The sequence below is a fragment of the Ranitomeya imitator genome, chromosome 9, assembly GCF_032444005.1.
Source record: "Ranitomeya imitator isolate aRanImi1 chromosome 9, aRanImi1.pri, whole genome shotgun sequence".
Lineage (NCBI taxonomy): Eukaryota > Metazoa > Chordata > Amphibia > Anura > Dendrobatidae > Ranitomeya > Ranitomeya imitator.
The window spans coordinates 142807300-142879388 of NC_091290.1; the positions used below are offsets into that span (position 1 = coordinate 142807300).

Consider the following 72089-nt stretch of genomic DNA (forward strand, 5'->3'; position numbering starts at 1 on the left):
AACTATCACACGTCATTGGGTCAACTTTGGACCCTCAGCTCTTTATTACAGCTATTGAAAACCTGTGGACATCTTGAAGCTTTGAACCCATTGGGTGATGGATGACACTAAGGACTATATTGTGATATATCCTGATATTTTTAATGTATTAACTTATACCGTCTTTGATATAAATCGTGACATTAATGCTGCATTGTGTGTGACCTGATTGAGGAAATGGTGAAACGCGTCGGGACGTCTGAAACTTTTCAACCCAACAAGCCAAAGCCATGGTGCTATTTAGGACACCCCTGCAAACACAACTCATGCCAAAAGGGATACATGTAGTATACCGCCATCCCCACTTCACGGTCAGCCAGTACCAGTCACTTTCGCTACTCTTCTGACCCTTCTAAACTTACTTGTAACTTCTTTAGCCAAACCTGGAGGAAGCGACCTCTAGTGGATCACTAAGGGTATTATTTTTACCCTTTAATGAAGTAGTTGCCTGTAGCCAATCGGATGATAATGGCAGCAGCGGGAGAAGAATGTGCTGCTCTTGCAGGAGGCAGTGACCTATGGGCTCCTATGACGTTGGTAATGACGGTCTGAGGAGTATTTCGGCAGTACTGAGTTTGTAGAAAGCAGCGATCTGTCCACTCATGGGGTGATAGGACAATGGCGTAGGTGACTCTCCCTGGTCCCTCTCATGACTTGTCTGATGCACTTTAGGATCCTCGGATGTGATAATTGTTCCCCTTTTTAAATATAAACGTGACGAGAAAACATAAAAAAAGAGTCAATTATTTTCTTGCTGCTCCTAAGAACATGACGCTCGCGTTATACAGCGTTAAGCACGTCCCTGGAAATCTACTTGGTCTTCATGGTGATGTTTAGCAATCTTCTTGGTCTTCATGGTGCTGTTTGGAGATCTTAGTCTTCATGGTGATGTTTGGAGATCTCCTTGGTCTTCATTGTGGTGTTTGGAGATCTCCTTGGTCTTCATGGTGATGTTTGGAGACCTCATTGGTCTTCATGGTGCTGTTTGATGATCTCCTTGGTCTTCATGGTGCTGTTTGATGATCTCCTTGGTCTTCATGGTGCTGTTTGATGATCTCCTTGGTCTTCATGGTGCTGTTTGATGATCTCCTTGGTCTTCATGGTGATGTTTGGAGATCTCCTTGGTCTTCATTGTGGTGTTTCAAGATCTCCTTGGTCTTCATGGTGGTGTTTGGAGATCTCCTTGGTCTTCATGGTGTTTGGAGATCTTCTTGGCCTTCTCGGTGTTGTTTGGAGATCTCTTTGGTTTTCATGGTGCTGTTTGACCTCCTTGGTCTTCATGGTTCTGTTTGGAGATCTCCTTGTCTTCGTGGTGCTGTTTGGAGATCTCCAAGGTCTTCATGGTGTTTGGAGATCTTCTTGGTCTTCGTGGTCTTGTTTGGAAATCTCCTTGGAGTTCATGGTGGTTGGTTAGTGGCGCCTCTTGTTAATGGTGTTGCAGCCTCTGTGGTCTTTCAGAAAAGGTAAAGTGTATATACTGACATACATGTGACACATTGCACACAGAGGGACGTTCTGTCACTAAGCATGGGACTTATGAAGGGAATTTCTTGCACCAAATTTTTTTAGGGGCTTCATCACAAAAAGGGGTGAATACATATGCACATGCCAATTTTTAGTTATTTGATACCATAAATTTAATGTATGCCTATATTTTCCTACTTCACCAACTTAGACTATTTAGTGCTGATGCGTCACACACAAATCAGATTACAAGAATATTTACACACAGGTTCTAATGTAACAAAATAAATAAAAATCCAAGGGGGGTGAATACTTTTGCAAGTCACTGTACAGACATAAAATACTGTCAGCAAATGCATATTTTCACACCGGGGTCCAGGGATTCTCCACACTTGCACTGAACGGTTCTTTTTCCATCAGGGACAAATTCCGTGCAGGTCGGCGGATGTTTCCGGTTCCGCACCTTCCTGCTATCTACATTTCTCTGTTGTGCAACTTCCTGCAAACTTTTCTGAAAAAAGGGCTTTTTTTCCTTCTTTCGGTTTGGTTTCACAATATTTGCAACGTTGTATTTTTTTGCCCCCACTATGGAAACAATGTAAGGTCGCTGTCTTCTCAATGCTACAAGATAAGAAGCTTTGTAACCACTTATAAGAAATATCTGCTCCTTTCTCTACTTCTGAGCCATTATTCTCCTTGTGAACTCCTCATTCACTCTGGAAATATTACTAAAATCCATCCATTATGGACTGCCAGCTCACTATGGATCAGATTACAGCTGCACATTGAAGTCTATGGCGAGGGGAGCAGCAGAGTGAGGTATAGACTGACTTCCTGCTGCTGCTTTCTAATATGTGTTTCACAGCTACACTGCTTAGTACTGTATGATGTCATTCATGCTGTCGCTTTCTAGTGTTTTATCTAGTCCCACAGCTGGATTCACAACTACACTGCTTAGTATGATGTCTTCCACGCTGATTTTTCTAGTAAGTGTTGATATAATGCGAGGGCTGGATTCATAGTTACACTGCTTCATACTGCTGTATGATGACATCCATTTTCTTGGTTTCTAATAAGTATTTTGTCTCACTCTAGTTCTGGATTCACAGCTATACTGCTCAGTCCTGTTGCATAAATATCATTATACCATAGTATTAAGCAGTGTAACTGTGAATCCAGCTTTGGTAAGAGATAAACACCAAAATAAAATCATTCTTTATTGCAAAATAAGTTAAAACATGGTAAAATGAATCCTGACGCGTTTCTGGTGTATACAACACCCTTATTCATAAGAGAACGTTGCTTCCTGATAAGTATTTTGTCTCCAATGCTGGATTCACAGTTACTCAGTTTAGTACGACTGTAAAATGTCCTCCATGCTGCTGCTTAACATGTGCTATATAGAGGAGATCTAGTCCACCGTTTTGATACCCTCTAATAGAACATGAAGGTAAGAGAAGGGGGGCTTCATTGCATTTTACAATGCTACGGCAAAGGGAGGGTGGTCACCAGAGGCTGATATGTCCAGTAGGTGGATCCACTACTATTATCTCCATATGGGGGGCGCCATTTCTATTTTCCACCCAGTAACAACTAGCACAGAAATCTAAGGGTAGAAGACGTTCGGGTGACGTTATCCACCAGGTATAGAAGTAGAACAGTCCACACTGGAGAAATGTCACCCGACGGCATGGTCTGCGGTGGGAGAGGAATGTGGGTCTCCGCACAATAGATTGCTCTGTGTCCCTGAGATGTGTGGGACTTCTGCTGAGAACACATTATGCACAGTAATGTAGCACGCCGGCTCCTTGTGGTTCAGGCTGGATGACGGTATTCGGTGCACTCTATGGCGCTACTATGAAGGTGCAGAACAGCTGCACCCATGGCTGAGCACTGAGCCGTGCCGCTGCACTGCAATGACAGGCAGACAATAGATGAGAAGGGCGGCGACAGGACAATCAGCACCACTGTCACGTGGATGTGTTCCATTCACCTCAACGGGAACACATTTTAAAGGGATATTCCCAAATTGTAAGGTAATGGCAGATCACCGCAATATGTTACCGAATTGTCACCATTAGGGGGCGCTCTGCCACGGTCCTGAGAATGAAGGAAGCGCTGCACCACCTCCTGCACTGCCACTTCACTGAAAAGGTCGGAAGTGCCGCCATGGACGGAAAATAAGCGCTGGGTTAGTGGGGTCCAATAGGCGAGGCCCACCCAATCCGCAAATACCGGCATGCCCCGCAATCCGGCAGCGCTATACGAGAGAAAACCCCTTTAAGAAGAGGGCAACGCCAACTGATGACTTTAGCCCATAATTAGAAATGTCTGTAAATGCCCCCCTTATCATTAAAGGGATAATGCATCGTAATCATTAAAGGGGCAATGTACCCTTAATCATTATAGAGGAAATGCTCTTCAAATCATTAAAGGGGAAACACATGCCAAATCATTAAAGGGGTAATGAATCTAAAATCATTAAAGGGGCATTGCACCCCAAATCATTAAAGGGGTAATGCACGCCAAATCTTTAAAGGGACAATGGACGTCAAATCATTAAAGGTGCAAGCAAGGCACGCCAAAACATTAAGGGGAAATGCACCCCAAGTCATTAAATGAGCAAAGCATGCCAAATCATTAAAGGAGCAATGCACCCCAAATCATTAAATGGGAAATGCACCCCAAATCATTAAAGGGGCAATGCACCCCAAATCATGTGGCCACTAATGGAATCAGAATGTGGTCACAACCCTTTGCGCCAATGTAGTGACTTTACTGGAAGTCCCATGTAAACGCTACACTTTCCATTCTCACCAGATGTCCCGCTGCTGACTCCCTCGGCCTATACGCACGTTCTTGGCACTGATGCGATTGCACTACATACCTCATAACATCGTTGGATTGTTTGCTCAGTCCGGTCACATTCAGGTTTATTTGCACAGAAAGATTGAGAAATGCGGCCCCAAAATCTGTACACGAAGCAATGACATTAAGAAAGGCTCTGTGCAGCCGATGATGGAGCCCCGCGGCCGAATGCAGACCTTTCCCGTAACTGTCAGGAATGTTTTCACTGGTTATAAAAAAAAAAAAATATATATGCAGCAGGTATAACGGGTTTCCATATACAAATATAGCGCTACGTAATGTTTCCTACACAGGAAATGCCCAGATTCACAATGTCATGTTCCGGGAATAAAAAAGGTGAGTCTCAACATAAAGGTGCTGCACAATATATACACAACCGTGCCGCCATAATAGTGACAATAGCGCCAGAGAATCGGCACCCCCCCCCCCCCCCCCGCTGGCAATCTGATGCTACTGCAGTGCTGCTAGGTGAGCTGATGCAGGTGGTGACCACTCCCACCATTCTTTAAAAGGTCACGTGATGCATCAGCTGACTGTGGTGACACAGGGCCTTTCTGGAGACCAGCTCCCTGGCGTGACTGGAGTCCAGTTGCTGTTGTTATTTGCGGTGTGGAGCTTAGCAGCGGGGTCCATAAGCTAAGTGTGGTGTTTTTATTACCTTGTCCCTTTGGTGTTTGTCACTTCCCCCCATGTGTATTATCTGCAGACATGAGGCTAGTGCTCCTTACTGGCCAGTGCACTAGCCAGAGCAGTAATAAGTGACTACTAGGGAAGAGGTATCCTGACGGCGGGGGGGGGAAGGACCCGCATAGGGCATTAGGGGAGTGCAGGGAAAGGCTCACGTTTGGGCTCAGGTGGTGACCATTCCCCATTCCCTACAGGTACAGCTACAGGCCTTCCTCTCACCTTTTCCATCTCGTTACTGAGTTGTGCTATCCGTTGACCGATGGGTCGAGTCACACGTGACACAATAGTGCTATAGACTGAGTTCACAACAGAGATATAATCCAGCACATAAGTGTGTCATCATGTCCCACAGTCAGCAGTATCATTTAGTTATATCCTTGTACATAGGGGCAGTATTATATCCTCGTACATAGGGGCAGTATTATAGTAGTTATATTCTCGTACATAGGGGCAGTATTATACTAGTTATATTCTTGTACATAGGGGCAGTATTATAGTAGTTATATTCTTGTACATATGGGCAGTATTATAGTAGTTATATTCTTGTATATAGGAGCAGTATTATAGTAGTTATATTCTTGTACAAAGGGAGCAGTATTATACTAGTTATATTCTTGTACATGGGAGCAGTATTATAGTAGTTATATTCTAGTACATATGGGCAGTATTATAGTAGTTATATTCTAGTACATAGGGGCAGTATTATAGTAGTTATATTCTTGTACATAAGGAGCAGTATTGTAGTAGTTATATTCTTGTACATAGGAGCAGTATTATAGTAGTTATATTCTTGTACATAAGGAGCAGTATTATAGTAGTTATATTCTTGTACATAGGAGCAGTATTATAGCAGTTATATTCTTGTACATAGGGGGCAGTATTATAGTAGTTATATTCTTGTACATAGGGGCAGTATTATAGTAGTTATATTCTTGTACATGGGAGCAGTATTATAGTAGTTATATTCTAGTACATATGGGCAGTATTATAGTAGTTATATTCTTGTACATAGGGGGCAGTATTATAGTAGTTATATTCTTGTACATAGGAGCAGTATTATAGCAGTTATATTCTTGTACATAGGGGCAGTATTATAGTAGTTATATTCTAGTACATATGGGCAGTATTATAGTAGTTATATTCTTGTACATAAGGAGCAAACTATTGCTTTTTTTTGTGCCATAACATTGGCTCTATAATTTTTACATGACTGAGAAACAATCTTTGCCCCCTCGATGATTATATCAGTCGTTACCGAATTGCTGTATATCTGCTCTTCTCTGGTCAGGATCTGTAATGGTCAGGTCAGTAATGTTGTTTTGCAGAGATTTGGCTGGAATTAGATGTCACAAGGTCTGCTCTGTGAAACAGATTTTGGCTGCTTTGGCTTAGGCTCTGCGCCAGAGTAGCGTCATTCTGAGATTTTAGTGTACAAAAAAAAAAAATAGAATCAGTAAAACATACTGCAGCAGCCGGCACTGACGAATCCCACAGAGGATTGGAAGGATTAGCACAAGATGTTAACCCTGTTTTCCTGGGCAGGAATTACAAAAATTAGACTTACACTTTTATTTAAAGTGATGCCTCTCCTTCCTTCCTGAAAGTACCGATCTGAGATATAAAGTTATGAAAAGCCAATCCTTTAGTTCACAATAATTCATGCCCCCATCTCCCCTCGAAACAAGACCTAATTGTGTGTAACCCCTTTTCGCCCACTTGCTTGTAACGTCTGTGCCCAATAGATGGATAGATATATATATATATATATATATATATATATATATATATATATCGCTAGTAGAAAACAAGGCATTTTCTTGGCTTCTACAGATCCTATAGCTGTGCCTAAAACTACAGAATTGTATGGTGGTTGCCCTACTTGGTTAAGCTTCCCTTAAAAGTTAGCAGAAGTAGCCTAAGGTCATGAAGGATGTTTGGCAGACAGCACACTATCATTTATGCAACAGTAATGATATGGGGTAGTTACGGACCCCATTACAGTACCATTTAATGTGACAGTTTCCATACATGGTAAATTCTATTTAATTAGTGGTGGAAGAGATATCCCATAGGGGTCATCAGGTCATGTAATTGAGGGGTATAACCCAGAGCGATAAAGAAGTTCTGGAGAAAAAAATAAAATATTTTTTTTGAGGCCAAGATATCTATCAAAAAAGAAAAAAAAAGACAATTTGATAAATTGTTTCAAAACTTCATAAACATTTGTTTTTGCTTTGCTGTCTTCTTGAGGGTTAACCATAAAATGTTAATTTCCGATAAAAAGAAAAGAAATAAAAAAATAAATAAAAAAGACAAGAGAATTCGCCCCATCTGCCACGCTCCGCTGAGACCCGAGCTCATAAATGACAGCAAAACAGATTGTTGCGTTTACAAACAGCGAGCGGACTTTCCCGAGGACGGTGACTGTGCTGTGGTTGGCGATTTTCTTTTTTTATTCGCTGTTTCCAAGACGACTGTTCCTCACAAGCAGCTCTGGCACTGAACAGCTGGACGGATATTTAGGAGCTGTGTGCGCCCAGCGCCAGAACTCCCATCCAGCGCCGCGGATCTCTCCGGGCAGATGCTGAATACACGGGAAGACGACGGGAATGATAAACGTTTACAAATTGCAATTTTTGGTTGATTTTGTTATGTCAGTCCCAAAAGAAGAAACTTTCCGGAGTTTTGTGTTGATGATTCACCGCCTCATCCAGGATTGCAGTTTCATTTTAATACTGCAGTACCAGACATGGCCTATTGATAAAAGTGGCGCTATTGCTGAATGATCGGGCAATTCTGCTTTTTTTTTTTTTTATATATATATATATATATATATGCATGTTGGGTTTTTTTCTAGTACTTTTAAACCTAATTTTCCATTATTAATTTGACTAGCCCCATTTTGGTAAACGAGACCCTCACGATTTGCTCAGTATAGAACTGTTATCAGATAGTAACCTACAAAAAAATATTAGTTTTGTCATTTTATTTTACCAGAAATCTACAAACATTCAAGCAGACACGTGAGGAATAGAATTCTCCTTATTTTATTAACAGAAACTGTTATAAATCCTTAACAAAGAGAATAAGTATCACACACAAAAAAAAATAAGGCCGTTCGTGGTGTCCAGAGAATGAGATCAACCTTCACTCCAGTCAAAAATACTATTAATTAAAAAAAAAAAAAAACACAACTAAAATCCACATCCAAGGAGGATACGAAAAGTGTCATTTTCTTTGGAGGACCTACATTAATCAGATAGGTGTAATACTCTGTTTCACCTGCGGTGGCACTGTAGAGAAACTGAATATCTGCTGACAGGTTCCAGCACAGGCGATCACAGTGATCAGCTTATTGGTGAGATGCACTCCTAAGAAAAAGGGGATGGTCGAAAGTGGACAATGATGGTCGAAAGTGGACAATGCCTTTGAAAGCTCCGATTGTGGCCCGAATGTCCAGAATGATTGTTACAGTGCACAAAGACAGCGAACGCATTGCAAAAATAGCACCCCCAGTGGTGAAACACTATAAACTTACTTTCTCTTCCAGCCCAAGAGCAGTGCTTTACATTTTCAGCTCCTAGGGGGAGGGGTTACAATTTGGAACCACCCCTGCTTATGTTTAAAGTCTGCGGTTTTCTGAAACAATGTGATATATTATAATATAAAGAGGAGGATAATATTACAGGAAAGGTCTGAGAAGGCAGCAGAGGCCTCCCTGCCTCTCTGTAATACATAGCGACAAGGAACTAGTCCCGATCATGGCTCAGGTGGGAGAAGCCCTGCACATATGTATGCGGAGCAGCAACAGCATAGTCTGAGGTTTAAAGGGGGTCGTCCTCCTCGCCTGACTGACCACCCCCTTCAATAGATTCCGCTAGAACAAAGGTGTCAGCTTTAGGCGTGGGTCCCTCCCCCCAATCCCCCCCCCAAAAAAAAAAATAAAAATAGTTGACATTTGCGAAGGTGGCGTGTAATAAAATATTTTTAATTATAATTTTTAATGTCAGTCTCCAGCATTAACCCCTACTAGTCTGGATCCAGTCTCAAAAATGGGCCTGGCACCGGGGGCATGCTGGTTGTTGTAGTGTCTCCAGTGTTTTATCACTAGATGCTTGAGGTATGGTATAAATACAGGTCTACAAGTCACACGTGGGCGGCTCTGGTCACTAAGAGGTTAAAAGGCAGATAGTCAGAAACTATTAAAATTCCTTTAATCGAGAAAAAGACGCTAATACGTCGTTATGTATCAAGTTTAGAAGATTTCTGATTATCCAGACCATTTTATACAAGACTCCGGAGTAAAGGAATTGCACCGGTATGAGACCCCGGCGGTATTATCCCGTCCTTAACACACAGCAATCACTCGAATACCCATATAATACTCTGAGACAGCAATATGAAGCCATTTCTGCCAGTTGCATATTGTTCTATTTTGTGCCATGTACAGCGCCCCCCAGTGGCAGATTGTATCAGTCATCATCCGAAGACATGTCTCCGCCGGTCATGTGAGCGCCGCTCGATAGTCTAGTCCCCGTACTGGATTTCGGCTTTCAGCTCCTGAGACACATAACTGATGAGCGCTGCTGCCACCTGCTGCTGTAACGCGGCATTGCCGGACACCAGCATGATGAGGTGCGTTGCGTCCGTCCAGTCCAGGTTTCGGATGATGGCGAAGATCTGCTCGCACAGTCTCTGCTGCTGCACGGGCGGCAGCTCCAGCAGGATCTGAGGGATGGGCCTGAACTGACCGTTCGTCATCCAGGCTCCTAGGACGCCCCCTAGAGCGCCGCCTGCAAAATACAAGAGTCACCGTCGTTATGAGAATCTCAACATCAGGGCCGCCAACCCCAAATCTGCACCTTACCTACAGCGATCCCTGGGGGGCCTCCTAATAATCCCCCCACAAAGGCTCCTGCGCCAGCGACCACGGCCCCCCTGGCAGAATGCTTGATGGTCGCCTTCATCTTCTGCTCCGTCGCCAGGTGGCACAAAAGGCGCAAGATGTCGTCCATGTTCACCGGCATGTTCAGGCCTGCAACAGAAAGACGATGGTGACAAGATACAGAACAGGAGGAGCCCCCCCTACAGGCAGTCATGTGCAATGCTTACCTATGGGGGCACTCTACACTCAGCCTGATGTACATTAAAGGGACGTGATGGACACACGAGTTATGGAGGTCCGGCACCGGGCAGCTCCATCAGCAGAGTCATTGTCACAGCAATGCTCAGTACACCGCGCAGTGGCCGATCTCAGGTACTGCATAGAATCACAGCTGCAGTACCAACAACGGCCACTGCGCGGTGTCTCTATTCACTGGGTACATCTACTGCTGGAAGTAGGGCCGATCAGATACCGATAAAGAACCTAGGGTTGGCCATCCTTATCCCAGCAGAAGACAATCCCTTTAACCCCTTTCTCTCCTCGGACGGAATAGTACGCCAACGTCAGTACCCACGCTTTGAGGTGGGCTCCGGCGGTGAGCTTTTTTTTAACCACAAAATAACCTAGTCATGTTTGGTGTCTATGAACTCGTAGTGACCTGGAGAATCATAATGGCAGATCAGTTTTATCATTTAGTGAACCAAGCAAAAAAGCCAATCAAAAAACCAGTGTGGGATTGCACTTTTTTTGGCAATTTCATCACCCTTCAATTTTTTTTCCAGTTTTCTAGTACACGACATGGTAAAACCAATGATGTCGTTCAAAAGTACAACTCGTCCCGCAAAAAATAAGCCCTCACATGGCCAAATTGACGGAAAAAGGAAAAAAGTTATGGCTCTGGGAAGGAGAGGAGTGAAAAAAAGCTCCGGGGGTGAAAGGGTTAAGGCCGCATTCGCTTTGAGATTTCTAAAGAGGGTCATATATATGAAGGGCGCGAGTCACGTGACCAGCGCCAGCACAAGGCATGATGGGACGGTGTGACGCTTATCTCCTCCCTCCGTCATCTGCCTCATCTCACAGGAGGGAAATCCCGGCCACGACACCGCGGGGAGGACAAGGTCCAGCGCAGCCCGAAGAGGGGGGGAAGTCAGCAGCTGCCGGATCCCATACCCCCGGGGGGACGCAGGAGACCCCCACAACACCCCACAACACCACGAGGGGACGCAGGAGACCCCCACATACCTCACATGCCCCACAACACCACGAGGGGACGCAGGAGACCCCCACAACACCACGAGGGGACGCAGGAGACCCCCACATACCTCACATGCCCCACAACACCACGAGGGGACGCAGGAGACCCCCACATACCTCACAGGTCCCACAACACCACAAGGGGACGCAGGAGACCCCCACATACCTCACAGGCCCCACAACACCACGAGGGGACGCAGGAGACCCCCACATACCTCACATGCCCTACAACACCACGAGGGGACGCAGGAGACCCCCACATACCTCACAGGTCCCACAACACCCCGGGGGGACGCAGGAGACCCCCACATACCTCACAGGCCCCACAACACCCCGGGGGAGGCAGGAGACCCCCACATACCTCACATGCCCCACAACACCACGAGGGGACGCAGGAGACCCCCACATACCTCACAGGCCCCACAACACCACAAGGGGACGCAGGAGACCCCCACATACCTCACATGCCCCACAACACCACGAGGGGACGCAGGAGACCCCCACATACCTCACAGGCCCCACAACACCACAAGGGGACACAGGAGACCCCCACATACCTCACAGGCCCCACAACACCCCGGGGGGACGCAGGAGACCCCCACATACCTCACAGGCCCCACAACACCCCGGGGGGACGCAGGAGACCCCCACATACCTCACAGGCCCCACAACACCTCGGGGGGACGCAGGAGACCCCCACATACCTCACAGGCCCCACAACACCTCGGGGGGACGCAGGAGACCCCCACATACCTCACAGGCCCCACAACACCTCGGGGGGACGCAGGAGACCCCCACATACCTCACAGGCCCCACAACACCCCGGGGGGACGCAGGAGACCCCCACATACCTCACAGGCCCCACAACACCTCGGGGGGACGCAGGAGACCCCCACATACCTCACAGGCCCCACAACACCCCGGGGGACGCAGGAGACCCCCACATACCTCACAGGCACCACAACACCCCGGGGGGAAGCAGGAGACCCCCACATACCTCACATGCCCCACAACACCACGAGGGGACGCAGGAGACCCCCACATACCTCACAGGCCCCACAACACCACAAGGGGACGCAGGAGACCCCCACATACCTCACATGCCCCACAACACCACGAGGGGACGCAGGAGACCCCCACATACCTCACAGGCCCCACAACACCACAAGGGGACACAGGAGACCCCCACATACCTCACAGGCCCCACAACACCCCGGGGGGACGCAGGAGACCCCCACATACCTCACAGGCCCCACAACACCCCGGGGGGACGCAGGAGACCCCCACATACCTCACAGGCCCCACAACACCTCGGGGGGACGCAGGAGACCCCCACATACCTCACAGGCCCCACAACACCCCGGGGGACGCAGGAGACCCCCACATACCTCACAGGCACCACAACACCCCGAGGGGACGCAGGAGACCCCCACATACCTCACAGGCCCCACAACACCTCGGGGGGACGCAGGAGACCCCCACATACCTCACAGGCCCCACAACACCCCGGGGGACGCAGGAGACCCCCACATACCTCACAGGCACCACAACACCCCGGGGGGAAGCAGGAGACCCCCACATACCTCACAGGCACCACAACACCCCGGGGGACGCAGGAGACCCCCACATACCTCACAGGCACCACAACACCCCGGGGGACGCAGGAGACCCCCACATACCTCACAGGCACCACAACACCCCGGGGGGACGCAGGAGACCCCCACATACCTCACAGGCCCCACAACACCCCGGGGGGACGCAGGAGACCCCCACATACCTCACAGGCCCCACAACACCTTGGGGGGACGCAGGAGACCCCCACATACCTCACAGGCACCACAACACCCCGGGGGGAAGCAGGAGACCCCCACATACCTCACAGGCCCCAGTGCAGATCTCTACGTATGTGATTTCCACATCCCCGGCCACAGTCCGACTAGTCGTGCCCGGCTCGGCTCCATGCCCCTGTGTGCTGAGCCCCGGACACCACTAGTTGGACTGTGGCCGGGATTATGGTAATCACACACGTGGTCACATGACCACCGGCAGAGAATTCTCAGGACCCCATAACTATCACTCCCATCCTGCCCGAGAACAGACCAGATATTAACCCGTGAATCACCGGACTAAATAAAATCCCAGCCCCCCCAGGTCAGATTAAAGCAGCAAAGACAAAAAACCGCAGGAGGAGAACTGAGGAACAACGTCCCAGGTGGGAAGGGGTTAATGGAGGAAATGCAGGAGACGCACAAGTCTCAGCATGCCCAGAGAGACAGTGCTGGGACTTGTGGTCCTCGCCGCTCTGCACTCACCGTCACCGCGGTCCGATGTCTGACACCTGGTGACAGCAGTCCCGGCCAAGTGACAGCAGAAGGGGGCGGGGCTACACCTGACAGACAGGCCATTGGTTAATAAACTCAAAGGGCGGGACGGGAAACGTTACAACGGAAGTGACGTCATGACGGTGGCCTGAGAGGAAAAAATTATTTTTATCTCTGACAAACAATCGTATTTCGCTCCCGATAATGAGACACTGGATGGAGCTCCACAGGCGGACTGTACCGGAGAGGCGCTGCGGCAACGGTATATACGGCAGGAAGGAGACAGTGCCGTGCGCCGATAGGCTGACCACAAACATGTCACTAGGCTGGAAAACTATGGTAGCCGTCGCCTCCCGCATTGAAATTATTCTCACCGATTTCACAGATGTCGCCCGCTAGTGGTTAGAGAGTGGAACTACAGTTCAGACTGATTACATCTGGATAAACTGTGCGCCTTGTATACAGTATAGCAGAATAGTGAGTGCAGCTCTGGAGTATAATACAGGATGTAACACAGGATCAGTAATGTAATGTATGTACACAGTGACTGCACCAGCAGAATAGTGAGTGCAGCTCTGGAGGATAATACAGGATGTAACTCAGGATCAGTAATGTAATGTATGTACACAGTGACTGCACCAGCAGAATAGTGAGTGCAGCTCTGGAGGATAATACACGATGTAACTCAGGATCAGTAATGTAATGTATGTACACAGTGACTGCACCAGCAGAATAGTGAGTGCAGCTCTGGAGGATAATACAGGAGGTAACTCAGGATCAGTAATATAATGTATGTACACAGTGACTGCACCAGCAGAATAGTGAGTGCAGCTCTGGGGTATAATACTGGATGTAACTCAGGATCAGTAATGTATGTACACAGTGACTGCACCAGCAGAATAGTGAGTGCAGCTCTGGGGTATAATACAGGATGTAACTCAGGATCAGTAATGTATGTACACAGTGACTGCACCAGCAGAATAGTGAGTGCAGCTCTGGAGGATAATACAGGAGGTAACTCAGGATCAGTGATGTAATGTATGTACACAGTGACTGCACCAGCAGAATAGTGAGTGCAGCTCTGGAGGATAATACAGGATGTAACGCAGGATCAGTAATGTATGTACACAGTGACTGCACCAGCAGAATAGTGAGTGCAGCTCTGAGGTATAATACAGGATGTAACTCAGGATCAGTAATGTAATGTATGTACACAGTGACTGCACCAGCAGAATAGTGAGTGCAGCTCTGGAATATACCCAGTGAGTTGTTTTTTTTTCCCAGTATCTGTTGTTTCGGAGTGTGTGTCTGATGGTTTCGGTTGTTAGTGATTGTGGTGGTTGTTGGTGATGGTTGTTAGTAGTGATTGTTAGTGTTGATGGTTGTTAGTGATGATGGTTATGATGGTTGTTAGTGATTTTTGTTGTTAGAGATCGTGGTTTTTAGTGGTGGTTGGTGATGATGGTTGATGGTGGTGGTAACATAGTAACATAGTTAGTAAGGCCGAAAAAAGACATTTGTCCATCCAGTTCAGCCTATATTCCATCATAATAAATACCCAGATCTACGTCCTTCTACAGAACCTAATGATTGTATGATACAATATTGTTCTGCTCCAGGAAGACATCCAGGCCTCTCTTGAACCCCTCGACTGAGTTCGCCATCACCACCTCCTCAGGCAAGCAATTCCAGATTCTCACTGCCCTAACAGTAAAGAATCCTCTTCTATGTTGGTGGAAAAACCTTCTCTCCTCCAGACGCAAAGAATGCCCCCTTGTGCCCGTCACCTTCCTTGGTATAAACAGATCCTCAGCGAGATATTTGTATTGTCCCCTTATATACTTATACATGGTTATTAGATCGCCCCTCAGTCGTCTTTTTTCTAGACTAAATAATCCTAATTTCGCTAATCTATCTGGGTATTGTAGTTCTCCCATCCCCTTTATTAATTTTGTTGCCCTCCTTTGTACTCTCTCTAGTTCCATTATATCCTTCCTGAGCACCGGTGCCCAAAACTGGACACAGTACTCCATGTGCGGTCTAACTAGGGATTTGTACAGAGGCAGTATAATGCTCTCATCATGTGTATCCAGACCTCTTTTAATGCACCCCATGATCCTGTTTGCCTTGGCAGCTGCTGCCTGGCACTGGCTGCTCCAGGTAAGTTTATCATTAACTAGGATCCCCAAGTCCTTCTCCCTGTCAGATTTACCCAGTGGTTTCCCGTTCAGTGTGTAATGGTGATATTGATTCCCTCTTCCCATGTGTATAACCTTACATTTATCATTGTTAAACCTCATCTGCCACCTTTCAGCCCAAGTTTCCAACTTATCCAGATCCATCTGTAGCAGAATACTATCTTCTCTTGTATTAACTGCTTTACATAGTTTTGTATCATCTGCAAATATCGATATTTTATGGTTGTTAGTGATGATGATGGTTTTCGGTGATGGTTGTTGGTGATGGTGGTTAGTGATGATGGTGGCGGTTGTTAGTGGTGGTGATTGTTACTAATGATGGTGGGAGGCAGTTGTTAGTGGTGGTGGTGGTTGTTAGTGATGTTGGTAGTTGGTGGTGGTTGGTGATGTCGGTTAGTGATGATGGTAGTTGGTGTTGGTGATGATGTCGGTTGTTAGTGATGATGGTAGTTGGTGGTGGTTGTTGGTGATGGTGGTTGTTAGTGATGATGGCGGTTGTTAGTGGTGGTTGTTAGTGATGGTGGTGGTTGTTGTTAGTGATGGTGGTGGTTGTTAAGGTACCTTCACACTGAGCGATGCTGCAGCGATCCAGACAACGATCCGGATCGCTGCAGCGTTGCTGTTTGGTCGCTGGAGAGCTGTCACACAGACCTCTCTACAGCGACCAACGATGCCGGTAACCAGGGTAAACATCGGGTAACTAAGCGCAGGGCTGCGCTTAATAACCTGATGTTTACCCTGGTTACCAGCGTTAAAGTTAAAAAAAAAGAAACACTTCATACTTACCTTCCGCTGTCTGTCCCTCGGCGCTCTGCTTCTCTGCCCTGTGTAAGCACAGCGGCCGGAAAGCAGAGCGGTGTCACACACGCCTATTCTGCGATGTCTACAGGTGATCCAGCGACGAAAGAAAGTGCTGGCCTTCTAGCTCCGACCAACGACAGCACAGCAGGATCCTGATCGCTGCTGTGTCAAACTGAACGATATCGCTAGCCAGGACGCTGCAACGTCACGGATCGCTAGCGATATTGTTCAGTGTGAAGGTACCTTAAGTGGTAGTGGTTGTTAGTGATGATGGCGGTTGTTGTTAATGATGGTGGCGGTTGTTGGTGGTGGTTAGTGATGATAGCAGTTGTTAGTGGTGGTTGTTGGTGATGGTGGCGGTTGTTGTTAATGATGGTGGTGGTTGTTGGTGGTGGTTAGTGATGATGGCAGTTGTTAGTGGTGGTTGTTGGTGATGGTGGCGGTTGTTGTTAATGATGGTGGTGGTTGTTGGTGATGGTGGTGGTTAGTGATGATGGCGGTTGTTAGTGGTGGTTGTTGGTGATGGCGGTTGTTAGTGGCGGTTGTTAGTGATGGTGGCGGTGGTTGTTAATGATGGTGGTGGTTGTTAGTGGTGGTTGTTAGTGATGGTGGCGGTGGTTGTTAATGATGGTGGTGGTTGTTGGTGATGGTGGTGGTTAGTGATGATGGCGGTTGTTAGTGGTGGTTGTTGGTGATGGCGGTTGTTAGTGGTGGTTGTTGGTGATGGTGGCGGTGGTTGTTAATGATGGTGGTGGTTGTTGGTGATGGTGGTGGTTAGTGATGATGGCGGTTGTTAGTGGTGGTTGTTGGTGATGGCGGTTGTTAGTGGTGGTTGTTGGTGATGGTGGCGGTTGTTGTTAATGATGGTGGTGGTTGTTGGTCATGGTGGTGGTTAGTGATGATGGCGGTTGTTAGTGGTGGTTGTTGGTGATGGCGGTTGTTAGTGGCGGTTGTTAGTGATGGTGGCGGTGGTTGTTAATGATGGTGGTGGTTGTTAGTTGCCTCCATGCTCTGTACCATACTGTGCAGTCTCTAGTTTGGGCTCAGGTTGATGTTCCTTGGGGACATTGTCCTGGTAGAATTCCTGCAGACATCCGTCCCTCGGCTCCACACCCGGTGGTGACTGTTCGGCTGGCTCTGCCCCTGGTCCGGTCACACCGGTACATGTTGATGGCGGTCCTGTCCTTCCCTGTACTCTGGGGTGAGATGACCCCTCGGAACCATCGCTGCCATCAGGGCGGATGTGATGTTTTCATTACCAGGGATCAGATGTCTCCTGTAAGAACTAGAAACGCCAGGACTGAGCTGATGTGACGGGAATGTCCCCCAATATCCGCTGGTCACAGGGCGTCATACTGTGGAGACACCAGAGATCTGGGGGTGGCGCTATTTTTTTTTTTTTAAGGCCGATATATTTCTGTAAGCTTGGATTAACCCTTTAATATCGTTCAGCAGTGACCTCCGCCAGCTTTACTAGAAGATAGAACCACGACTGATCATTTGTATCTAAAGTCAAAAAACAAACACAAACATATTCAACAGATTAATATTTATTTTTCAAGTGAAAAATATAAAAAAAAATAAAATCTGATTTGTTTAAAGTGAGAGATAAAAATGTATTGGGGGCTTCACCCCATCAGTAGGGGGCAGCATCAGCCCCGCAGCTCGCTGATCTTCTCCATGAACGCCACCACCCTGTCATAGTCAACGCTCTTCCTCCAGTCGCCGCCATGTTTGAAGTGGGAGCCGACGATCATGGCGCTGGCCTCCGCGTACGTCTCCACATTGTCCAGCGTCACCCCAGATCCGACGAGCGCGGGGATGCGGACGGAGCGCTGCACCTCTAGGATGCAAAGAAAAGGGTCAGAAAACAACTTTTTACCACGATTTCTGAAGCCTCCTTAGAATCTGCCACTGATACTTCTCACAGCTGGGAGTTTGTTACAATGTATCAGCGCAGGGAAAGTGCAAAACACAAGAGAACATCACCAGACAGTCGGGTTGTATCTGCGCTGATGCAATAGTAGCGAAGTCCCAGCTGTGAGGCAGCAGCTGTCATTGATCCCCCGTACTCCACCTTTCAGCTCCGCCGCATCGGCTTCTTGCCCGGTCGCGACTCCGGTCAGTATGACTCCATCCGCTAAAAAGAACTCCGCCGCCCTCGCCGTCTCCGAGATCGAGACGTCGGCCGTCACCGCGTGGGAGCTGAGAACAGACATTGCCTTAAAGGGGCCATCCGAAAAAAATAGCCGCACAACGCTCTCATAGTTTATTTGTACTTTTTCAGGGTCTCCGCTTGCTGTAAAGAATCGCCCACCGTCTGCTCACACTGACCTGTGCTTCTTCTTAATGTCGGCAAAGATCTGGATGTGTTCGGCGCCGATCTCCTTGCGATAGCGCAGCAGATCCCCGGCGCAGGCGTGCACCAGGCCTTCATCAGCAACGTGAGAGAAGACAAAGCCCTCGGCTCGGATGAAGTCCAGCCCTGCACCACAGCAAAGATCAAGGGTCGGCTGGGAGTCACGTACCCGGGGGTCCTGGTCTGAGAGGGGTGGCCACCCGGATTTCCCAGGAGTAGATAGGATAGGGAGGCGGCGGAGGGTCAATAGCACATGAGCGGGGTCACCATCATCATCGGATCGAGCCCTGATCACTCAGCTGAAGGGTTTGTTCCAATGTATCAGGAGAAAGACTGTGTCTGCAGGACGAAGTCAAGATGGGCTCTCACCCTCCAAATGTAAGCCAAACTGCCTAGGTTTGCCATTGAGGAAATAGAAAGCTGGGTTACAGCCTAGGTTTACCATTGATGATACTGGGAAAGCTGGGTTACAGCCTAGGTTCGCCATTGAGGAAACCGAGAAAGCTGGGTTACAGCCTAGGTTTCCCATTGATGACACTGGGAAAGCTGGGTTACAGCCTTGGTTTGCCATTGAGGAAACTGGGAAAGCTGGGTTACAGTACTAGGTTTGCATTGAGGATACTGGGAAAGCTGGGTTACAGCCTAGGTTTCCCATTGATGATACTGGGAAAGCTGGGTTACAGTACTAGGTTTGCATTGAGGATATTGGGAAAGCTGGGTTACAGTACTAGGTTTGCATTGAGGATACTGGGAAAGCTGGGTTACAGCCTAGGTTTCCCATTGATGATACTGGGAAAGCTGGGTTACAGTACTAGGTTTGTATTGAGGATATTGGGAAAGCTGGGTTACAGTACTAGGTTTGCATTGAGGATACTGGGAAAGCTGGGTTACAGCCTAGGTTTACCATTGATGATACTGGTAAAGCTGGGTTACAGCTTAGGTTTGCATTGAGGGAAATCTGGGATAAAGCAATTTCAAGCTACAAAGTGGAAAAACAATGGGTAAACCTGGATTCACTGTGCGCTGCTGAATAACTGGAAGTCCGGGCGTATTATCAATATAAATTGTAATTTTTATTAATTCTGTGTCATTTTGTGGTGTTTCCTGATGAAGTCTTAGAACTTTGAGACGTGCCGAATGAATAAAAACCACAATTTATATTGATAATACGCCCGAACGTCCAGTTATTCAGCAGCGCAGAGTGAATCCACATTTACCCATTGTTTTTCCCTTCGGTTGGTCACTATTGGACCTGTGGATCTGCTGCAGCGAATACGTCTATAAGCTTAATTTTAGCTCCATCTGATGAGTTCAATTAAATCATATTAAACCACTAGCTGAAGAGCAGTGCATTGCCCGAGCATAGTAACCAACTGTTGTTAGCTACAGCAAATTATAATGATTATCCTCCATCCCATAGTCCCGTGCCCATATACTCATTATGACACCATCGTCGATACATAAACACATACACTCGTTTTTATATATACACTGCTCAAAAAAAAAATAAGGGAACACAAACAACAGAATCTAACTCCAAGTAAATGAAACTTCTGTGAAATCAAACTGTCCACTTAGGAAGCAACACTGATTGACAATCAATTTCACATGCTGCTGTGCAAATGGAGTAGACAACAGATGGAAATTATTGGCAATTATCAAGACCCCCTCAATAAAGGAGTGGTTCTGCAGGTGGGGACCACAGACCACATCTCAGTACCAATGCTTTCTGGGTGATGTTTTGGGCACTTTTGAATGTTGGTTGTGCTTTCAGACTCATGGTAGCATGAGACGGACTCTACAACCCACACAAGTGGCTCAGGTAGTGCAGCTCATCCAGGATGGCACATCAATGCGAGCTGTGGCAAGAAGGTTTGCTGTGTGTCAGCGTAGTGGCCAGAGGCTGGAGGCGCTACCAGGAGACAGGCCAGTACACCAGGGAAGATGGAGGGGGCTGTAGGAGGGCAACAACCCAGCAGCAGGACCACTACCTCCGCCTTTCTGCAAGGAGGAGCACTGCCAGAGCCCTGCAAAATGACCTCCAGCAGGCCACAAATGTGCATATGTCTACACAAACGGTTAGAAACCGACTCCATGAGGATGGTCTGAGGGCCCGACGTCCACAAATAGGGGTTGTGCTCACAGCCCAGCACCGTGCAGGACGCTTGGTATTTGCCACAGAACACCAGGATTGGCAAATTCGCTACTGGCGCCCTGTGATCTTCACAGATGAAAGCAGGTTCACACTGAGCACATGTGACAGACGTGACAGAGTCTGTAGACGCCGTGGAGAGCGATCTACTGCCTGCAACATCCTTCAGCATGACCGGTTTGGCGGTGGGTCAGTAATGGTGTGGGGTGGCATTTCTTTGGAGGGCTGCACAGCCCTCCATGGGCTCGCCAGAGGTAGCCTCACTGCCGTTAGGTACCGAGATGAGATCCTCAGACCCTTTGTGAGACCATATGCTGGTGCGGTTGGCCTTGGGTTCCTCCTAATGCAGGACAATGCCAGACCTCATGTGGCTGGAGTGTGTCAGCAGTTCCTGCAAGATGAAGGCATTGAAACTATGGACTGGCCGCCCGTTCCCCAGACCTGAATCCGATTGAACACATCTGGGAAATCATGTCTCGCACCATCCACCAACGTCACATTGCACCACAGACTGTCCAGGAGTTGGCGGATGCTTTAGTCCAGGTCTGGGAGAACATCCCTCAGGAGACCTTCCGTCGCCTCATCAGGAGCATGCCCAGGCATTATAGGGAGGTCATACAGGCACATGGAGGCCACACACACTACTGAGCATCATTTCCTTGTCTTGAGGCATTTCCACTGAAGTTGGATCAGCCTGTAACTTCATTTTCCACTATGATTATCATTCCAAATCCAGACCTCCATGGGATGTTAATTTGATTTACATCGATAATTTTTATGTTTTATTGTTCTCAACACATTCCACTATGTAGTGAAATATTTTATTCAGTGATATCTAGGATGTGGGACTTTAGTGTTCCCTTTATTTTTTTGAGCAGTGTATACAGATTTGTATCCTGTATAAGACCCTATTTGCGCTATTTTCTCCAGCAGCACTTATAAGCTACAAAGTTCATGATACCCAGCTTTCCATGGTTTCTGAATGCACACAATGGACATACTTCTCTCACTGATGTTTACCTGCCGCCAGTGCAACTGCCAGGGCCTGCTGATTGCCGCAAGCGAGAACCTGAACACCGAGAGGGAGTCGTGGGCATGTCTGCCTGACAGCGGCACAGACAGCGGCCATGGATGCTGTAACCTCCGGTCCGATACGAAGGGTATACGGGACGTCATTCATGTTCTCCACTATCAGGCCATCCTGGTAAGAGAAAAATCACCGATTTCAGTGACGGCTCAAACAATCCACAGTGCAGGTCACTCTCCAATGTCACAGTCGCTGCACCACTGATCAACAAACAGATAAATGCCAAGCAGAGCGAAACACCAGCAAAGGGGTGATGTCTACTGCTTAGAGTTACAAAGGATTGCTATACTCATTTCTGCTGGGATACATGGTAAGATCCTGACTGCAGCCACCACTAGGGGGAGCTCCCTGTATACAGAGATATATGGTAAGATCCTGACTGCAGCCACCACTAGGGGGAGCTCCCTGTATACAGAGATACATGATAAGATCCTGTCTGCAGCCACCACTAGGGGGAGCTCCCTGTATACAGAGATACATGATAAGATCCTGTCTGCAGCAGCCACTAGGGGGAGCTCCCTGTATACAGAGATACATGATAAGATCCTGTCTGCAGCCACCACTAGGGGGAGCTCCCTGTATACAGAGATACATGATAAGATCCTGTCTGCAGCCACCACTAGGGGGAGCTCCCTGTATACAGAGATACATGATAAGATCCTGTCTGCAGCCACCACTAGGGGGAGCTCCCTGTATACAGAGATACATGATAAGATCCTGTCTGCAGCCACCACTAGGGGGAGCTCCCTGTATACAGAGATATATGGTAAGATCCTGACTGCAGCCACCCTGCAGTCACCACTAGGGGGAGCTCCCTGTATACAGAGATACATGATAAGATCCTGTCTGCAGCCACTACTAGGGGGAGCTCCCTGTATACAGAGATACATGGTAAGATCCTGACTGCAGCCACCACTAGGGGGAGCTCCCTGTATACAGAGATATATGGTAAGATCCTGACTGCAGCCACCACTAGGGGGAGCTCCCTGTATACAGAGATACATGATAAGATCCTGTCTGCAGTCACCACTAGGGGGAGCCCCCTGTATACAGAGATACATGACAAGATCCTGTCTGCAGCCACCTCTAGGGGGAGCTCCCTGTGTACAGAGATACATGATAACATCCTGTCTGCAGCCACCACTAGGGGGAGCTTCCTGTATACAGAGATACATGATAAGATCCTGTCTGCAGCCACCACTAGGGGGAGCTTCCTGTATACAGAGATACATGATAAGATCCTGTCTGCAGCCACCACTAGGGGGAGCTCACTGTATACAGAGATACATGATAAGATCTGTCTGCAGCCACCACTAGGGGGAGCTCCCTGTATACAGAGATACATGATAAGATCCTGTCTGCAGCAGCCACTAGGGGAAGCTCCATGTATACAGATACATGATAACATCCTGTCTGTAGTCACCACTAGGGGGAGCTCCCTGTATACAGAGATACATGATAAGATTCTGTCTGCAGCCACCACTAGGGGGAGCTCCCTGTATACAGAGATACATTATAAGATCCTGTCTGCAGCCACCACTAGGGGGAGCTCCCTGTATACAGAGATACATGATAAGATCCTGTCTGCAGCCACCACTAGGGGGAGCTCCCTGTATACAGAGATACATGATAAGATTCTGTCTGCAGCCACCACTAGGGGGAGCTCCCTGTATACAGAGATACATGATAAGATCCTGTCTGCAGCCACCACTAGGGGGAGCTCCCTGTATACAGAGATACAATATAACTTGATGCTATGGGATTATACAGTGAACAAGTTTTATATTAACTAAAAAAAAGAAAAACTTTGAAGACTTCTCACTGAAGTTTAGAGGAGCGAGGTTGATAATTAGCAGGGAAGGTTTCCATACCAGTCTCCTTTGCCATCTGAAGATGGAGAGGAATGTAGACATGTCACCTGAATAACACAAGACCAGGCATTGCTTACAATCCCAGCTTTCCTGTAGACCTCTGCCTCCTGACACGCCTGCTCCAGGACCTGCCCCACAGGTAATGTACAGCCTGGAGATCCTATTCATCAGGGACAATGGAAACATTAGCATCACAATGAAAAATTAGCATCACAGCCCCCCAGCCTGGAAGCCCACCTGGTAAAGCTTTCAGATGCACCATGCCTATGACAATGGACCGCCACCTTCCAAAGAGTTGCAAAAACTTCATTGCCTAAAATAAATAATTCCAGAATTTAGATCACACTGGATCCCCAGCGAAAACCTGTACTGAATGCATTCACTGGGTAAAGACTTGTCAGGTAGCCAGAACTTGGGACTAGTGTGGGGGGGTGGGGGGCGGGGGGTGGTGATCAGTGCTCCGGGGGCTTCAAAAGGGGGTGAATGATCCAATATTAGAAGGTTTGGGGAAGGGCTCCACTTCCTTCAGGTATACCCCCAGATAAGAAGGGGGGGGGGGGGGGTCACAGTACATTTGTAGGCCTGACATTCCAGTCTCTGGAGGGGACATTGGTGTTTTTGCTTTTTCAGTATCATCTCCGGCTATCAAGGTGACTCTTCTTGGCCCAGGTCAGAATTAAAAAAAGCTCAGATCTGGTCCAAACTGATTGTGAAAAAATCCACCCTTAATAGTATGTGTGGAAACTTTCACTACAAGGACCTGCAGCCCCCCCCAATCTTGAATATAGGGGTCTTTGTCCTTAGCTCCCAGAGAGCTCGTCCGTGTGACATCCGTTTTTATACAGCAATCAAAATAGGTTTGCAGTCCTCCTGAACTACAAAACGCTGGTGTGAACAAGCCCTAAACCCGAGGAGCCGTTTTTACAGATTAACCCTTAATAATCCCTGATTTTTCAGCCCCATTAATGTTTGTTATGTGATCACAGCTGAGAGATTAGAACACGAGTGGAATAGAGGGGGCCCTGCGTGACCCCGTACAATGGATCCGCCTGTGTAACCGATAGACCCTCACCCCAATACTCCGCGCCCCCCGCTCCTCGCTGTTGACATCCAGCAGCCCACGTGTTCTGCCCACTTCCAGGTTCCTGTCCCGCCTCCCCCGCTCCACGCCCTGGGCGCCAGTCCCTCCCTGCGGTCCCCGGTCCCGACTGCCAGCGTTTATAACGGGGGAGGCCGGGGATTGCCTGAACAGCCCCCCGAAAAGCCCAGAACGCCTGATGCTCACCGCCAAGGACCGGTGCCCCCCATTTTCTAGATTTACCTGCTAGCTTTACCTGCCCCCCAGCTTCTCTTAGGGGGGTACCCTGTAGCCACCATGCAGCTGTGCAGTCATTCTCCATGAGACCCCTATTTCTCTGGTGCCCCCCCCCCCCCACTTTTCTGCCCCTTTAAACTAATCTATTTATTTTTCCCCTTTGAATTCAGACTTTTTACTCACTTTCCCCCTCGCTGCCCCCCCTTGCTCAGCATCCTGCACCCCAACATCTGTGGTAAGTTCTTGGCACGGTTTTTACACTTTTAGGGGGTCCCCATAGTTTATTTGGGGGTGGGGAGCGCTAACTTGTTCTATGGGGGTCTCCAGTAAAGAGCTGCCCGTTTGCTGTGCATGTGGCACTGTAGGCCTCACCAGGCTTGAAATGGTTAATGCTTTGGACCCTTGCCAAAGTGGATAGCCCTGCTGGCCTTATCTATTGGCATGCAAGAGGGTCAATTTTGCAAATTAGGGGGGTGGGGGGGACAATCCCGCCCTCCTCTCCTCCTATATAAACTTTGCAGCCATTCTCCAGCTTGGCTCACTTTTTGGGGGGCTATGTGTGTAGGAGGCCAGCACTCTGGATTAAGTCTCTGGTGAAGGCGATGTCTTGAGACCCCAGCTGCCCAGCACCGAACTTCTGCACTTTCACCCTGAGACCCCCAGCTGCCCCCTAAATGTAAATATTCCCCCCCCTGCTTCTCTTCATTTCAGCTGCGACCCCTGCAAATTCCACCCCTGGGACCCTGAGATGCCCAATATGAGGTAGGTGCAGAGCCCCCCATCCAGTCCTCCACCCATCCCCCTCCTGGGACCTATTTATTAATATTTTATTATTATTTTCAGTAAATGCCTAGAAGAAAATCCTACAAAGGAGGAGAGGAGCGAACACTCCAGGAAGAGGAAGGCAGATATGGCCACTGTAAGTGCCTACAGGGGGTCTATGGGGGGCTGCTGTGGGGTGTATGGGGGGCTGCTGCTCACTGTCTACTGCTTATTTATGCAGTTTCTGCAAGATCCAGGAGAAAACTCAGACATGGAGCTTATGGAAATGAACAGGAAGAAGCAGTTCGAGCAGCAGGTAATGGCGGATACTTTGTATCACTTTCTACAGATTTGTTTGTAAATAGAACGTTGTTTGTTCTGTGCTCTGGATACATTGTATGGGGATGTGCTGCCCAGAGATTCCCCCTCCAAAAAAACTAACCCTTCATATTGTGAACACCTGATTACATGCAATCCCCCCACACTGGTCTCTGATGTCCATCCTGCACATTATATGGATTTGTTGTAAGGGCTTATACTGTGAATCCATTTACCCTGATAATAGGATCCCTGGCTGTACAGCAAAGTGGGCATCCATGTTACAATGGACTTTTCTCCTCCCCTGGAACACATAGGCGAAGACGCACACACGTGTCTCATTGTACACTTTTTTTTTTTTTTCTTGCACATTCTGTAGTGTTTGTCATTTTGAGCTATTAAATATTTATTTTTATAGCACTTTTCTCACCTTTTAACTAACTGGTGTGCTGCCTCCATTTTGTAAAAAAAAATTTTTATATATTATATACGCACGCAATTTATATAACACACACACACACACACACACACACACACACACACACACACACACACACACACACACACACACACACACACACACACACACACACACACACACACACACACACACATACATATATAATTTTTTTTTATTAAATTTATTTATAGCTGAGTTTTAGCATACACTTGCCCCTATTGACCCCCTTCCCAGCTGCTGAGTGGAGGGGCTTTATAGCAATGCTAATGGATTACCTGGCATATATGTTTTCTACCTGTATAAATACAGTTAGTGTGTGCTTGGCACTTTTATCATTTAGGCTATTCCTATATTATTATTATTATTTTGATTATTTAATATTATTGATGTTACTTTTTAATATTTTTAACCATGTTAATTTGAGTATTCTAGATTATATACTATTAGTACTGCAATAAAAACATATTAGTACTTATAATAGTACTAATATGTGTACTAATGTACTAATACTAATGTATATCACTAAACATTAGTGATACATATTATGTATCACTAATACTCCTCTCCAGCTGCCTCTGTAAGGCTATGTGCACACGTTCAGGTTTTTTCGCGCTAAACGCAATAAAAACTCATTAAAAACGCATACATTATGCATTCTATCACTTAGAATGCATTCTGCATGTTTTGTTCACATGGATGTATTTTTTTACCGTGAGAAGAAAAAAAAAAAAAAAAAAACGCATCGCGGTAAAAAAATGAGCATGTTCATTATTTTTGCGGATTTTCTGCGTTTTTCCCGCAATTCTATGCACTTGGGGAAAAAAACGCACCAAAAACGCATGCGGATTTCTGGCAGAAATGTCTGGGTTTTTGTCAGGAAAATTTCTGCAAGAAATCCTGACGTGTGCACATACCCTAAGTGTAGTCTGATCTGGTGTTTGCTCCTCACAGGGCGAGATGCTCTGAAGCTTGGGAACCCATGGGAGTTGTAGTCCAGTGACCTCCTTGTACATTAGATCCGGTCTTCGTCATGTGTAGGGGCAGGGTGCCACACTGACCAATATGCCAACACAGAGATCAGATGACAAGAGGTTAATAAAGCAGAGATAATACATTTTTTTTTTCCCATTTTTAGGCTGATCGGAGCTTTAACTTGTGGCAATGCAACAACCAGTTTGTCCCTAGACCCCAGAGACAACCCTGGGCGCCATACATTACCCCTGGTCCCGAATACGCCAGCCTGAGATTCCGGTGGTCTTCATTCTCTCCTCTTCCACCTCTCAGGTATACAACTAAGTACCATAGTGGATAGTACCATAGTGGATTGTAGTCCTAACTGCTTGGACATCATGGGGGATATGAAGTTTAGTGATTATATTTTTATGGTGCTCATGATTATTTATTTATTTATATATTTATTTTTTGCAGCTGGGCGAACCCAGATGATGTGTGGCAGAACTTGCTGCTCAAAGACGCAACATACGTAAGGGACAAGAATGTCTTTCAAAGACACCCGAATATGGACGGGAGCATGAGGTCTGTGCTGCTGGACTGGCTGATGGAGGTGAGTATGCTGCGCCCCACTTGTGTTCCCGGCGGTCTCGCCCATAGATCTTAGTGATTGGATACTCCGGTTAGGACATTATTTTATATATTTGGCCACTGTGCTTCTCTGATAATTGGCAGATGCTGCCCCTCTTGGTTGGATTGCTGCACCTCTTGGTCGGATTGCCGCACCTCTTGGTCGATCCCATACCGTCTCACAGCCGATCCCTTTTCATCGTCAGGTTTCCGAGGTTCATAAGCTACACAGAGAGACTTACTACCTGGCACAAGATTTCATGGACCGCTTTCTGGCGACACAAGCGAACGTGAGGAAATCCAAGCTGCAGCTCATCGGCGTCACCTGCCTATTCATCGCCTCCAAGATGGAGGTAGGTGCCTTCTCTTGCCTCCTTTTTTGATCCCCTGGATCTCTTGATTGGCGGGGTCCCCCCCCCCCCTTACCCTGTAATGTGCCCACCCTGTGCCGCTGGTTGGCATCATCTAAGATCCAAAGCTTCACTGATTGTAAATTCCATCTTCTGCGAATCCTTCAGTAATTGTCTGAATTCTGGCATTTTAGGAGATCTACCCTCCGAAGCTCCACGAGTTCTCCTACTACTCCGACTGCTCCTGCACCGAGGAAGAGATGATGAAAATGGAGCTGATAATCATGAAGGTGAGGCTGGTGGTCTGGGGCCTGACCTGTTCGGTTTATTAATGTAGGACTGGCCCTTTTAAGCGATGGGTTAACCCTTTCCTCTCCTCAGGCACTTAATTGGTGTTTGACGCCGATCACTGTGGTCTCCTGGTTGAACATTTACTTACAAATGGCGCACAGCAAAGAACTGCAGCACTTTCTCCTTCCCCAGTATCCACACATCACCTACTTAAAGATAATGGAGGTAAGGTGGGCTCCTGTGTGACTTAGGGGGGTCTTTAGTGTCCGACCGTCTGATAACTGTCCTGTCTTCTTCCAGCTCCTGGATTTATGTACCCTGGACGTCCGGAGCCTGGAATATTCCTACCGCATCCTGGCCGCCTCTGCCCTCTATCACTGCACCAACGAGCAGTATCTGCAGGAGATGACGGGTACGTCTGTGGGTGGGTGTGGAAAATGGGGGGGGCAGCTCCATATTGTGGCCTAATGTCCGCCAGACTCCCCCTGCTGGCCGGAGATGGAGACACGTTACAGCTGCAGAACTCTGGGTGACTGATACATTGTATCTGCCTGCAAATGTCAGATCTGTATCAAAGCTCCATTCACTGCCAGGTGCAGGCGGCTCCGTGTGCCAGATGTTGGGGTTTTGCGTTCTTCACACCCTCACCTTCTTGTCTGCCTTTATTTCCAGGCTGTAAGTGGACGGACCTTCAGAAGTGCATTCAGTTCTTGTTACCTTTTGTGATCGCGATCAGAGACACTGGGAGGTCCACAAAGCTGGAGTTTTTCGCCGGGGTGGACGTCACGGAAATGCACACGATCCAGACATACCGGGACCGCGCCGAGCTGCTGGTGAGTAGTGTGACCCTGGGGCACCAGCCGAGCAGTCGGCACGTGGGGGGGCTGATGTGTGGTCTGCAGACACTTGTGCGTTATGATTGCCGGAGATGCACTATAAAGGGGCACCACTCCTCTACATTCCCCTTGAACCCCCCCAACGTTATTGGGCGGCGGTCCTGTATCTTTAGATTACACAATTCCCCGGCGTCTCCTCCACTCCGGTCCGTTTTTGTTTTTCCCTGTTTTTTTTTTTTAATTTTCTTTTTTCTTTCAGGAAAATGCCCGAACTATAGGCAGAATGATGGAAATGAAGAGAAACGCTGAGGACCACCACTACAGTGTCCTGACGCCCCCCCTAACCGTCACGAAACCGTGGAGCGACTAGTCTGTCTGAGCCATGTGGGCTGCGCCAGGCAGGGCCGCTGATGAACTGGACCTGCTGGTCTTTTATAAGCTTTTACGAACTCCTGAGGGGGAACGAGACCCCCGAGACTTTATTACTTTTTGCTGCTATGAAAAATGCTGCTGGAGGCAAAGTAACGTGTGGGGGAGGGGCGACTACTGTAAGGAAAGTGTTGGGTGTCAGGTTTACTGCTTCGTGTGCAATCACTCCCTCCAATCTGTAACCTTTTATATTAGTTTTAGAGATGCTGCTATATCTTTTAAAATAAAAAAAAAAAATACCATCTGCACGATGGTGAGGTTTTACAATAACATTTTGTTTTTTGGGGTTTTTACTTGCTGCAAAAGCTGCTCTCAAAATTGTGTTGGAACTCCCTCCATGACTCACTATAGGACGCAGGTTGTAAAGCAGAACAGTGAGTGCACCTCTGGGGGATAATACAGGATCAGTAATGTATGTACACAGTGACTGCACCAGCAGAATAGTGAGTGCAGCTCTGGGGTACAATACAGGATGTAACTCAGGATCAGTAATGTATGTACACAGTGACTGCACCAGCAGAATAGTGAGTGCAGCTCTGGGGTATAATACAGGATGTAAATCAGGATCAGTAATGTAAGTACACAGTGACTGCACCAGCAGAATAGTGAGTGCAGCTCTGGGGGATAATACAGGATGTAACTCAGGATCAGTAATGTAATGTATGTACACAGTGACTGCACCAGCAGAATAGTGAGTGCAGCTCTGGGGTATAATACAGGATGTAACTCAGGATCAGTAATGTAATGTATGTACACAGTGACTGCACCAGCAGAATAGTGAGTGCAGCTCTGGGGTATAATACAGGATGTAACTCAGGATCAGTAATGTAATGTATGTACACAGTGACTGCACCAGCAGAATAATGAGTGCAGCTCTGGGGTATAATACAGGATGTAACTCAGGATCAGTAATGTAATGTACACAGTGACTGCACCAGCAGAATAGTGAGTGCAGCTCTGGGGTATAATACAGGATGTAACTCAGGATCAGTAATGTAATGTATGTACACAGTGACTGCACCAGCAGAATAGTGAGTGCAGCTCTGGGGTATAATACAGGATGTAACTCAGGATCAGTAATGTAATGTATGTACACAGTGATTGCACCAGCAGAATAGTGAGTGCAGCTCTGGGGTATAATACAGGATGTAACTCAGGATCAGTAATGTAATGTACACAGTGACTGCACCAGCAGAATAGTGAGTGCAGCTCTGGGGTATAATACAGGATGTAACTCAGGATCAGTAATGTATGTACACAGTGACTGCACCAGCAGAATAGTGAGTGCAGCTCTGGAGTATAATACAGGAGGTAACTCAGGATCAGTAATGTGGGGGGAGCTGGTGAAATGTTTGCACATTTCTATGATTTTCTCTTCCCATTGATGAACACTTCACTCGCCGCCTCTTCCATTGTATTGATGGAGGTTTTTGTCTTCGGTGCAGGTAATTAACCACCAGAAATGCGCATTCTTCATACCAGCTGATTGGATTTGTAGGTGAAAAACCTCATTAACCTTTTGGGCCGGGATGTGACAAAATGCAGATTCATGTGGTGACCTGTGAAATTCGGAAACCGCTTAATTATGGAGAGTGATGTGCGGAGGAAGATGATGGCGGTGGGGTGTGTGATAGGATAGCATGGCGCGGGGGGGGGGGGGGGGACACAGTAGTGATCTGTCTCCCACCCATCAGATGATTTGTCCAAACACAAGGGGCAATTAAAAATGATATTGAAACAATAATCTATTAACTCAATTAATGCTTTGTAACAAAACAGAAGAAGCTTATGCTCAACCGCAACCGTTACACTTTTTTTTTTTTTTTTTGCCTTTAACGTTGATTTGGGGGTTCATAGCGCCAGCGTCAGTACGAAGCTCCACATCCCCTGCGGAAACATGGCGTCAAGTCACCACTAGAGGGAGCTGCAGAGTTCTTGAATACTGCCAATCGAATGGATAAACTAGTTATTTCGGAATTGTTCTGAGAGCAATGATTAGCCTCTAAATACACTACAACTCTCAGCATGCTATGCCAGACACTGCTGGGGGTTGTAGTTTCACAACTGCTGCTCACTGTAGATAAGTGAATAAGGAAAATAGAACAGGAAATGCGGCAGAGTGAAACGGGAGGTGCCGCGGTGTTATAGCACTGCACATCCTGATCTTCCTGGTTCAGGAATGAAATTCTAGACCTGCAGTGAATACTGACACACATGAGGATCAGGAAAAAAAACGTACAACAGTCGGGTTACTAGTCACAGGGAACCAGAATAATGGGACGTCTCTTAATTTGGATAGAGGAGCAGTCACACAATAGATGGCGCCATTGTAGGAGCAGCTGTGGAGTCGTACATTGGGCACTGAGCGCCGACCGTCCAGCGGGGGGCGCTATCACCTTCACAGCAGCGCCCACAATGCTGCCGGCCTTAAGGAGGAGGAAAGCGGAGTCTGACAGCCCCATAACAGAGGCGTCAGTCACTGGGAAAGGTGACAACCAACAGAGCGCCATTACTGCGGTCACCCAGCGTTCCCAGGATCCTGACCGCCACATCTGCCTTTTCTGTAGCCATTCCTTCACCCTGCTGACCGCTCCTGTGTTAACGGTCAGGCTTGCTGTCACCCAGCTTTCCCAGCAGCAGATATTGGATGTACGGGGAGCTCTCATCTTACACTTTGGACTCCGAGTGCAGTGGGACAAGTGACCCTGCCTGCCGCTGTCCTACCGACGTCCTCGTGCCTGCCGATGTCCTACCGACGTCCTCCTGCCTGCCGATGTCCTACCGACGTCCTCCTGCCTGCCGATGTCCTACCGACGTCCTCCTGCCTGCCGACGGGCTGATTTTCAACATTCGGCACCCGTGGCGGTGAACTTTGAGACTCGGCACCAGCACGGCTGATTTTCGAGATTCTGCACCCGCTGCGATGATTTTCGAGATTCTGCACCCGCGGGCCTGATTTCGAGATTCGGCAGTGGCAGGGGTGATTCTCAAGATTCGCCACTCGTGGCGGTGATTTTTGAGATTCGGCACCCGCTGGGGTGATTTTCGAGATTCGGGGCTGATTTTAGAGATTTGGCACCCGTGGGGATGATTTTCGAGATTCGGTACCCACGGGGCTGATTTTCGAGATTTGGGGCTGACTTTCGAGATTTGGCACCCGTGGGGATGATTTTCGAGATTCGGCACCTGCGGTGGGTGATTTTCGAGATGTTTCAGCCGTGGTGGTGATTTTCGAGATTTTTCAGCCGCAGTGGTAATTTTCGAGATTCGGCAGCCGCGGCTGTGATTTTCGAGATTCCGGCATCCGCGGGGCTGATTTTCGAGATTTTTCAGCCGTGGGGGTGATTTTCAAGATTCCGGCATCCGCGGGGCTGGTTTTCGAGATTCGTTAGCTGCGGTGGTGATTCTCGAGATTCGGCAGCCCGGCGGCGGTGATCTTCGAGATTTTTCAGCCGTAGCAGTGATTTTCGAGATGCGACAGCCGCGGTGGTGATTTTTGAGATTTTTCAACCACGGCAAGGATTTTCAAGATTCACTAGCCGTGGGGCTGATTTTCAAGATTTTTCAGCTGCAGTGGTGATTTTCGAGATTCGGCAGTCGCGGTGGTGATTTTCGAGATTTTTCACGCGCGGCGGAGATTTTCGAGATTTGTGAGCCGCGGGGCTGATTTTCGAGATTTTTCAGCCGCGGTGGTGATTTTCAAGATTCATCAGCCTCGGTGGAGGTTTTCGAGATTCGGGAGCCGTGGGGCTGATTTTCAAGATTTTTCAGCCGCAGATGTGATTTTCGAGATTTTTCAGCCGCGGCAGTGATTTTCAAGATTCGATAGCCGTGGTTCTCATTTTCGAGATCTTTCAGCCGCAGCGGTAATTTTCGAGATTTTTCAGGCGCGGCGCTGATTTTCGAGATGTTTCAGGCGCAGCGGAGATTTTTGAGATTTGGGAGCTGCAGGGCTGATTTTTGGGATTTTTTAGCCGTGGCGGTGATGTTTGAGATTTTTCAGCCGCGGCAGTGATTTTCGATATTTTTCAGCCGCGGTGGAAATTTTCAAGATTCAGGAGCCGTGGGGCTGATTTTCGAGATTTCTCAGCTGCGGCGCTTATTTTCGAGATTTTTCTGCCGTGCATGTGATTTTCGAGATTTTTCAGCCGCGGCGGTGATTTTCGAGATTTCTCAGCTGTGGCGGTGATTTTCGAGATTTCTCAGCCGTGGCAGTGATTTTCGAGACTTCTCAGCCGTGGCAGTGATTTTCGAGATTTTTCTGCCGCGGTGGCGATTTTCGAGATTTGGGAGCCGTGGGGCTGATTTTTGAGATTTTTCAGCCGAGGCGATGATTTTTGAGAATTTTCAGCCGTGGCGGTGATGTTCAAGATTCGGCAGCAGCAGGGCTGATTTTTGAGATTTTTCAACCGCTGCGGTGATTTTTGAGATTCGGCACCCGCGGGGCTGATTTTTCAGATTCGGCACCCGCGGGGCTGATTTTCGAGATTTGCCACCCGCGGCTGTGCTTTTCCAGATTCGGGACCCCACTGCTGATGTCCTCCAGATGTCCTCCTGCCTGCCGATGTCCTACCAACGTCCTCCTGCCTACTGATGTCCTACTAATTACAGCTATGCTCCTGCCTACCTATCTGCCTCATGTCATCCTGCTTACTGATGGTTTCCTCCTACCTGCTGGCATCCTATAGATTTCATCCTACCCACTGGTGTGCGCCTTCTGACTGATGATCTCCTACCTGCTGCTGTAGTTCTGGGCTCCATGCTGTGACCAGACCTATGGAGGGTCCATCAGTGATGCCCAATGTCAGACATTTAACCCTTTTCCCTACTTATAGAGATAGTTCATCATCTGCAGATCCCACACACACACGGCCTCGTGCACTGGAGTCTGTGTAAAGGCTTCTTTCACACTAGCGTCGGAATCTCCCCGTCGCAATGCGTCGGGGAGAGATTCCGACGCTAGCGTTTGCTGCATTGCACAATGGGTGCAGCGGATGCATTTTTCCGGCGCAACCGCTGCCCCATTGTAAGGTGCGGGGAGGTGGGGGCGGAGTTCCGGTCGCGCATGCGCGGTCGGAAAAAGCAGTCCGTCAGGAGAAAAAAACGTTACATGTAGTGTTTTTTTCTCCCGACGGTCCGCAAAAGCACGACGCATCCGTCGCTCGACGGATGCGACGTGTGGCAATCCGTCACAAATGCGTCGTCAATGCAAGTCTATGGGGAAAAAACGCATCCTGCAAGCACTTTTGCAGGATGCGTTTTTTCTGCAAAACAACGCATTGTGACGGATTGCAGAAAACGCTAGTGTGAAAGTAGCCTAATCTGCACAGAGCTGAGCCTAAACCTGGAGCTGTCACCTCCAGCCTCCACACTCTGCAGCTCTCCTCTCAGTCCAGCCTCCACACTCTGCAGCTCTCCTCTCAGTCCAGCCTCCACACTCTGCAGCTCTCCTCTCAGTCCAGCCTCCACACTCTGCAGCTCTCCTCTCAGTCCAGCCTCCACACTCTGCAGCTCTCCTCTCAGTCCAGCCTCCACACTCTGCAGCTCTCCTCTCAGTCCAGCCTCCACACTCTGCAGCTCTCCTCTCAGTCCAGCCTCCACACTCTGCAGCTCTCCTCTCAGTCCAGCCTCCACACTCTGCAGCTCTCCTCTCAGTCCAGCCTCCACACTCTGCAGCTCTCCTCTCAGTCCAGCCTCCACACTCTGCAGCTCTCCTCTCAGTCCAGCCTCCACACTCTGCAGCTCTCCTCTCAGTCCAGCCTCCACACTCTGCAGCTCTCCTCTCAGTCCAGCCTCCACACTCTGCAGCTCTCCTCTCAGTCCAGCCTCCACACTCTGCAGCTCTCCTCTCAGTCCAGCCTCCACACTCTGCAGCTCTCCTCTCAGTCCAGCCTCCACACTCTGCAGCTCTCCTCTCAGTCCAGCCTCCACACTCTGCAGCTCTCCTCTCAGTCCAGCCTCCACACTCTGCAGCTCTCCTCTCAGTCCAGCCTCCACACTCTGCAGCTCTCCTCTCAGTCCAGCCTCCACACTCTGCAGCTCTCCTCTCAGCGCTGCCAAAACGTTTCTGCTTTCTAATTGGCTACTAACCTAACCCAGTCACTTGATTGGCTGCTTGACTTCCGCATTCCGTGATGTGCCAGCTCCTCCTCCACGGCGGTGTGCGTCACCATGTGGTTCGCAGCCACGTGCTTCTGTTTACTCACGTGACCTGGCTGAAAGCGTGGATTAATGACACGCCCCTGTAATGGGGATGACGTCACCGGAGGAGGTGTGGCAACAGTCTCTATGTATGAGCCCGGCCTTCCGCTCTGTCTCTCGCTGCAGAGCTGTGGCGCTTGAGAAAATGTTGTGGTTCTTGCATGGCACAACCTTTAAGTGATGCGGGCGGGCAGATTAAAATGTGCACATTGTCTCGCCTGCTGAGACTTGCGGTGCGCTGTCTCTTGTGAAGGGGGACGGTTATCTATTTGCTAGTGAATGGGAGACTAAGATCATTTCATCTATGACTGGTGTCAGGCTATGCAGAGCATCGCAGCTATGATAGAACGGTGTCAGGCTATGCAGAGCATCACAGCTATGCTAGAACAGTGTCAGGCTATGTAGAGCATTACAGCTATGATAGAATGGTGTCAGGACATGCAGAGCATTGCAGCTATGATAGAAAGATGTCAGCCTATGCAGAGCATCACAGCTATGATTGAACGGTGTCAGGCTATGCAGAGCATCGCAGCTATGACAACAGTGTCAGCTTATGCAGAGCATCACAGCTATGATAGAAAGGTGTCAGGCTATGCAGAGCACCACAGCTATGATAGAAAGGTGTCGGGACACACAGAGCATCGCAGCTATGATAGAAAGGTGTCAGGACACACAGAGCATCGCAGCTATGATAGAAAGGTGTCAGATCACACAGAGCATCACAGCTATGATAGAAAGGTATCAGGTCACGCAGAGCATCGCAGCTATGATAGAAAGGTGTCAGGACACACAGAGCATCGCAGCTATGATAGAAAGGTGTCAGGACACACAGAGCATCGCAGCTATGATAGAAAGGTGTCAGGTCACACAGAGCATCGCAGCTATGATAGAAAGGTGTCAAGTCACACAGAGCATCGCAGCTATGATAGAAAGGTGTCATATCACACAGAGCATCACAGCTATGATAGAAAGGTGTCATATCACACAGAGCATCGTAGCTATGATAGAAAGGTGTCAGGACACACAGAGCATCGCAGCTATGATAGAAAGGTGTCATATCACACAGAGCATCACAGCTATGATAGAAAGGTGTCAGGACACACAGAGCATCGCAGCTATGATAGAAAGGTGTCATATCACACAGAGCATCGCAGCTATGATAGATAGGTGTCATATCACACAGAGCATCGTAGCTATGATAGAAAGGTGTCAGGTCACACAGAGCATCGCAGCTATGATAGAAAGGTGTCATATCACACAGAGCATCACAGCTATGATAGAAAGGTGTCATATCACACAGAGCATCGTAGCTATGATAGAAAGGTGTCAGGACACACAGAGCATCGCAGCTATGATAGAAAGGTGTCATATCACACAGAGCATCACAGCTATGATAGAAAGGTGTCATATCACACAGAGCATCGTAGCTATGATAGAAAGGTGTCAGGACACACAGAGCATCGCAGCTATGATAGAAAGGTGTCAGGTCACGCAGAGCATCGCAGCTATGATAGAAAGGTGTCAGGACACACAGAGCATCGCAGCTATGATAGAAAGGTGTCAGGTCACACAGAGCATCGCAGCTATGATAGAAAGGTGTCAGGACACACAGAGCATCACAGCTATGATAGAAAGGTGTCAGGACACACAGAGCATCGCAGCTATGATAGAAAGGTGTCATATCACACAGAGCATCGCAGCTATGATAGAAAGGTGTCAGATCACACAGAGCATCGCAGCTATGATAGAAAGGTGTCAGGACACACAGAGCATCGCAGCTATGATAGAAAGGTGTCAGGACACACAGAGCATCACAGCTATGATAGAACGGTGTCAGGACACACAGAGCATCACAGCTATGATAGAAAGGTGTCAGGACACACAGAGCATTGCAGCTATGATAGAAAGGTGTCAGGACACACAGAGCACCACAGCTATGATAGAAAGGTATCAGGACACACAGAGCATCGCAGCTATGATAGAAAGGTATCAGGACACACAGAGCATCGCAGCTATGATAGAAAGGTGTCAGGTTATGCAGAGCACCGCAGCTATGATAGAACAGTGTCAGCCTATGCAGAGCATCACAGCTATGATTGAACGGTGTCAAGCTATGCAGAGCATCACAGCTATGATTGAACGGTGTCAGGCTATGCAGAGCATCGCAGCTATGACAACAGTGTCAGCTTATGCAGAGCATCACAGCTATGATAGAAAGGTGTCAGGCTATGCAGAGCACCACAGCTATGATAGAAAGGTGTCGGGACACACAGAGCATCGCAGCTATGATAGAAAGGTGTCAGGACACACAGAGCATCGCAGCTATGATAGAAAGGTGTCAGATCACACAGAGCATCACAGCTATGATAGAAAGGTATCAGGTCACGCAGAGCATCGCAGCTATGATAGAAAGGTGTCAGGACACACAGAGCATCGCAGCTATGATAGAAAGGTGTCAGGACACACAGAGCATCGCAGCTATGATAGAAAGGTGTCAGGTCACACAGAGCATCGCAGCTATGATAGAAAGGTGTCAGGACACACAGAGCATCGCAGCTATGATAGAAAGGTGTCAGGACACACAGAGCATCGCAGCTATGATAGAAAGGTATCAGGTCACGCAGAGCATCGCAGCTATGATAGAAAGGTGTCATGTCACACAGAGCATCGCAGCTATGATAGAAAGGTGTCAGGACACACAGAGCATCGTAGCTATGATAGAAAGGTGTCAGATCACACAGAGCATCACAGCTATGATAGAAAGGTGTCATATCACACAGAGCATCGTAGCTATGATAGAAAGGTGTCAGATCACACAGAGCATCGCAGCTATGATAGAAAGGTGTCAGGACACACAGAGCATCGCAGCTATGATAGAAAGGTGTCAGGACACACAGAGCATCGCAGCTATGATAGAAAGGTGTCAGGTCACACAGAGCATCGCAGCTATGATAGAAAGGTGTCAGGACACACAGAGCATCACAGCTATGATAGAAAGGTGTCAGGACACACAGAGCATCGCAGCTATGATAGAAAGGTGTCATATCACACAGAGCATCGCAGCTATGATAGAAAGGTGTCAGATCACACAGAGCATCGCAGCTATGATAGAAAGGTGTCAGGACACACAGAGCATCGCAGCTATGATAGAAAGGTGTCAGGACACACAGAGCATCACAGCTATGATAGAACGGTGTCAGGACACACAGAGCATCACAGCTATGATAGAAAGGTGTCAGGACACACAGAGCATTGCAGCTATGATAGAAAGGTGTCAGGACACACAGAGCACCACAGCTATGATAGAAAGGTATCAGGACACACAGAGCATCGCAGCTATGATAGAAAGGTATCAGGACACACAGAGCATCGCAGCTATGATAGAAAGGTGTCAGGTTATGCAGAGCACCGCAGCTATGATAGAACAGTGTCAGCCTATGCAGAGCATCACAGCTATGATTGAACGGTGTCAAGCTATGCAGAGCATCACAGCTATGATTGAACGGTGTCAGGCTATGCAGAGCATCGCAGCTATGACAACAGTGTCAGCTTATGCAGAGCATCACAGCTATGATAGAAAGGTGTCAGGCTATGCAGAGCATTGCAGCTATGACAGAACGGTGTCAGGCTATGCAGAGCATTGCAGCTATGATAGAAAGATGTCAGGTTATGCAGAGCACCACAGCTATGATAGAAAGGTGTCAGGACACACAGAGCATCACAGCTATGATAGAAAGGTATCAGGTCACACAGAGCATCGCAGCTATGATAGAAAGGTGTCAGGACACACAGAGCATCACAGCTATGATAGAAAGGTGTCAGGACACACAGAGCATCGCAGCTATGATAGAAAGGTGTCAGGACACACAGAGCATCACAGCTATGATAGAAAGGTGTCAGGACACACAGAGCATCGCAGCTATGATAGAAAGGTGTCATATCACACAGAGCATCGCAGCTATGATAGAAAGGTGTCAGATCACACAGAGCATCGCAGCTATGATAGAAAGGTGTCAGGACACACAGAGCATCGCAGCTATGATAGAAAGGTGTCAGGACACACAGAGCATCACAGCTATGATAGAACGGTGTCAGGACACACAGAGCATTACAGCTATGATAGAAAGGTGTCAGGACACACAGAGCATTGCAGCTATGATAGAAAGGTGTCAGGACACACAGAGCACCACAGCTATGATAGAAAGGTATCAGGACACACAGAGCATCGCAGCTATGATAGAAAGGTATCAGGACACACAGAGCATCGCAGCTATGATAGAAAGGTGTCAGGTTATGCAGAGCACCGCAGCTATGATAGAACAGTGTCAGCCTATGCAGAGCATCACAGCTATGATTGAACGGTGTCAAGCTATGCAGAGCATCACAGCTATGATTGAACGGTGTCAGGCTATGCAGAGCATCGCAGCTATGACAACAGTGTCAGCTTATGCAGAGCATCACAGCTATGATAGAAAGGTGTCAGGCTATGCAGAGCATTGCAGCTATGACAGAACGGTGTCAGGCTATGCAGAGCATTGCAGCTATGATAGAAAGATGTCAGGTTATGCAGAGCACCACAGCTATGATAGAAAGGTGTCAGGACACACAGAGCATCACAGCTATGATAGAAAGGTATCAGGTCACGCAGAGCATCGCAGCTATGATAGAAAGGTGTCAGGACACACAGAGCATCACAGCTATGATAGAAAGGTGTCAGGACACACAGAGCATCGCAGCTATGATAGAAAGGTGTCAGGTCACACAGAGCATCGCAGCTATGATAGAAAGGTGTCAGGACACACAGAGCATCGCAGCTATGATAGAAAGGTGTCAGGACACACAGAGCATCACAGCTATGATAGAAAGGTGTCAGATCACACAGAGCATCGCAGCTATGATAGAAAGGTGTCAGGACACACAGAGCATTGCAGCTATGATAGAAAGGTGTCAGGACACACAGAGCACCACAGCTATGATAGAAAGGTGTCAGGTCACGCAGAGCATCACAGCTATGATAGAAAGGTGTCAGGACACACAGAGCATCACAGCTATGATAGAAAGGTGTCAGATCACACAGAGCATCACAGCTATGATAGAAAGGTGTCAGGACACACAGAGCATTGCAGCTATGATAGAAAGGTGTCAGGACACACAGAGCACCACAGCTATGATAGAAAGGTGTCAGGTCACGCAGAGCATCACAGCTATGATAGAAAGGTGTCAGGACACACAGAGCATCGCAGCTATGATAGAAAGGTGTCATATCACACAGAGCATCGCAGCTATGATAGAAAGGTGTCAGGACACACAGAGCATCGCAGCTATGATAGAAAGGTGTCATATCACACAGAGCATCGCAGCTATGATAGAAAGGTATCAAGACACACAGAGCATCGCAGCTATGACAGAAACGTGTCAGATCACACAGAGCATCGCAGCTATGATAGAAAGGTGTCAGGACACACAGAGCATCACAGCTATGATAGAAAGGTATCAGGTCACGCAGAGCATCGCAGCTATGATAGAAAGGTGTCAGGACACACAGAGCATCACAGCTATGATAGAAAGGTGTCAGGACACACAGAGCATCGCAGCTATGATAGAAAGGTGTCAGGTCACACAGAGCATCGCAGCTTTGATAGAAAGGTGTCAGGACACACAGAGCATCGCAGCTATGATAGAAAGGTGTCAGGACACACAGAGCATCACAGCTATAATAGAAAGGTGTCAGATCACACAGAGCATCTCAGCTATGATAGAAAGGTGTCAGGACACACAGAGCATTGCAGCTATGATAGAAAGGTGTCAGGACACACAGAGCACCACAGCTATGATAGAAAGGTGTCAGGTCACGCAGAGCATCACAGCTATGATAGAAAGGTGTCAGGACACACAGAGCATCACAGCTATGATAGAAAGGTGTCAGATCACACAGAGCATCACAGCTATGATAGAAAGGTGTCAGGACACACAGAGCATTGCAGCTATGATAGAAAGGTGTCAGGACACACAGAGCACCACAGCTATGATAGAAAGGTGTCAGGTCACGCAGAGCATCACAGCTATGATAGAAAGGTGTCAGGACACACAGAGCATCGCAGCTATGATAGAAAGGTGTCATATCACACAGAGCATCGCAGCTATGATAGAAAGGTGTCAGGACACACAGAGCATCGCAGCTATGATAGAAAGGTGTCATATCACACAGAGCATCGCAGCTATGATAGAAAGGTATCAGGACACACAGAGCATCGCAGCTATGACAGAAACGTGTCAGATCACACAGAACATCGCAGCTATGATAGAAAGGTGTCAGGACACACAGAGCATCGCAGCTATGATAGAAAGGTGTCAGATCACAGAGAGCATCGCAGCTATGATAGAAAGGTGTCAGGACACACAGAGCACCACAGCTATGATAGAAAGGTGTCAGGACACACAGAGCATCGCAGCTATGATAGAAAGTTGTCAGATCACACAGAGCATCGCAGCTATGATAGAAAGGTGTCAGGACACACAGAGCATCGCAGCTATGATAGAAAGGTGTCAGATCACACAGAGCATCGCAGCTATGATAGAATGGTGTCAGGACACACAGAGCATTGCAGCTATGATAGAAAGGTGTCATATCACACAGAACATTGCAGTTATGATAGAAAGGTGTCAGGTCACACAGAACATTGCAGTTATGATAGAAAGGTATCAGGACACAGAGCATCGCAGCTATGATAGAAAGGTGTCAGATCACACAGAGCATCGTAGCTATGATAGAAAGGTGTCAGGTCACACAGAGCATCGCAGATATGATAGAAATGTGTCAGGACACACAGAGCACCACATCTATGATAGAAAGGTATCAGGACACACAGAGAATCGCAGCTATGATAGAAAGGTGTCAGGACACACAGAACATCGCAGCTATGATAGAAAGGTGTCAGGTCACACAGCATCACAGCTATGATACAAAGGTGTCAGGACACACAGAGCATCACAGCTATGATAGAAAGGTGTCAGGACACACAGAGCATCGCAGCTATGATAGAAAGGTGTCATATCACACAGAGCATCACAGCTATGATAGAAAGGTGTCAGGACACACAGAGCATCGCCGCTATGATAGAAAGGTGTCAGGACACACAGAGCATCGCAGCTATGATAGAAAGGTGTCATATCACACAGAGCATCGCAGCTATGATAGAAAGGTATCAGGACACACAGAGCATCGCAGCTATGACAGAAACGTGTCAGATCACACAGAGCATCGCAGCTACGATAGAAAGGTGTCAGATCACACAGAACATCGCAGCTATGATAGAAAGGTGTCAGGACACACAGAGCATCGCAGCTATGATAGAAAGATGTCAGATCACACAGAGCATCGCAGCTATGATAGAAAGGTATCAGGACACACAGAGCATCGCAGCTATGATAGAAACGTGTCAGATCACACAGAGCATCACAGCTATGATAGAAAGGTGTCAGATCACACAGAACATCGCAGCTATGATAGAAAGGTGTCAGGACACGCAGAGCATCACAGCTATGATAGAAAGGTATCAGGTCACACAGAGCATTGCAGCTATGATAGAAAGGTGTCATATCACACAGAGCATCACAGCTATGATAGAAAGGTATCAGGACACACAGAGCATCGCAGCTACGACAGAAACGTGTCAGATCACACAGAGCATCGCAGCTATGATAGAAAGGTGTCAGATCACACAGAACATCGCAGCTATGATAGAAAGGTGTCAGATCACACAGAGCATCGCAGCTATGATAGAAAGGTGTCAGGACACACAGAGCATCGCAGCTATGATAGAATGGTGTCAGGACACACAGAGCATTGCAGCTATGATAGAAAGGTGTCATATCACACAGAACATTGCAGTTATGATAGAAAGGTGTCAGGTCACACAGAACATTGCAGTTATGATAGAAAGGTATCAGGACACAGAGCATCGCAGCTATGATAGAAAGGTGTCAGATCACACAGAGCATCGTAGCTATGATAGAAAGGTGTCAGGTCACACAGAGCATCGCAGATATGATAGAAATGTGTCAGGACACACAGAGCACCACATCTATGATAGAAAGGTATCAGGACACACAGAGAATCGCAGCTATGATAGAAAGGTGTCAGGACACACAGAACATCGCAGCTATGATAGAAAGGTGTCAGGTCACACAGCATCACAGCTATGATACAAAGGTGTCAGGACACACAGAGCATCACAGCTATGATAGAAAGGTGTCAGGACACACAGAGCATCGCAGCTATGATAGAAAGGTGTCATATCACACAGAGCATCACAGCTATGATAGAAAGGTGTCAGGACACACAGAGCATCGCCGCTATGATAGAAAGGTGTCAGGACACACAGAGCATCGCAGCTATGATAGAAAGGTGTCATATCACACAGAGCATCGCAGCTATGATAGAAAGGTATCAGGACACACAGAGCATCGCAGCTATGACAGAAACGTGTCAGATCACACAGAGCATCGCAGCTACGATAGAAAGGTGTCAGATCACACAGAACATCGCAGCTATGATAGAAAGGTGTCAGGACACACAGAGCATCGCAGCTATGATAGAAAGATGTCAGATCACACAGAGCATCGCAGCTATGATAGAAAGGTATCAGGACACACAGAGCATCGCAGCTATGATAGAAACGTGTCAGATCACACAGAGCATCACAGCTATGATAGAAAGGTGTCAGATCACACAGAACATCGCAGCTATGATAGAAAGGTGTCAGGACACGCAGAGCATCACAGCTATGATAGAAAGGTATCAGGTCACACAGAGCATTGCAGCTATGATAGAAAGGTGTCATATCACACAGAGCATCACAGCTATGATAGAAAGGTATCAGGACACACAGAGCATCGCAGCTACGACAGAAACGTGTCAGATCACACAGAGCATCGCAGCTATGATAGAAAGGTGTCAGATCACACAGAACATCGCAGCTATGATAGAAAGGTGTCAGATCACACAGAGCATCGCAGCTATGATAGAAAGGTGTCAGGACACACAGAGCATCGCAGCTATGATGGAAAGATGTCAGATCACACAGAGCTTCGCAGCTATGATAGAAAGGTATCAGGACACACAGAGCATCGCAGCTATGATAGAAACGTGTCAGATCACACAGAGCATAGCAGCTATGATAGAAAGGTGTCAGATCACACAGAACATCGCAGCTATGATAGAAAGGAAGTCAGGACACACAGAGCATCTCAGCTATGATAGAAAGGTGTCAGGTCACACAGAGCATCGCAGCTATGATAGAAAGGTGTCAGGACACGCAGAACATCACAGCTATGATAGAAAGGTATCAGGTCACACAGAGCATTGCAGCTATGATAGAAAGGTGTCATATCACGCAGAGCATCGCAGCTATGATAGAAAGGTGTCATATCACACAGCATCACAGCTATGATAGAAAGGTGTCAGGTCACACAGAGCATTGCAGCTATGATAGAAAGGTGTCAGATCACACAGAGCATCACAGCTATGATAGAAAGGTGTCAGGTCACACAGAGCATCGCAGCTATGATAGAAAGGTGTCAGATGACACAGAGCATCGCAGCTATGATAGAAAGGTGTCAGGACACACAGAGCATCGCAGCTATGATAGAAAGGAGTCAGGACACAGAGCATCGCAGCTATGATAGAAAGGTGTCAGGACACACAGAGCATCGCAGCTATGATAGAAAGGTGTCAGGACACACAGAGCATCGCAGCCATGATAGAAAGGTGTCAGGAGCCACAGAGCATTGCAGCTATGATAGAAAGGTGTCAGATCACACAGAGCATCACAGCTATGATAGAAAGGTGTCAGGTCACACAGAGCATCGCAGCTATAATAGAAAGGTGTCAGATGACACAGAGCATCGCAGCTATGATAGAAAGGTGTCAGGACACAGAGCATCGCAGCTATGATAGAAAGGTGTCAGGACACACAGAGCATCGCAGCTATGATAGAAAGGTGTCAGGACACACAGATCATCGCAGCTATGATAGAAAGGTGTCAGGACACACAGAGCATCGCAGCTATGATAGAAAGGTGTCAGATCACACAGAGCATCGCAGCTATGATAGAAAGGTATCAGGTCACACAGAGCATCGCAGCTATGATAGAAAGGTGTCAGATCACACAGAGCATCGCAGCTATGATAGAAAGTTGTCAGATCACACAGAGCATCGCAGCTATGATAGAAAGGTGTCAGGACACACAGAGCATCGCAGCTATGATAGAAAGGTGTCAGATCACACAGAGCATCGCAGCTATGATAGAATGGTGTCAGGACACGCAGAGCATCGTAGCTATGATAGAAAGGTGGCAGGACACACAGAGCATTGCAGCTATGATAGAAAGGTGTCATATCACACAGAACATTGCAGTTATGATAGAAAGGTGTCAGGTCACACAGAGCACCACAGCTATGATAGAAAGGTATCAGGACACAGAGCATCGCAGCTATGATAGAAAGGTGTCAGGTCACACAGAGCATCGTAGCTATGATAGAAAGGTGTCAGGTCACACAGAGCATCGCAGCTATGATAGAAATGTGTCAGGACACACAGAGCACCACAGCTATGATAGAAAGGTATCAGGACACACAGAGAATCGCAGCTATGATACAAAAGGTGTCAGGACACACAGAACATCGCAGCTATGATAGAAAGGTATCAGGACACACAGAGCATCGCAGCTATGATAGAAAGGTATCAGGACACACAGAGCATCGCAGCTATGATAGAAAGGTATCAGGACACACAGAGCATCACAGCTATGATAGAAAGGTGTCAGGACACACAGAGCATCGCAGCTATGATAGAAAGGTGTCAGGACACACAGAGCATTGCAGCTATGATAGAAAGGTATCAGGACACACAGAGCATCGCAGCTATGATAGAAATGTGTCAGGACACACAGAGCACCGCAGCTATGATAGAAAGGTGTCAGGACACACAGAGCATCGCAGCTATGATAGAAAGGTGTCAGGACACACAGCACCGCAGCTATGATAGAAAGGTGTCAGGACACACAGAGCTTCGCAGCTTTAATAGAAAGGTGTCAGAGCACCACAGCTATGATAGAAAGGTGTCAGGATACACAGAGCATCGCAGCTTTAATAGAAAGGTGTCAGAACACACAGAGCACCACAGCTATGATAGAAAGGTGTCAGGCCACACAGAGCATCGCAGCTATGATAGAAAGGTGTCATATCACACAGCGCATTGCAGCTATGATAGAAAGGTGTCAGGTCACACAGAGCATCGCAGCTATGATAGAAAGGTGTCAGATCACACAGACCATCGCAGCTTTAATAGAAAGGTGTCAGAATACACAGAGCACCACAGCTATGATAGAAAGGTGTCAGGACATACAGAGCATCGCAGCTATGATAGAAAGGTGTCAGGACACACAGAGCATCGCAGCTATGATAGAAAGGTGTCATATCACACAGAGCATTGCAGCTATGATAGAAAGGTGTCAGGTCACACAGAGCATCGCAGCTATGATAGAAACGTGTCAGGACACACAGAACATCGCAGCTATGATAGAAAGGTGTCAGGACACACAGAGCATTGCAGCTATGATAGAAAGGTATCAGGACATACCGAGCATCGCAGCTATGATAGAAAGGTGTCAGGACACACAGTGCATCGCAGCTATGATAGAAAGGTGTCAGGACACACAGAGCACCGCAGCTATGATAGAAAGGTGTCAGGATACACAGAGCACCGCAGCTATGATAGAAAGGTGTCAGGACACACAGAGCACCGCAGCTATGATAGAAAGGTGTCAGGACACCCAGAGCATCGCAGCTATGATAGAAAGGTGTCAGGTCACACAGAGCATCGCAGCTATGATAGAAAGGTGTCAGCACACACAGAGCATTGCAGCTATGATAGAAAGGTGTCAGGTCACACAGATTCACATCTATGATAGAAAGGTGTCAGGACACACAGAGCATCACAGCTATGATAGAAAGGTGTCAGGACACACAGAGCATCGCAACTATGATAGAAAGGTGTCATATCACACAGAGCATCACAGCTATGATAGAAAGGTGTCAGGACACACAGAGCATCGCAGCTATGATAGAAAGGTGTCAGGACACACAGAGCATCGCAGCTATGATAGAAAGGTGTCATATCACACAGAGCATCGCAGCTATGATAGAAAGGTATCAGGACACACAGAGCATCGCAGCTATGACAGAAACGTGTCAGATCACACAGAGCATCGCAGCTACGATAGAAAGGTGTCAGATCACACAGAACATCGCAGCTATGATAGAAAGGTGTCAGGACACACAGAGCATCGCAGCTATGATAGAAAGATGTCAGATCACACAGAGCATCGCAGCTATGATAGAAAGGTATCAGGACACACAGAGCATCGCAGCTATGATAGAAACGTGTCAGATCACACAGAGCATCACAGCTATGATAGAAAGGTGTCAGATCACACAGAACATCGCAGCTATGATAGAAAGGTGTCAGGACACGCAGAGCATCACAGCTATGATAGAAAGTTATCAGGTCACACAGAGCATTGCAGCTATGATAGAAAGGTGTCATATCACACAGAGCATCGCAGCTATGATAGAAAGGTGTCATATCACACAGAGCATCGCAGCTATGATAGAAAGGTATCAGGACACACAGGGTATCGCAGCTACGACAGAAACGTGTCAGATCACACAGAGCATCGCAGCTATGATAGAAAGGTGTCAGATCACACAGAACATCGCAGCTATGATAGAAAGGTGTCAGGACACACAGAGCATCGCAGCTATGATGGAAAGATGTCAGATCACACAGAGCTTCGCAGCTATGATAGAAAGGTATCAGGACACACAGAGCATCGCAGCTATGATAGAAACGTGTCAGATCACACAGAGCATCGCAGCTATGATAGAAAGGTGTCAGATCACACAGAACATCGCAGCTATGATAGAAAGGTGTCAGGACACACAGAACATCACAGCTATGATAGAAAGGTGTCAGGACACGCAGAACATCACAGCTATGATAGAAAGGTATCAGGTCACACAGAGCATTGCAGCTATGATAGAAAGGTGTCATATCACGCAGAGCATCGCAGCTATGATAGAAAGGTGTCATATCACACAGCATCACAGCTATGATAGAAAGGTGTCAGGTCACACAGAGCATCGCAGCTATGATAGAAAGGTGTCAGATGACACAGAGCATCGCAGCTATGATAGAAAGGTGTCAGGACACACAGAGCATCGCAGCTATGATAGAAAGGAGTCAGGACACAGAGCATCGCAGCTATGATAGAAAGGTGTCAGGACACACAGAGCATCGCAGCTATGATAGAAAGGTGTCAGGACACACAGAACATCACAGCTATGATAGAAAGGTGTCAGGACACGCAGAACATCACAGCTATGATAGAAAGGTATCAGGTCACACAGAGCATCGCAGCTATGATAGAAAGGTGTCATATCACACAGCATCACAGCTATGATAGAAAGGTGTCAGGTCACACAGAGCATCGCAGCTATGATAGAAAGGTGTCAGATGACACAGAGCATCGCAGCTATGATAGAAAGGTGTCAGGACACACAGAGCATCGCAGCTATGATAGAAAGGAGTCAGGACACAGAGCATCGCAGCTATGATAGAAAGGTGTCAGGACACACAGAGCATCGCAGCTATGATAGAAAGGTGTCAGGACACACAGAGCATCGCAGCTATGATAGAAAGGTGTCAGGAACCACAGAGCATTGCAGCTATGATAGAAAGGTGTCAGATCACACAGAGCATCACAGCTATGATAGAAAGGTGTCAGGTCACACAGAGCATCGCAGCTATAATAGAAAGGTGTCAGATGACACAGAGCATCGCAGCTATTATAGAAAGGTGTCAGGACACAGAGCATCGCAGCTATGATAGAAAGGTGTCAGGACACACAGAGCATCGCAGCTATGATAGAAAGGTGTCAGGACACACAGAGCATCGCAGCTATGATAGAAAGGTGTCAGGACACACAGAGCATCGCAGCTATGATAGAAAGGTGTCAGATCACACAGAGCATCGCAGCTATGATAGAAAGGTATCAGGTCACACAGAGCATCGCAGCTATGATAGAAAGGTGTCAGATCACACAGAGCATCGCAGCTATGATAGAAAGTTGTCAGATCACACAGAGCATCGCATCTATGATAGAAAGGTGTCAGGACACACAGAGCATCGCAGCTATAATAGAAAGGTGTCAGATCACACAGAGCATCGCAGCTATGATAGAATGGTGTCAGGACACGCAGAGCATCGTAGCTATGATAGAAAGATGGCAGGACACACAGAGCATTGCAGCTATGATAGAAAGGTGTCATATCACACAGAACATTGCAGTTATGATAGAAAGGTGTCAGGTCACACAGAGCACCACAGCTATGATAGAAAGGTATCAGGACACAGAGCATCGCAGCTATGATAGAAAGGTGTCAGATCACACAGAGCATCGTAGCTATGATAGAAAGGTGTCAGGTCACACAGAGCATCGCAGCTATGATAGAAATGTGTCAGGACACACAGAGCACCACAGCTATGATAGAAAGGTATCAGGACACACAGAGAATCGCAGCTACGATAGAAAGGTGTCAGGACACACAGAACATCGCAGCTATGATAGAAAGGTGTCAGGACACACAGAGCATCGCAGCTATGATAGAAAGGTATCAGGACACACAGAGCATCGCAGCTATGATAGAAAGGTATCAGGACACACAGAGCATCGCAGCTATGATAGAAAGGTGTCAGGACACACAGAGCATCGCAGCTATGATAGAAAGGTGTCAGAACACACAGAGCATTGCAGCTATGATAGAAAGGTATCAGGACACACAGAGCATCGCAGCTATGATAGAAATGTGTCAGGACACACAGAGCACCACAGCTATGATAGAAAGGTATCAGGACACACAGAGCATCGCAGCCATGATAGAAAGGTGTCAGGACACACAGAGCATCGCAGCTATGATAGAAAGGTGTCAGGACACACAGAGCATCGCAGCTATGATAGAATGGTGTCAGGACACACAGAGCATCGCAGCTATGATAGAAAGGTGTCAGGACACACAGAGCATCGCAGCTATGATAGAAAGGTGTCAGGTCACACAGAGCATCACAGCTATGATAGAAAGGTGTCAGGACACACAGAGCATCGCAGCTATGATAGAAAGGTGTCAGGACACACAGAGCACCGCAGCTATGATAGAAAGGTGTCAGGACACACAGAGCATCGCAGCTATGATAGAAAGGTGTCAGGTCACACAGGGCACCACAGCTATGATAGAAAGGTGTCAGGTCACACAGAGCATCGCAGCTATGATAGAAAGGTGTCAGGACACACAGAGCACCGCAGCTATGATAGAAAGGTGTCAGGACACACAGAGCATCGCAGCTATGATAGAAAGGTGTCAGGACACACAGCACCGCAGCTATGATAGAAAGGTGTCAGGACACACAGAGCATCGCAGCTTTAATAGAAAGGTGTCAGAGCACCACAGCTATGATAGAAAGGTGTCAGGATACACAGAGCATCGCAGCTTTAATAGAAAGGTGTCAGAACACACAGAGCACCACAGCTATGATAGAAAGGTGTCAGGCCACACAGAGCATCGCAGCTATGATAGAAAGGTGTCATATCACACAGCGCATTGCAGCTATGATAGAAAGGTGTCACGTCACACAGAGCATCGCAGCTATGATAGAAACGTGTCAGGACACACAGAACATCGCAGCTATGATAGAAAGGTGTCAGATCACACAGACCATCGCAGCTTTAATAGAAAGGTGTCAGAATACACAGAGCACCAAAGCTATGATAGAAAGTTGTCAGGACATACAGAGCATCGCAGCTATGATAGAAAGGTGTCAGGACACACAGAGCATCGCAGCTATGATAGAAAGGTGTCATATCACACAGAGCATTGCAGCTATGATAGAAAGGTGTCAGGTCACACAGAGCATCGCAGCTATGATAGAAACGTGTCAGGACACACAGAGCATCGCAGCTATGATAGAAAGGTGTCAGGACATACAGAGCATCGCAGCTATGATAGAAAGGTGTCAGGACACACAGTGCATCGCAGCTATGATAGAAAGGTGTCAGGACACACAGAGCACCGCAGCTATGATAGAAAGGTGTCAGGACACACAGAGCATCACAGCTTTAATAGAAAGGTGTCAGAGCACCACAGCTATGATAGAAAGGTGTCAGGATACACAGAGCATCGCAGCTTTAATAGAAAGGTGTCATATCACACAGAACATTGCAGTTATGATAGAAAGGTGTCAGGTCACACAGAGCACCACAGCTATGATAGAAAGGTATCAGGACACAGAGCATCGCAGCTATGATAGAAAGGTGTCAGATCACACAGAGCATCGTAGCTATGATAGAAAGGTGTCAGGTCACACAGAGCATCGCAGCTATGATAGAAATGTGTCAGGACACACAAAGCACCACAGCTATGATAGAAAGGTATCAGGACACACAGAGAATCGCAGCTATGATAGAAAGGTGTCAGGACACACAGAACATCGCAGCTATGATAGAAAGGTGTCAGGACACACAGAGCATCGCAGCTATGATAGAAAGGTATCAGGACACACAGAGCATCGCAGCTATGATAGAAAGGTATCAGGACACAGAGCATCGCAGCTATGATAGAAAGGTGTCAGGACACACAGAGCATCGCAGCTATGATAGAAAGGTGTCAGGACACACAGAGCATTGCAGCTATGATAGAAAGGTATCAGGACACACAGAGCTTCGCAGCTATGATAGAAATGTGTCAGGACACACAGAGCACCACAGCTATGATAGAAAGGTATCAGGACACACAGAGCATCGCAGCTATGATAGAAAGGTGTCAGGACACACAGAGCATCGCAGCTATGATAGAAAGGTGTCAGGACACACAGAGCATCGCAGCTATGATCGAATGGTGTCAGGACACACAGAGCATCGCAGCTATGATAGAAAGGTGTCAGGACACACAGGGCACCACAGCTATGATAGAAAGGTGTCAGGTCACACAGAGCATCGCAGCTATGATAGAAAGGTGTCAGGACACACAGAGCAACGCAGCTATGATAGAAAGGTGTCAGGACACACAGAGCACCGCAGCTATGATAGAAAGGTGTCAGGACACCCAGAGCATCGCAGCTATGATAGAAAGGTGTCAGGACACACAGCACCGCAGCTATGATAGAAAGGTGTCAGGACACACAGAGCATCGCAGCTTTAATAGAAAGGTGTCAGAGCACCACAGCTATGATAGAAAGGTGTCAGGATACACAGAGCATCGCAGCTTTAATAGAAAGGTGTCAGAACACACAGAGCACCGCAGCTATGATAGAAAAGTGTCAGGTCACACAGAGCATCGCAGCTATGATAGAAAAGTGTCAGGTCACACAGAGCATCGCAGCTTTGATAGAAACGTGTCAGGACACACAGAGCATCGCAGCTATGATAGAAAGGTGTCAGGACACACAGAGCATCGCAGCTATGATAGAAAGGTGTCAGGACACACAGAGCACCGCAGCTATGATAGAAAGGTGTCAGGTCACACAGAGCACCACAGCTATGATAGAAAGGTGTCAGGACACACAGAGCACCGCAGCTATGATAGAAAGGTGTCGGGACACACAGAGCATCGCAGCTATGATAGAAAGGTGTCGGGACACACAGAGCATCGCAGCTATGATAGAAAGGTGTCAGGACACACAGAGCATCACAGCTATGATAGAAAGGTGTCAGGACATACAGAGCATCGCAGTTTTAATAGAAAGGTGTCAGATCACACAGAGCATCGCAGCTATGATAGAAAGGTGTCAGGACACACAGAGCATCGCAGCTTTAATAGAAAGGTGTCAGAACACACAGAGCACCGCAGCTATGATAGAAAGGTGTCAGAACACACAGAGCACCGCAGCTATAATAGAAAGGTGTCATATCACACAGAGCATCGCAGCTATGATAGAAAGGTGTCATATCACACAGAGCATCGCAGCTATGATAGAAAGGTGTCAGGTCACACAGAGCATCACAGCTATGATAGAAATGTGTCAGGACACAGAGCATCGCAGCTATGATAGAAAGGTGTCAGGACACACAGAGCATCGCAGCTATGATAGAAAGGTGTCAGGACACACAGAGCATCGTAGCTATAATAGAAGTATGTCAGGACACATAGAGCACCGAAGCTATGATAGAAAGGTGTCAGGACACACAGAGCATCGCAGCAATGATAGAAGGATGTCAGGACACATAGAGCACCACAGCTATGATAGAAAGGTGTAAAAAAAAACAACTCAAAAACATGAAAGACTTTCTATTCATTTCTATTGTAAATCTACTCTACCTTTCATATGTTTGGTCTTTTGAGTTGTTTTTTTTTTTCCACTTCAGGTTTTAAAAAAACTCCTTATTGGATGGAAAATGCTCCAAACTAGATACCGTCCAATCAGAAGAAGACGCATTTTTCTAAGCAGTTTCCATTAGAGAAGTAGTCGTTTTTCATCTAGAGCGACCGTCGCCCTTAGGGTTTGTTTCCACGGTCGGTAAACGCTGCGGGTTGGACACTGCGTACATCCACAGTATCCAACCCACAGTGCCCAGATGTTACATCATAGTGGATGGGATTTCAATAAATCCCATCTCCACTGTGTGTGCAGCGGCGCCTGCGGCTTCCCTGCGTATACGCACATGAGGCGTGTCTTTAAAGACTGCAGCATGTCTATTTATCTTGCGGAGACTCTCCGTCTCCACAAGATAAATATCACAGTCCAATGTATAGGTTGTGGTGATTCCACACGGTTCAATGAACACATGCAGAATCACCGCGCGTACAAAAGTCGGCAGCGCTTTGGACGGGGCGGACATGTGCTGCGTCCAAAGCGCTGCCGATTAATGACCGTGGGGACATAGACTTATCGATTTGTCTTGCATTGTATGCCGATACAGTTACATTCTGCATTAGTCCACATATTCAGTATTTGGTCATTTGGTCAGGATTTGACATCAGTATTTATAGCCAAAAGCGGGAGTGGGACAATCGGAGGAAAAGTATAACAGAAACATATGCACCACTTCTGCATTTATCACCCACTCCTGGTTTTGACTTACAAATACTGATGTAAAATACCGACCGAATACTGAACGTGTGAACCACAGTCTCTCTTCATTAGAGCCGGTCGCTGTGGTCTCTCTGCATCAGAGCCGGACGCCGTGTTCTCTCTGTGTCAGAGCCGGACGCCGTGGTCTCTCTGCATCAGAGCCGGATGCCATGGCCTCTCTGCGTCAGAGCTGGACGCCGTGGTCTCTCTGTGTCAGAGCCGGACGCCGTGGTCTCTCTGCGTCAGAGCCGGACGCCGTGGTCTCTCTGCGTCAGAGCCGGACGCCGTGGTCTCTCTGCATCAGAGCCAGATGCCATGGTCTCTCTGCGTCAGAGCCGGACGCCGTGGTCTCTCTGCGTCAGAGCCGGATGCCGTGGTCTCTGCATCAGAGCCGGACGCCGTGGTCTCTCTGCGTCAGAGCCGGACGCCGTGGTCTCTGCATCAGAGCCGGACGCCGTGGTCTCTCTGCGTCAGAGCCGGACGCCGTGGTCTCTCTGCGTCAGAGCCGGACGCCGTGGTCTCTCTGCATCAGAGCCAGATGCCATGGTCTCTCTGCGTCAGAGCCAGACGCCGTGGTCTCTCTGCGTCAGAGCCGGATGCCGTGGTCTCTGCATCAGAGCCGGACGCCGTGGTCTCTCTGCGTCAGAGCCGGACGCCGTGGTCTCTGCATCAGAGCCGGACGCCGTGGTCTCTCTGCGTCAGAGCCGGACGCCGTGGTCTCTCTGTCCTACCACTCGCCGTTCTGTAGGCCACAAGTTGCTTTACACGTGCATCTTACAGAATAGCAGGTGCATGCGCAGGATACCAGGTCTTCTCCATGAAGGGGGAAGCTGAGTGTTATGATGGGGACTCGCCGGGTCCAGGGTCAGGTGACTGCATCTGTATACTAGTACAGTTTTTTTGTTTTCTTTGGCATATTACTTACCGTACTTTTTAAGGGAATTCATGGGTCATTACTGTATATTGGGAGACTGGGGTAGTTATTACTGTACATGGGGTGATGGAGGTACTTGTAATATAATAATTGGTTATACTGGGGCCATTACTGTATGTGGGAGAACTCAGGGGGCGTTATTATTATTTGTGGGATGGAAACTTTGGGGATCAACATTACTACATATGGTGGTGACTCTGGGAGCCATTACTGTATGTGGGAGGACTCGGAAGCCATTAATTTTGTATGTTGAGGGGAAACTCTGGGGGCCAACATTAATGTATCCTGATGCATTATTACTATATGTGGGGGAGAACTCAGGGACATTATTACTGTATGTGGGGGAGAACTCAGGGACATTATTACTATATGTGGGGGAGAACTCAGGGACATTATTACTGTATGTGGGGGAGAATTATGACATTATTGTATGTGGGGGAGAACTCAGGGACATTATTACTATATGTGGGGGAGAACTCAGGGACATTATTACTATACTAGATGGTGGCCCGATTCCAACGCATCGGGTATTCTAGCATATGTATGTATGTATGTATATAGCAGCCACATAGTATATAGCACAGGCCACGTAGTACATAGGAGCCATGTAGTATATAGCAGACATGCAGTCTATAACACAGCCACGTAGTGTATAACACAGCCCACGTAATATATAACACAGCCACCTAATATATAGCACAGCCCACGCAGTATATAACACTGCCCACGTAGTATATAACACTGCCCACATAGTATATAACACAGGCCACATAGTATATAAGACAGCCCACGCAGTATATAACACAGCCCACGTAGTATATAGCAGTGTGGGCACCATATCCCTGTTAAAATAAATAATTAAAATAAAAAATAGTTATATACTCACCCGCCGGTGTCCAGCGAAGCTGTCCCGATACTCGCGCTGCTGCCGCCAGCTTCCGTTCCCAGCGATGCATTGCGAAATTACCCAGATGACTCAGCGGTCTCGCGAGACCGCTAAGTCTTCTGGGTAATTTCGCAATGCATCTCTGGGAACGGAAGCTGCATCGGCGGACAACGGAAGGTGGGAATAGGTTTTTTGTTTTTTTATTATTTTTAACATTAGATCTTTTTACTATTGATGCTGCCATTAGCTCTGTGTTAGCGCTGACTGGAGGGGAGTATGGAGCGGGTGCCGGGCACTGACTGGATGGAAGTAGGGAGGGACTAATTCTCGGCCGGCCTGTGCCCGTCACTGATTGGTCGTGGCCGTTTTGCCGTGACCAATCAGCGACTTGGGATTTCCGTGACAGACAGACAGAAAGACAGACATACAGAAAGACAGACGGAAGTAACTCTTAGACAATTATATAGTAGATGTGTGGGAGAACTCAGGGACATTATTACTATATGTGGGGGAGAACTCGGACATTATTACTGTATGTGAGGGAGAATTATGACATTGCTATATGTGGGCGAGATCTCGGACATTACTACCTTATGTGGGAAAGAACTCGGGGACATTATTACTGTATGTGGGGGAGAATTCTGACATTATTACTGTATGTGGGGGAGAACTCAGGGACATTATTACTGTATGTGGGGGAGAATTCTGACATTATTACTGTATGTGGGGGAGAATTCTGACATTATTACTGTATGTCGGGAGGATTCTAGGGACCATTATTACTATAAGTAGGGGGAAAATCTGGGGGCCGACATTAATGTTTGGTGGTGTCTCTTTGGGGCATCATTACTGTATGTGGGGGAGTATTCGGGCGATTATTAATTAGGAGGCTTAGGAGGCTTTATTACATAATAGGGGTCCTTTTTAGTGGACATAAGGGTACATAGGGGCATGATTGCTTTCTCCACTCTCACGGGACATTCACCATTTTTCCACCCCCCCCCCCCCATCTTCCCCAGTACTGAACCCACAGCCGCTCCTCTGGGAGTTGTAGTGTCACAGCTCCAGGTTGATGGCCCTAGACGATTGGTCTTGAGGGTAGGGGGGCCGCTGCGCCTTCGCCGTGACTCCTCGGCTCTGAATCATTGACTCGTCTTTTTTGCTGCAGTGATGGAAGAGACGAGCGTCTGATCTGAGCCAAGTAATTAGGCAGCAGAGTGATGAGCGTCTGATAATTAATGTTCGCAGCTTTATTGGAGATCACAATTGGTTTTGAATGTGGAAATATAAACTTGGTCTGGTCCATTACCTTTATGATCAGCTCCAAACTCTCTACATTTCCCTGCAGCCGTCATAATCCGCACGAGAAGACATTGAGAGTGACATTATGGAGGTTCTTACACAATGTGCAGCCGTGCGGCCGTTTTCCCCCCTCCGCACCGGATCCAGATGCCGACTCCTGGCATTATAACCGCAAAATATGAAGAATTCACCCAGTTCTAGACTGATGTCCATAATGGGGTGGGGGGTTACGGGGTCGTCCGGGTATCCCAGAGTCATTAGGACCATTGATGCTGCTTAGTATGGGTGCAGGCTAAAAAGCAGTGAAGATGGAAGCATGGAGACGTAAGTGGCTGGCACCACTAGGCGGCGCTGTGTACAGGTGTGTCAGGAATTCAAAAGTCATCTGGGGTAGTGAAGAGTTAACACCAATATTTTTGGGGGTCTAAGGTGACCTATAATTAACTGGTGGACCAGAGTTGGCTGTAGACTAATGTTCAAGTTGAGTTCCAGGTTAGGTTTCTGGAATGTATATATATATATCAAAATGAAACGAGGAGCAAGGAATGACATCTGGGACGTCATTAATCGGTGATGACAAAGGAGCTGCCAGCAGCGGATCTTGATGATCTGCCCAAGTGCATAGAGTGGCAGAACCTTCCTCAGACAACCATTAATGACCTCAGTGATAGCAGCTGAGGCTGGAGGTGCCGAGGCTCCGACTCCACATGATTCCATTTTTTCATCATTTGCAGATCAGTGACGTCTTCATCCGGCGATTTCCATCATTCCACGACTTTTCCTTCTCGTGCAGCTATTTGAGGACCTCTGGGTCCTCTGCGGATAAGGAGCCGCCATTTTCAGTGTTCCAAGGGGCGGCTTCGCTCTCCTTCCTTGCAATGTCCGAGATAAGCGGTTTTTATCCCGGAGCTGTAAATCCCGCTAACATGTATCGCTGGCACAATGCACCAGGCGCCTCAGCTTATAAATGGCCTCTCACCGTATAAGCGGAATATATTATCACTGCGCTAAGCCTGTAACTGGCAGCGTTCTCCGGGCGGCGATCGAGGAAGGGCGCCGGAATCCGGGGAATTTGTGTAAAGCTACAAAGTAACAATGACAAGAGAAAATGTATCATTGTCTGCTGAGCTGCTCTATCTAAGCCTATCGGGTGGTACTGTCTGCTCAGCAGCTGTATCTAAGCGCATTATGAGTGATACTGTCTTCTGAGCTGGTCTGTCGTGTTGCTTTATGAAATTAATGGGTATTCTGGAAGTTTAAGGGTTTATTAGATTCCAGATAATTGATGCATTTATTTGTTAATATTAGTGGTACTCCGGAATTGGCATATATTAGATTCAATCTACCGCTTTAGTGATAACTATTAGATGCACTAGTGTGTGTAGGTGTATTAAAACACTTCCCGACAGTCTTGGACTGGCCAACCGGGGAATCGGTGAATAGTCCGGTAGGCCGCCCTGCAGAGGCAGTACTGACTGAGATGGAAGGCTCCTCTTTCTTCTACCCTAGCACAGCTATGAACAGCTTGGCTATTCCACATCCAAAGCAGCAGGCCGCCTCCTTCCCCTACTATGCTGACACTAGGTGTCAGAGTCAGACTGACACCCCTGCAGGAGAGTTTCCAGGCTCGGACTGGCCGTCCGGTGAATCGGTGAATACTCCGGTGGGCCGCCCTGCAGGGCCAATACTGACTGAGATGGAAGGCTCCTCTCCCTCCTACCCTAGCACAGCTATGAACAGCTTGGCTAATCCACATCCAAAGCAGCAGGCCGCCTCCTTCCCCTTCTGTGCTAACACTAGGTGTTGGGATCAGACTGACAAAAAAATCAGCAGAGTTCTACTTTAAGAAAAGTTCTTAGTAATTGGACTGAAATATCTGTCACACACCATAGAAGCCATAAATAAGGTAAAGTGGCCATTTCAACTGAGACCCCCACAGAGCTACACGAGGGGAGGTGAAAATTACTGCTCATTAGTCGCGTGAAGCAACAACGAACGGGAACCGCACAGCAAGAACTCAATTAACATCTCACGAGTAAAGTTCTGCCACTCAGACGTTCCTTTCCTTAACCCCATAACCAGCGGTAATGGCTCCAAAAACATGGAGGAAAAGCCAGGACGTAATATACCCTGTATAAAATGCTGTGCAGTGTTATAGCTATAGTCCGATGGACTCCAGTGCGAGATTTTGACCGGGTCTCCCCCATACATATGCAGTATATAATATATATTGATTGTAACAAAGTCACTGGTAAAGAACTGGATAAGAGATATGTATCACTGAGGTTCTTAGCTTCAGTGATATGGACCTAGCACACTAAATTCTAAGAGAGATTAATCAGACACTTTAAGGGCTCGGTTTTTAAGTGAACAGTTGAAGAGCAGATGGGAGGCTGTTCACCATATCTCCTCCCCAATTTAGAAGGTAAAAAGTCAGCCTTCTGAGTCAGTAGGTGGTGGGTGTGTCTGGAGTTGTGAACTCCAGAGCTGTGTGTGTGGAGGTTGCAGATCTCCTGGATTGAGTACCTTTGCTAAAAGTGCTAAGAAGCTGGACTCTAAGCCAGGTGGGCTAACCAGCAGTATTGTATGGACTTGTTACTTTTTGTTTTACCTTATGCCGGACAAAGGTTGTATTTGCGTTTTCTGGTGACATGGTTCATGAGGACTGCAATAAACCAACCGGACTCTAAATAGAAACTGTTCCTGTGTCTGGCTCTATGTACATCCGAGTGATCTAATCTACTACAATATATACATATACAGCTGGTATAACCTGAGCATCTCCTGTATATAATTACATATCTACAGCTGGTATAACCTGGGTTATCTCCTGGTTACAGCTGGTGACATATGCGCACCGTCCTGTACCCAGTGACTTACTTTACTTGCACCACCCTTCAGTACAGTCCTTTCTCGCGGAGCCCCTCTGCCAGCAAAATCCACTTACGTTCCGACGTCTTCATTTTTTCTACGTGCCATATGTTACGGAGTGAACTTCAAACATACATCTCCTGTCAAATGAAAACCACTTTAATTTTCACAGCAAATCTCACAAGGTTAATTAGTTCTCTTAAAATATACATGGGGAGATTGAATCATTAGGAAGGAAGACTGACGTGCAAAGAAGCCAAATTGTCTTCCCAGGCACAAAATTCAGATGAGAAATGTATTTCTTTTTTTTTTATGCCTGAAATTATAGGAACAAGTGCGGTTTCAGAAGGGCCCAAAGAAAAGGAAGGATTGTAAGCGAAGATCACATTGACTGGAAAAAAAATCTCATATACATAATGTAATGCTCATGACCTTCACTGTCAGGCCTCCTTCACACGTCCCGGTGAGTACTGGTGAGTACAGTACTGGTGAGATATGTGATCCGTGTGACATACGTATGTGTGTATTTGACATCCGTGTGACATCCATGGATCCATTTGTTGTCCATGTCCGTGTATCACATCTGTGTGACGCGTACCGGAGCCTGGGAAAAGCAGTACAGTACCCAGGGCCTCGACTGCTGAAAACAGCTCTTGCGATTGTCATTGTCGCCTTATCTCCCTTTGATCAGCATGACTAGACGACAATGATGGAAGTTGTGTTCAGCACCCACTGTGTACATCGTGTGTAAAATAAAGAATTAATTTTAAAAAAATGACGTGGGCTCCAGCGTAATTTTGATAACCAGCAGAGAGAAAGCAGATGGCTGGGAGAAGAAGTTACTATCCTGGGAAGGGGACAATATCCCAGAAGGTTCCCAGGCTATAAATAACAGCTCATAGCTATTTGCTTACTCTTTACTGGTTAGTTTACAGGGGCCCCAGACAAAAATAACGTAGGATCACCCTATAAATTCTAACCAGCAAAGGCTAAACAGACAGCTGTGGGTTGATATTAATAGCCTGGGAAGGAGCCAAGGATATTGTCCCCACTCACAGGCCACCCCAGAAATGAACACATACATAAGATAAGCCAAATGTGCACTTATCCTGGCTCTTCCCACTTACCATGGTGCGTTGACAAGTGGGGTAATAGGGTCGGGGTTGATGTTACCTTTGTATTGTCAGGTGACAGCAAGCCCAGGGTTTAGTAATGGAGATGCGTCTATAAAGCACCCCCATTACTAACACCATTGTAAGGTTTGAAATAAACACACAGCCAGAATAAAATCCTTTATGTGAAATAAATATTCCCCGACCCTCTTTTTTCCAATTTATTACTGTGAAAATGAAAATAATAAAAAAGCATATTCCTCACATGTCGGACGAGAAGACAATCCATTGTCTCACGACGTAATCCATCTCTGCTACATCTGGAAGTCTTGATGTCACGCTGTGACTGTACATAAATAGGGAAAGGGGCCTTGTAATGTCCCTAAGACTGGGGCCCTAACTATCCCTGTGACCGAAAGTACCTCTAAAGGTGAGAGGGTTTGGGCCACCAACCTTACTGTTCTCCTGTTATTCCCTAACCTGTGCCCTCCCCCTGCCCCAGGAGGCACGGGACAAAAATGGTAGTGTATAAACATGTAAAACAAACAGGCATAACAAAAAGCAACTAACATACAAAACACTCACCAAAGGTAGAGAGAGGTCTATAGGGAAGGGTAGGAATGTACAAACCAAATGGGAATAGGACAATTAGGAAAGCATACACACAAAAACAGCATATTACAATCTCCAGCAGCAACAACGATCTCCAACTCGGCACAGCAACACCAAGTAGCTAGGAAGTAAAGCTCTTGCTGGCAAGGAAGAGAAGGTCTGGCCAGATTTTATAGGGAGAGGAAATGACCAGGTCAGGAACAGCTGTGAAAGGGAGCTGCAGGTTTTTAACAGCATCGAAAGTCATTAACCTCATCAGCACCAAAGGAAACTAAATCCACTTAATACGAAACACTAACACAGAGACTAAATGGAAGATCTGTGATTCACAATACGTAAAGATCTTCTAACCCCAGTTGGACGTGACTCACTTGTGACACTTGATGAACGGTGGCATGATGTGACCATTCACCCTGACATCCAAGAGACACAACTTCAGTGACAAGCAGTATTGTCATAGAGGTCACTGCCAGCTGTTCCCATGCTCAGTTCACTGAGAGCCGGCCGATGAATTGGGGTAAATGTCATGAAATCTCCACTAGCACCGTGAGAAAATTCATGAACTCACAGCCTTTGATGATTAGATTTTATATGGGGAGCCTATATCATTTTTTTTCTTGGGTCCAATAATGTACACAGCGGGTGCTGAATGCAAATCCCATCATTGCCACCTAATCGCGCTGAGCTCAGGGAGACCAGGCGACAATGATGAGATCAGCTTTCAGCAGCCAGCACCTGAGAACAGCACAAACTGTACTGCTTTTTCCCAGGCACCAGTACATGATCTGTTGATGACACACGGATGTCATCCATGTATCTTCTGTGCTACACGGATTGGTGTGCATAAAAAACTGACGTATCTGTGGGTTTTTCAAAAAGACACACAGTCGGCGTGAAAACCCTGACATGTGCGCACCAACCTTGAACACAATGGGTGTGCATTTGTCCGACTTTGCGGTCCTTAAAAGATATAATCCTGCCCCTATATACAAGAATTACTACTATAATACTGACCTATGTACAGTACAAGAATATAACTACTATAATACTGCTCATATGTACAAGAATATAACTACTATAATACTGCTCCTATGTACAAGAATATAACTAATATAATACTGCCCCTATGTACAAGAATATAACTACTATAATACTGCTCCTATGTACAAGAATATAACTACTATAATACTGCTCCTACATACAAGAATATAACTACTATAATACTGCTCCTATGTACAAAAATATAACTACTATAATACTTCCCCTATGTACAAGAATATAACTACTATAATACTGCCCCTATGTACAAGAATATAACTACTATAATACTGCCCCTATGTACAAGAATATAACTACTATAATACTGCACCTATGTACAAGAATATAACTACTATAATATTGCCCCTATGTACAAGAATATAATTACTATAATACTGCTCCTATGTACAAGAATATAACTACTATAATACTTCCCCTATGTACAAGAATATAACTACTATAATACTGCCCCTATGTACAAGAATATAACTACTATAATACTGCACCTATGTACAAGAATATAACTACTATAATATTGCCCCTATGTACAAGAATATAATTACTATAATACTGCTCCTATGTACAAGAATATAACTACTATAATACTGCCCCTATGTACAAGAATATAACTACTGTAATACTGCTCCTATATACAAGAATATAACTACTATAATACTGCCCCTATGTACAAGAATATAACTACTGTAATACTGCCCTCTATGTACAAGAATATAACTACTGTAATACTGCTCCTATGTACAATAATATAACTACTATAATCAGAGGCGTAGCTAGAGCTTTTGCCGCCCGGGGCTGTTCCCGAGTTTGGCGCCCCCCCCCCGCTCAATACACACAAAGGTTACCAAAAATGGTTTTCCTGTTTTGTAGAACTTAAACTGGGCCTAATGGTGTCACCCCCACATGCCACACCTGTGACTTAATACCACCACACCATAACCAGGCCACATAGTGACCGAATAATACTACATACAAGGGACAAATACCACAACACCATTTCCAGACCACATATTACCACCACATAGTGACTGAATACTACAATACTGATCAGTAATTAAAAAAAACCCACAATACTATCACCATAAGTGCCAGTATTCACAGGAGATCTGTACTTAGTATGCAGTGTCTGTGTAGAGGCAATACAGAGATCACTGGTGACATTGTACACAGGACCGCTGTATATAGTATACAGTGTATAGTGTCAGTGTATAGGTAACACTGACTCACCAGTGACGTCTCTAGGTGAAGTCCTTCATCTTTCATCCAGCACAGACCGCCATCATTCCTTCCAGCCAGGACTCGTTTCTGCAGGAAATAACACAGTTATCTCGAGCTCCGCTTGCAGAACACATTACTTAATTTTTCACAACTTCTACATTACACCACATGAAGATAAAAAGGTGACATAGTGTCACTCTGCACCGTAACAGGACCGCCCCCCCATTTAAAACAGTATACTCAAAAAATAAAATAAATACATCACTGCAGTAATAATATCCCTTAATTATCCCCTATGGTAACACTATTCCCCACCCCGCCCCGTTTATCTCATTCCTGGCTCCAGCCATATGTTCTCGCATCCTGCCCTCATGAGTATCCATTCTACCCCATATGATCTCCCCATCCTGCCCCACCAGCCTCCATCGTATCCGTCCTGCCCCATGATCCAATCCTGCCCCGTGTCTCCAATCATGCCCCGTATCTACATTCTGCCCATGCCTCAAGTCCTGCCCCCAGTGTGTCCAGCATATTACCCCCATGTTGTCCAGCAATCTGCCCCAGTGTGTCCAGCATATTACCCCCATGTTGTCCAGCAATCTGCCCTAGTGTGTCCAGCATATTACCCCCAGTGTGTCCAGCAATCTGCCCCAGTATGTCCAGCACTGCCCCCAGTGTGTCCAGCAATCTGCCCCAGTGTCCAGCCTTTCCCCAGTGTGTCCAGCAGTCTGCCCCAGTGTGTCCAGCATATTACCCCCAGTGTCCAGCATTGCCCCAGTGTGTCCAGCATATTACCCCCAGTGTGTCCAGCAATCTGCCCCAGTGTCCAGCATTGCCCCAGTGTGTCCAGAAGTCTGCCCCAGGGTCTCCAGCATTGCCTCAATGTGTCCAGAAATCTGCCCCAGGGTCTCCAGTATTGCCCCAGTGTTTCCAGCAATCTGCCCCATGGTTTCCTGTATTGCCCCAGTGTGTCCAGCATTCTGCCCCATGGTCTCCAGTATTGCCCCGGTGTGTCCAGCAATCTGCCCCATGGTCTCCTGTATTGCCCCAGTGTGTCCAGCATTCTGCCCCATGGTCTCCAGTATTGCCCCGGTGTGTCCAGCAATCTGCCCCATGGTCTCCAGTATTGCCCCGGTGTGTCCAGCAATCTGCCCCATGGTCTCCAGTATTGCCCCAGTATGTCCAGCATTCTGCCCCATGGTCTCCAGTATTGCCCCAGTATGTCCAGAAGTCTGCCCCAGGGTCTCCAGCATTGCCTCAATGTGTCCTGAAATCTGCCCCATGGTCTCCAGTATTCAGTGTGTCCAGCAATCTGCCCCATAGTCTCCTGTATTGCCCCAGTGTGTCCAGCATTCTGCCCCATGGTCTCCAGTATTGCCCCAGTGTGTCCAGCATTCTGCCCCATGGTCTCCAGTATTGCCCCAGTGTGTCCAGCAATCTGCCCCATGGTCTCCAGTATTGCCCCAGTGTGTCCAGCAATCTGCCCCATGGTCTCCAGCATTGCCTCAATGTGTCCTGAAATCTGCCCCATGGTCTCCAGTATTCAGTGTGTCCAGCAATCTGCCCCATAGTCTCCTGTATTGCCCCAGTGTGTCCAGCATTCTGCCCCATGGTCTCCAGTATTGCCCCAGTGTGTCCAGCAATCTGCCCCATGGTCTCCAGTATTGCCCCAGTGTGTCCAGCAATCTGCCCCATGGTCTCCAGCATTGCCCCCAGACAGTCAGACATAAAGAAAAAAAAAAAAAAAGTAAAATCCTCACCTCTCCCGTTCCTAGCGCAGGTCCGGTGCAGCCAGTCAGCGTCTCTCCGGCTCTGCGACGCTCAGGACAGAGAGGCTGAGCGGCGCGCACAGTAGTGACGTCATCGCGCCCTCTGCTCTGAGACGTCGCAGAGTCAGAGGACGCTGAAGCCGCAGGAACCAGGAGAGGTGAGTATTAGAGCGGGGGGCGGGGGCGGGGGCGGGGCCCGGGGTGGGGGGAGCTGGCCCTGGTCGTGGCGGCACACGGCGCCGCCTGAAGATTTAAAGGGGCGTCTTTTTTTTTTTTCTTCTTCTTCTCCTGCAGCGCCGGCCGCCCCCCGCATTGTGCCGCCCCCCGCATTGTGCCGCCCGGGGCGGACCGCCCCCCCCCGCACCCCCCTTCCTACGCCACTGACTATAATACTGCTCCTATGTACAAGAATATAACTACTATAATACTGCCGCTATGTACAAGAATATAACTACTATAATACTGCTCCTATGTACAGGAATATAACTACTATAATACTGCTCCTATGTACAAGAATATAACTACTATAATACTGTCCCTATGTGCAAGAATATAACTACTATAATACTGCTCCTATGTACAAGAATATAACTACTATAATATTGCCCCTATGTACAAGAATATAACTACTATAATACTGCCCCTATGTACAAGAATATAACTACTATAATACTGCTCCTATGTACAGGAATATAACTACTATAATACTGCCCATATGTACAAGAATATAACTACTATAATATTGCCCCTATGTACAAGAATATAATTACTATAATACTGCCCTATGTACAAGAATATAACTACTATAATACTGCCCCTATGTACAGAATATAACTACTATAATACTGCTCCTATGTACAAGAATATAACTACTATAATACTGCTCCTATGTACAGAATATAACTACTATAATACTGCCCCTATGTACAAGAATATAACTACTATAATACTGCCCCTATGTACAGAATATAACTACTATAATACTGCCCCTATGTACAAGAATATAACTACTATAATACTGCCCCTATGTACAAGAATATAACTACTATAATACTGCCCCTATGTACAGAATATAACTACTATAATACTGCCCCTATGTACAAGAATATAATTACTATAATACTGCTCCTATGTATAAGAATATAACTACTATAATACTGCTCCTATGTACAAGAATATAACTACTATAATACTGCTCCTATGTACAAGAATATAACTACTATAATACTGCTCCTATGTACAAGAATATAACTACTATAATACTGCCCCTATGTACAAGAATATAACTACTATAATACTGCCCTCTATGTACAAGAATATAACTACTATAATACTGCTCCTATGTACAAGAATATAACTACTATAATACTGCTCCTATGTACAAGAATATAACTACTATAATACTGCTCCTATGTACAAGAATATAACTACTATAATACTGCCCCTATGTACAAGAATATAACTACTATAATACTGCCCTCTATGTACAAGAATATAACTACTATAATACTGCTCCTATGTACAAGAATATAACTACTATAATACTGCTCCTATGTACAAGAATATAACTACTATAATACTGCCCCTATGTACAAGAATATAACTACTATAATACTGCCCCTATGTACAAGAATATAACTACTATAATACTGCTCCTATGTATAAGAATATAACTACTATAATACTGCTCCTATGTACAAGAATATAACTACTATAATACTGTCCCTATGTACAAGAATATAACTACTATAATACTGTCCCTATGTACAAGAATATAACTACTATAATACTGCTCCTATGTACAAGAATATAACTACTATAATACTGCTCCTATGTACAAGAATATAACTACTATAATACTGCTCCTATGTACAGGAATAGAACTACTATAATACTGCCCATATGTACAAGGATATAACTACTATAATATTGCCCCTATGTACAAGAATATAACTACTATAATACTGCCCTATGTACAAGAATATAACTACTATAATACTGCTCCTATGTACAAGAATATAACTACTATAATACTGTCCCTATGTACAAGAATATAACTACTATAATACTGCTCCTATGTACAAGAATATAACTACTATAATACTGTCCCTATGTACAAGAATATAACTACTATAATACTGCCCCTATGTACAAGAATATAACTACTATAATACTGCTCCTATGTACAAGAATATAACTACTATAATACTGCTCCTATGTACAAGAATATAACTACTATAATACTGCTCCTATGTACAAGAATATAACTACTATAATACTGCTCCTATGTACAAGAATATAACTACTATAATACTGCTCCTATGTACAAGAATATAACTACTATAATACTGTCCCTATGTACAAGAATATAACTACTATAATACTGCCCCTATGTACAAGAATATAACTACTATAATACTGCTCCTATGTACAAGAATATAACTACTATAATACTGCTCCTATGTACAAGAATATAACTACTATAATACTGCTCCTATGTACAAGAATATAACTACTATAATACTGTCCCTATGTACAAGAATATAACTACTATAATACTGCTCCTATGTACAAGAATATAACTACTATAATACTGCCCTTATGTGCAGGAATATAAGTACTATAATACTGCCCTCTAAGTATAAGAATATAACTACTATATCAGGCATGAAAATATTCTTCAATAATTACTAGTGTCACGGGGTCCTTCTCCAGTATCAAACAATCAACAGAGCTAGAGTATAGTAAACAATCCCAAGACCTTTATTTAGGCAAAAATACGAAAGGTCCATATACGATCCACCACACAAAGGATAAGATAGTCCAGAACACGAATGCAGTTCAGTAACAAGATAAAAGTCCAACAATCCAGCACAGAGGATAGCATAGTCCATATACTCTTCTTTCTCTCTGAGATGCTGTGAACACATCATCATTCCACACAGGACTGATCTGTGTCTCACCTCCCTGATATTTTAAGTCTCCCTCCTCATTCACAGGTCAGGAGGGGGAAGGTCTCAGGGACTCATTGTTCCAACAAGCTAGTTCAATATGTCATTAGCATGTTAGCAAACAATACAGAACTGTGGGGGCTGATATCAGATGGCAGCAACAGCCAATCATCAATTAGCAAATAACACCTTCAACAAGAGAACACCATGAAGATAAGTAAAATAGAAATATACACAGAAATGATACCCACATATCATCACAACCAGTATTTAATTTTTAATCCATGTAGTAATGTTTTCTGTTAGTTAGAATGAGGTTATTTAACACTGGATATCACACGTGTTCTGTTATCTCGCCCCTTGTACGTCCTTCTCTTCATCAAAAACAGTGAATGTAACGCAATACTTTTATTTCTTTTAGTTTACACTTTGTTTTTTTTTTGCACTTTATTCTGTTACCATAGTGATGCTTTTTTAATGTGTTTCTTTACATCCTAAATATTTTTTGTGTGTGTTTTGTTAAAATATCGGTTTATATTACTTTAAGACTATGGTAGAAATGAATCCTGGGCACCGTCCCTCGCAGTCTGCAGTTTTGACACAAGATGGCGGTAACGAGCCGAACCTCTTTTTTTTTCTTATGAAACTTTTTTGTTTTTTTTTTGTTTTAAGACATAAAAATTTAAAAAAAACTTGAACTGATCGGTAAAGGAGCAGCTTCTACCCGTCATATCCCGTCACTGTCATATTGAATTGTAAAGTGCCATGGAATATGTTGGCGCTATAAAAAAAAAAAAAATATATATATATATATATATATATATATATTTTTTTTTAGAATTTCTTGGCCTTTAAATCATCTTTTGACCTCGGATTCCGTTTCTTTGGCGATTACGTTGCACTGTCTTCTCAAGGAGGCTCTAATCAGATTGCTACCTATATTAAGGAATTGCTTTTTAAGCGATTCATTTTAAATATTAATTATTAAAGATTATTATTATTATGAAATATTCTTTGCACAACTTTTCTTTATGAAGTTTATACGGAGAAACCCTTTAATTGTCGTATATGGGATTTTCTTAGCGTGGTGACTTATTTAAAGGTAGTTGTCTCGTTTTCTAGATTTCCGGTGGATATTTTATAGATTTATTTATTTATTTATTTATTTTTACTGACATGCATCAATTTGGTCCTGAAACTAATTTTTGGGTTTGCGTTTCAGTAAAAATGTTGCCTTTAAAAAAATCTCGTCTTTGTTGTATTTTCTTTACGGTGAGTTAACTGAGAATTTGTCAGCGAGCTCCTTCAGAGCGTTTTTCTTTTTTTTTTTGCGTGCATAGGACAATTTAACCCTTTTCCGACCATTGGAGACCCCCGAATTTCCTAGGATTGAGAAAATGTAATTAGACGATACAATTTTTTTTCCAGGATTTTATAGAATTGACCCTCGAGCAGCTGGATAAGGCAGATCCGCTTGTGTTCCGACTACCCACGGAATAGCGGCCGGCTATGACCGCCAGGCTGACGCAGGGTCACGGCGTTAACCCCCCCTGGACCTGATTCCCCTATGGAGTCATTTTTGGATATCTGGAGCGTTAATCAATAGAAGGGTAAAGCCTGCGGGGGGATGTGTGTGGCTGGAGCCCCCCGCTGTCATCTCATCCCC

General features: G+C 46.6%; 4 protein-coding genes across 5 annotated transcripts in view; 2 read left to right on the forward strand and 2 right to left on the reverse strand.

Moving 5' to 3' along the window:
* Positions 1-191, forward strand: part of PLEKHF1 (pleckstrin homology and FYVE domain containing 1) — a 7090-nt gene extending 6899 nt beyond the window's left edge. Inside the window, exon 2 of the mRNA XM_069739289.1 lies at positions 1-191. This exon is cut by the window's left edge and continues 1536 nt beyond it. The gene's annotated coding sequence lies outside the window, so the exon portion shown is untranslated.
* Positions 192-8089: 7898 nt separating this feature from the next.
* On the reverse strand, positions 8090-13818 carry C9H19orf12 (chromosome 9 C19orf12 homolog). Its single transcript, XM_069739294.1, has 3 exons — positions 13510-13818; positions 9926-10093; positions 8090-9851 (listed from the first exon to the last, which is right to left on the reverse strand). The coding sequence occupies exons 2-3, from the start codon at positions 10083-10085 to the stop codon at positions 9586-9588; spliced, it is 426 nt and encodes a 141-aa protein (XP_069595395.1). The 5' UTR covers positions 10086-10093; positions 13510-13818; the 3' UTR covers positions 8090-9585.
* Positions 13819-18049: 4231 nt separating this feature from the next.
* On the reverse strand, positions 18050-25182 carry LOC138649139 (uncharacterized protein F13E9.13, mitochondrial-like). 2 transcript variants are annotated; one of them, XM_069739297.1, is made up of 7 exons: positions 25059-25182; positions 24224-24299; positions 24064-24146; positions 22049-22229; positions 18852-19002; positions 18595-18722; positions 18050-18360 (listed from the first exon to the last, which is right to left on the reverse strand). In XM_069739297.1, exons 2-7 carry the CDS (start codon positions 24294-24296, stop codon positions 18170-18172), a joined length of 807 nt encoding a protein of 268 aa, XP_069595398.1. In that variant the 5' UTR covers positions 24297-24299; positions 25059-25182; the 3' UTR covers positions 18050-18169. The 2 variants fall into 2 exon arrangements, with proteins under 2 accessions (XP_069595398.1, XP_069595397.1); XM_069739296.1 differs by lacking the exons at positions 24224-24299; positions 25059-25182 and having other exon boundaries at positions 23987-24099.
* On the forward strand, positions 25153-30598 carry CCNE1 (cyclin E1). The gene is made up of 12 exons (XM_069739295.1): positions 25153-25536; positions 26013-26063; positions 26145-26220; positions 26305-26379; positions 27977-28125; positions 28270-28405; positions 28629-28775; positions 28967-29062; positions 29154-29288; positions 29364-29475; positions 29736-29896; positions 30159-30598. Exons 2-12 carry the CDS (start codon positions 26050-26052, stop codon positions 30267-30269), a joined length of 1212 nt encoding a protein of 403 aa, XP_069595396.1. The 5' UTR covers positions 25153-25536; positions 26013-26049; the 3' UTR covers positions 30270-30598.
* The last annotated feature ends 41491 nt before the right edge of the window (positions 30599-72089 follow it).

Excerpts from the sequence above, each read along its gene's own strand:
- CCNE1 (XM_069739295.1), top strand. Across the intron at positions 26,221-26,304 it reads GGAAGGCAGATATGGCCACT|TTTCTGCAAGATCCAGGAGA; the intron begins GTAAGTGCCTAC and ends TTATTTATGCAG. Across the intron at positions 29,289-29,363 it reads CCTACTTAAAGATAATGGAG|CTCCTGGATTTATGTACCCT; the intron begins GTAAGGTGGGCT and ends GTCTTCTTCCAG.
- LOC138649139 (XM_069739297.1), bottom strand. The coding sequence starts at position 24,296 with ATGAAGTTTTTGCAACTCTTTGGAAGGTGGCGGTCCATTGTCATAGGC. Across the intron at positions 24,147-24,223 it reads GCATCTGAAAGCTTTACCAG|GATCTCCAGGCTGTACATTA; the intron begins GTGGGCTTCCAG and ends CCTGATGAATAG. Across the intron at positions 18,723-18,851 it reads GACATTAAGAAGAAGCACAG|CTCCCACGCGGTGACGGCCG; the intron begins GTCAGTGTGAGC and ends GTCTGTTCTCAG.
- C9H19orf12 (XM_069739294.1), bottom strand. The coding sequence starts at position 10,085 with ATGCCGGTGAACATGGACGACATCTTGCGCCTTTTGTGCCACCTGGCG. Across the intron at positions 9,852-9,925 it reads CCCCCCAGGGATCGCTGTAG|GCGGCGCTCTAGGGGGCGTC; the intron begins GTAAGGTGCAGA and ends TGTATTTTGCAG.